The sequence below is a fragment of the Scyliorhinus canicula genome, chromosome 1 (assembly GCF_902713615.1).
Source record: "Scyliorhinus canicula chromosome 1, sScyCan1.1, whole genome shotgun sequence".
Lineage (NCBI taxonomy): Eukaryota > Metazoa > Chordata > Chondrichthyes > Carcharhiniformes > Scyliorhinidae > Scyliorhinus > Scyliorhinus canicula.
The window spans coordinates 109,865,597-109,937,685 of NC_052146.1; the positions used below are offsets into that span (position 1 = coordinate 109,865,597).

General features: G+C 46.9%; 1 protein-coding gene across 1 annotated transcript; it reads right to left on the reverse strand.

Annotated features, from left to right (window-relative positions):
* Positions 1 to 920: 920 nt before the first annotated feature.
* Positions 921 to 35,375, reverse strand: pdia6 (protein disulfide isomerase family A, member 6). Its single transcript, XM_038797468.1, has 13 exons — positions 35,121 to 35,375; positions 32,899 to 33,031; positions 22,159 to 22,216; positions 21,376 to 21,502; positions 20,162 to 20,268; positions 19,611 to 19,741; positions 14,806 to 14,920; positions 14,001 to 14,144; positions 7,663 to 7,747; positions 6,886 to 6,958; positions 5,902 to 6,060; positions 4,769 to 4,865; positions 921 to 2,964 (listed from the first exon to the last, which is right to left on the reverse strand). Exons 1-13 carry the CDS (start codon positions 35,161 to 35,163, stop codon positions 2,896 to 2,898), a joined length of 1,341 nt encoding a protein of 446 aa, XP_038653396.1. The 5' UTR covers positions 35,164 to 35,375; the 3' UTR covers positions 921 to 2,895.
* Between the last annotated feature and the right edge of the window lie 36,714 nt (positions 35,376 to 72,089).

Below are 72,089 nucleotides of genomic sequence, written 5' to 3' on the forward strand. Positions count from 1 at the left end.
TGTGCTGCCCCACATGCCAATTTCTTTAACATAAGAATTAAACTGTAGAGAAAACAATTTACAACTAGAGGGGAATGGAATTGAAGGGCACCAGTATTAAGTTCAGAAAGTCTCTTGCTAGACTTAGCTTGTACCTGTTGAAGGTGAAGGCAGTGTGTATAGTCAGTAAGTGGTGAAGCAAGTGTGCAGTATCATGAAAATCCATTGATGCTTGCAAAACAAAATGCAACCAAGCAAAAAGGAGGATAAACTGGCAAAAAAGCAAAAAACAAAATGCAAACACAAGAGAGCAATATGGCAGTGATCGTAAAAGACAAATCATTGAATGGAGTTGAGCAAAAATGGATAAATAGCATTTCAAAGTTCCTAATCACTTAGCACAATAAAAAATTGGATCAGTGCCCAGGCAGATCACCCATCTCGGAATGTTTATCTTTTTCAAAGGCTGCACAAATGGGTAAAACTACTGCACTCATTTTGAAGCAGAATGAAAGGCTCTGTGCTATTCCTGAAAGTGCTGTATGCTAGCACTGGGTATCTGAAAAGGGAGCAGTTCAATTCCTTTGTTACAAATCTTACCATGACAAGCAGAATAAACTCTCAGAAATAAATATTTACATAACCGTATAGACGATTAAAAATCAAATAGGCCTGGTTTTGTGTCTTAGATTAGTAAATAATGCATCAAAACTCATTTCGGTACACACCTGAGGCATAACTTAAATTCTTATCCACATTAAAACTTCATACAACTTCACTATTAATTCTGGAGGTTGAGCACCTATCTCTTCTGTCAAGAAATAGCCTATTTATTAAGAATACATTACACAATAAACTCATAATAGAGTGACATATCATTCATGTTACTTTGAGCAACGGTCACATGAAATGTATTTGGAGAAAAACAGACCAACTCGTTCTTTTATAGAACAAAAAAGCCATTTTATTTTTTAAGTCCTGCCTCAAGAAAATAAACCATTGTATCAGGAAAAGGAATGGTTCAAACTCTGCACTTCTTTCACAGGTCATTTTAGAGAAAACATAATTATTTAATTCAGTAAAATTCAATGTTTTAGCAAAGCTCAACAATGAGTTAGTGGCCAAATAGGAAAAGTTCTGACATTTTTATATTTAAATGAAGTGTCAGGAGCTAAAGGATCATGTTCTTATTGCAGGAAGCTTCTTTCCTCTCCAAGCCACCTCCCTCACCCTCAAGCACATAGTGTTGGACACTATTTATTTATTTAAAATAAATTTAGAGTACCCAATTCATTTATTCCAATTAAGGGGCAATTTAGCGTGGCCAATCCACCTAGCCTGCACATGTTTGGGTTGTGGGGGCGAAACCCACGCAAACACGGGGAGAATGTGCAAGCTCCCCACGGACAATGACAGAGCCGGGATCGAACCTGGGACCTCGGCGCCGTGAGGCAGCAGGGCTAACCCACTGCGCCACCGTGCTACCCTCTGTTGGGCACTATTGTCTGCCCATCATTGTTACTCTTCTTTGCTTGAATCAGAATTCAAATTTTAGATTGGGGAATAAGTTAGGAATTATGTTCCTGTTCTGTGTACATACATATAGGAGAGTTTGATATACTAAACAGAAGGCCATGCTTGGTTCACGTGAACTCAAATCTGCAGGTGTCAGATTGAAACTCTAAATGTTACCCTAACTTTCCTGAAAATTAGGACTTCTGACAAACATAGATTCAAAAAATAGACAACAGTAAACAAATTAAAATGCAATTCTGATTTGGAGGGTAGTGTAGATTAGAGATAAAAATGGTTTCTCCACATTTCACATACTCTGCATTTTGAGAGAATGGTGAAGTCTAATGGTAGTTTCAAGTATAAGTGTACCCTACACAATTCTCAGAAGTAATAATGGCTATTGATGGAGGTTGTAGAAGACAACAGTTGATGCATGCTAAACTTTTCCTTTAATACTATCCCTTGCAAAAGAAAACAACCTCAGAACTTTATATAGATGAAGTGAGCTCACACCTCTCCGATGCACACAAATACAAAGACACAATGGATTATTCATGAAATCTTCATCCTCAAAAAAATCAGAAGTCTAAACATATTTTTTAAAAATTTCAGAGCTGTAAACATTTCACAGTACTAGATAATGATGGTACACGGTCATTAATTGCAAGGCTGCCTATCACAAAGCAGATTCTGTGGCACATACCCATCATTTATACATGTTTACAATTATTTGCATTTCAGCAAAACTGTATTGAGTATTTTTGTCAAACAACGAATCAATCATGTGACATTGTGCTGTGTGTTTAAAAGTCAAGAGGAGCCTCTGGGATAGTTTTGGGTGAAAGCCACATCACCAATCTCTCTCCTGCTGCTCCCAAGAAAACTCATTTTAGCTTTTTGAACCTCCAGATTTAGTTCATTAAATCGACCTTCCCAAGAAAAAAAGTTTGTCAACTATCTAAAGTTCTAAATGATCAATCCCATTTAATAGTGTAATCATCATGATTTTACTTGTTCTATACAGAACAGGTTACATTCTTTGGAATAAGGATTGCTCAAATACATGTAGAGATATTTTGAAATGCATTAAGCAGGTTTGCATCCCACCCCCTCAAAAGAAATGTAAGAATCCATTCAAATAATCATTTCAGCAGAACAGGCATGACAAATGGCTGCCTGTCTGGTAAATCAGTTTACTTAAAATAGCTGGAAATTTTCAAACATAACTGCAACATTCAATTTTGTTTTTCTTTAAATAGAAAAAAACCCAGGGAAACATATTTACAGGTCACAGTAGAAATACAGTGAGCTAGAACAATGACACAAGGCCTCAATGCAGACAGATGATCAGTTCAATACTTCAAAGGTTACTGTCTGCCAAAACATGGGAAGACTATCAGCTCACAGCTCATCTTTGTCATAATCTTCAAGATCCACATCACTTAGATCAATGTCATCTTCTGTTGGCAACTGAGGAATATTAAAAAGGATTTATTGTTAGGACTTACGATTTGTGCAGAACAATATATATTTTTAAACCTGTGTTCTCACAAAGAATCGAGGGCGAAATTCTCCGCCCCCCACGACGGGTGGGAGAATAGCGGGAGGGCCTTCCCGACATTTTTCCCGCCCTCCCGCTATTCTCCCACCCCCCCGCCGAAGTCCCGACACAAATCGCTGCCGCCGTTTTTTTACGGCCGGCAGCGATTCACAGCTGTTAGATGGGCCGAAGTCCCAGCCCTTTCCGCCGTTTTCACGAACGGCAAACACACCTGGTCTTGCCGTTCGTAAAAACGTCGTGACAAACTCGCAAAAATAACCATGGCACCGATTGGCACGGCAGTACCACGGCCGTGCCAAGGGTGCCATGGGCCCGCGATCGGTGGGCACCGATCGCGGGCAGCGGGCCCGATGCCCGCGCACTATTTGTCCTTCCGCCGCCCCGCAGTATCAATACGCGGGGCGGCTGAGGGGCAACCCGGCCCGCGCATGCGCGGGTTTCGCGCAAAAACGCGATGACGTCACCCGCGCATGCGCGGGTGGAGTCTTCCCACCTGCGCATGCGCGGCTGACGTCATATGACGCGTCAGCCGGCGCTAACTCCGGCAAGCGGGCTTAACGATTTTCGTTAAGCCCGACTTGTCGGAGCCTCCGACGTCGGGCTGCTAGCCCCGACGGGGGACCAGAATCGGTCCCCCGTCGGGAAGGGGCGCGCTGCCGTAAAACCCGGGCAGTTTTACGATTTCTCCCGTTTTGGGAGAATTTCGCCCCGAGTGACTCCCTCAGCTTTGAGAAGTCATATCACTAGCCCACAGGAAAAAAAAAACAGTACCTTGTTGTTTAGGGAGGGAGTAATGGGGTTGGAAGAAATAAAGTAAAGACTTTCTTAAGGAGCCTTGCCAAATGCATATTTGTATCCACTTAATCAAAGTTGTACTGTATTTTTAAAAAAAAAGGATAATAAAAGAGTACCCAATTATTGTTTTCTAATTAAGGGGCAATTTAGCGTGGCCAATCCATCTAGCCTGCACATCTTTGGGTTATGGGGGCGAAACCCACGCAGACACGGAGAGAATGTGCAAACTCCACACGGACAGTGTGGAATCCCAGGGCCGGGATTCGAACCCGGATCCTCAGCGCCGTAGGCTGCAGTGCTAACCACTCCGCCACATGCCGCCCTCGCACGGTATTATCTTGACATTTTTATTTGAAGTTCAGATTTAATCATACACAACTGAACTTCGGAATGATTTTTACTTCACATGATCAGCATCATACTTTACTGTTTTGTAGCATATCTTTAGATAGCACTTATGAATCTCCTTTTCTTTTAGTTCGTAGACAGAAAAGTGGCATTTAATTCCACCCACTACGGCAATGTATTTTTACTATATACAGTTCGAACACAAAAAAATAGGAAGAATAGACCATATGGCCAGTTGGCTAATCTTGTGCTTCAAGACGATTATTACCGACCCATTCTCAATTCTCTGCGAGACAAAGAAATTTTGTCCATCCCAGCCTTAAATGCATTAAATGATGGAGCATCCACAACCCATTGGGATAGAGAATTCCAAAGATTCTTAATCCCCAGTGATATAATTTTTCCTCATCTCAGTCCGAAATAATTGGCCCCTTAACCGGAGACTTTATGCCCGTGTTACGATCAACCAGTGAAAACAAATCGAAGGAGCTTGTGCAGAGCTAGTGCTGCAGATTTACCTAAAATTAAAAGAACACACACCTGAAACAATTTGCTCAGTTATCAACTCACCTGACCATCCTTGCCATCCCATGGAGCTACCACGTTAATTTTAGGGAATGCCGCTCCTTTGACAGGAGATGTTGAGCCTCTTCCAACCGATAGCTCCCTGCAATAAAATTGGAAGTTTATGCAGCTCAGTTTTTATTTAAACTAAAATATTGTAAAAATAAGAATTTCAGGAAAAAATATATCCAAGGACCAGAATTGCAATACAGACATTTGCCTAAATTTGTAGGATGGTGGGGCCAAGGGGGAAAAACATCTCCATTGATCGCTGCCATTTTGTGCCTCAATGAGCATTAGACAGGACTTCCACACTTCTCTTAAAGGTAGTCCTGCCTTGGGGAGAGGCCAGCCAATCAGAATGGCTGGCAGCTCTCTAGTCCCTTTAGCAACAGTGACTAGAAGAGGAACTGCACAGAGCTGCCAGAGACCAAGTCCCATGAACCAGAAACCCAGGGAAGTACAAGGGGCCCCAGGGTGAGGAGGGCAGGGAAGATGGGGAGGGGGAGAGAGGAGGGGAATGGTATTGGGATACCCGGAGGTACTCACTCACCAGGTCTTAAGGGGAAGCATACCAGACAGTGGGGGGCTTCTGATGGAGATACTCTCCCCCCACATGAACACATTTTCTTTACTTCCAGATTTCCCCATAGAGCTTCAACCCACAGGAAACAGCCCTCAAATGTGTTAATCTGTTTTTTATAAATTTAGAATACACAATTCATTTTTTTCCATTTGAGGGGCAATTTAGCGTGGCCAATCCACCTACCCGGCACATCTTTTTGGGTTGTGGGGGCGAAACCCACAAACACGGGAAGAATGTGCAAACTCCACACGGACAGTGACCCAGGGCTGGGATCGAACCTGGGACCTCAGCGGCGCAAGGCCACAGTGCTAACCACTGTGCTGCTCCTAAAATTTGTTAATCCTATAGGCTTCATTCCAAACCATTTACAGGAGTTCTGAAAATGCTTGCAGTAGGGAGCATGCAGTGTAAAATATTGACTGCAATTTGGCATGTGGGTGACTGTCGCTTCACCCTTACTGAAGCCTGCCTGGCAAATTGCAAATTGATTGTGTAAAGCACATGGAAAGGCACATCCTGACTTACAATTTGATTTGATGTCACACGCAATTACCTAAGAAACTCGTTGATGCCCTGTTCACTAAATGAGCCTTTCAGCAGAGCATATTTCATCTTCCTGGCGTTAATTGTAACCATAGCTGGGTAACCAAAGCCACCAATGCCCAAAGAATCTTCAAGTCCTGCTTGAGCACCTGCCTCAGTCCACAGCCAACTAAAAATAAATACAAAAAACAATTTTACTCAAGGGCATTTAAATACAAATACATATTAGCAAATATACACCATACTTAGTATGATAGACATCCACCAGTATTCAGTTCAACTGTTCACATATATTTGAATCTAATTTTTTTTTATATCATTGATGTGGGTGACACTGGCTAGGCCAGCATTTATTGCCCATCCCCAATCGTCCTTGTGAAGATGGGTGAGCAATCGTCTTGAACTGCTGCAGTCCATGTGGTGCAGACAAACCCAAAGTGCTGTTCAGAAATTCCAGAATTTTGACCCAGTGACAGTGAAGGTACAGCAATGTAGTTCCAAGTCAGGATAGTGTGTGGAGGGGAACTTGCAGGTGATGGGGTTCCCTTGCATCTGCTACCCTTTCATTTCCTGGTGGTAGAAGTCATGAGTTTGGAAGGTGTTGTCAGGGTCTGAGCATTTCAAGAAGGCAGCTCACCACCACCTACTCAAGGGCAATTAAGGATGGGTAATAAATGCTGGCCGAGCCAGCAATGCCCACATCCCGTAAAATTAATTTAAAAAAGTTCTTGCAGTGCATCTTGCAGACGGTACACACTACTGCCATGGTGCAGTGGTGGAGGGAGTGAATGTTTAAAGTGGTGGATGGGGTACCTATCAAGTGGGGCTACTTTGTCCTGGATGATGTTGCGTTTCCTGAGCACTGTTGATCTGCACTCATCCAGGCAAGTTGAGAGTATTCCATCACACTCCTGACTTGTGCTTTGTAGATGATGGACAGGTTACATATGCCACATGTTTCATACTGGACAAATATTTGAATAAATTTACTTACCCCCAGAACTTCTTTTTGTATTTGTTTGCCATAGTCGTCAATACTGCCAAATACTCATTGCGTCCAGAAGCCCCTGTAAACAAATGTAGCCAAGTTAGCTAAATGGTCATGTTTTACATTTTAAAAAAAAGAGTACCCAATTATTTATTTATTTCCAATTAAGGGGCAATTTAGCGTGGCTGGTTTAGCACACGGCTAAATCGCTGGTTTTGAAAGCAGACCAAGGCAGGCCAGCAGCATGGTTCAATTCCCGTACCAGCCTCTCCGAACAGGCACCGGAATGTGGCGACTAGGGGCTTTTCACAGTAACTTCATTTGAAGCCTACTTGTGACAATAAGCAGTTTTCATTTCATTTTCATTTCAATCCACCTAACCTGCACATCTTTGGGTTGTGGGGGTGAAACCCACGCAGACATGGGGAGAATGTGCAAACTCCACACAGGCAGTGACCCAGGGCCGGGATTCGAACCCGGATCCTCAGCGCCGCAGTCCCAGTGCTATCCACTGTGCAACATGCTGCCCTCTAAATGGTCAAGTTGAATATTTTTGGAGGTCGATATAGTTGTATACATTAAAGCCCTTCTTTTTTACAAATGGGCATGGATTTATCGCAAAGAGCTGATGTAATCAGAGATGTATAGAGGGTACAGTTTTTGTGTTTCTTCCTTTAGATTGGTTGATTTGGACAGAAAGGAGTCATCATGTGGCCAAGTTGCAATACCGCAGTATGGCAGGCTTCACTGACCAACTATCTCTTTCTATTCTTTAAAGCTTACCTGTGTCCAGGATATGTGGCAGTACAGCAACGATACACAGTTGATGGTCATCACATGTCTTCTTCAGGATCCCTTCATCAGTAATCTATTTTTAGGAAGAAAAATAAACAATATTATTGGGTATGAAATTATGTTGGTCCTTACTCAATTCACAAGCTAAGAAGCCATTTGAAAATGTAAGCATATTTGACTGCTCATTTTGCAAGGGTCCAGAGTGGTTATTAATGAATATAAAATATCCTGACTTCCGGAGACGGTCATAAGAACATAAGAACTAGGAGCAGGAGTAGGCCATCTGGCCCCTCGAGCCTGCTCCGCCATTCAATTAGATCATGGCTGATCTTTTGTGGACTCAGCTCCACTTTCCGGCCCCAACACCATAACCCTTAATCCCTTTATTCTTCAAAAAACTATCTATCTTTACCTTAAAAACATGTAATGAAGGAGCCTCAACTGCTTCACTGGGCAAGGAATTCCATAGATTCACAACCCTTTGGGTGAAGAAGTTCCTCCTAAACTCAGTCCTAAATCTACTTCCCCTTATTTTGAGGCTATGCCCCCTAGTTCTGCTGTCACCCGCCAGTGGAAACAACCTGCCCGCATCTATCCTATCTATTCCCTTCATAATTTTAAATGTTTCTATAAGATCCCCCCTCATCCTTCTAAATTCTAACGAGTACAGTCCCAGTCTACTCAACCTCTCCTCATAATCCAACCCCTTCAGCTCTGGGATTAACCTAGTGAATCTCCTCTGCACACCCTCCAGCGCCAGTACGTCCTTTCTCAAGTAAGGAGACCAAAACTGAACACAATACTCCAGGTGTGGCCGCACTAACACCTTATACAATTGCAACATAACCTCCCTAGTCTTAAACTCCATCCCTCTAGCAATGAAGGACAAAATTCCATTTGCCTTCTTAATCACCTGTTGCACTTGTAAACCAACTTCTGTGACTCATGCACTAGCACACCCAAGTCTCTCTGAACAGCGGCATGCTTTAATATTTTATCGTTTAAATAATAATCCCGTTTGCTGTTATTCCTACCAAAATGGATAACCTCACATTTGTCAACATTGTATTCCATCTGCCAGACCCGAGCCCATTCACTTAACCTATCCAAATCCCTCTGCAGACTTCCAGTATCCTCTGCACTTTTCGCTTTACCACTCATCTTAGTGTCATCTGCAAACTTGGACACATTGCCCTTGGTCCCCAACTCCAAATCATCAATGTAAATTGTGAACAATTGTGGGCCCAACACGGATCCCTGAGGGACACCACTAGCTACTGATTGCCAACCAGAGAAACACCCATTTATCCCAACTCTTTGCTTTCTATTAATTAACCAATCCTCTATCCATGCTACTACTTTACCCTTAATGCCATGCATCTTTATCTTATGCAGCAACCTTTTGTGTGGCACCTTGTCAAAGGCTTTCTGGAAATCCAGATATACCACATCCATCGGCTCCCCGTTATCTACTGCACTGGTAATGTCCTCAAAAAATTCCACTAAATTAGTTAGGCATGACCTGCCTTTTACGAACCCATGCTGCGTCTGCCCAATGGGACAATTTCTATCCAGATGCCTCGCAATTTCTTCCTTGATGATAGATTCCAGCATCTTCCCTATTACCGAAGTTAAACTCACTGGCCTATAATTTCCTGCTTTCTGCCTACCTCCTTTTTTAAACAGTGGCGTCACGTTTGCTAATTTCCAATCCACCGGGACCACCCGAGTCTAGTGAATTTCGGTAAATTATCACTAGTGCATCTGCAATTTCCCTAGCCATCTCTTTTAGCACTCTGGGATGCATTCCATCAGGGCCAGGAGACTTGTCTACCTTTAGCCCCATTAGCTTGCCCATCACTCCCTCCTTAGTGATAACAATCCTCTCAAGGTCCTCACCTGTCATAGCCTCATTTCTATCAGTCGCTGGCATGTTATTTGTGTCTTCCAGTGTGAAGACCGACCCAAAAAACCTGTTCAGTTCCTCAGCCATTTCCTCATTTCCCATTATTAAAACTCCCTTCTCATCCTCTAAAGGACCAATATTTACCTTAGCCACTCTTTTTTGTCTTATATATTTGTAAAAACTTTTACTGTCTGTTTTTATATTCTGAGCAAGTTTACTCTCATACTCTATCTTACTCTTCTTTATAGCTTTTTTAGTAGCTTTCTGTTGCCCCCTAAAGATTTCCCAGCAATCTTTGCCACTTTATATGCTTTTTCCTTCAATTTGATACTCTCCCTTATTTCCTTCGATATCCACGGTCGATTTTCCCTCTTTCTTCCGTCCTTCCTTTTTGTTGGTATAAACCTTTGCTGAGCACTGTGAAAAATCGCTTGGAAGGTTCTCCACTGTTCCTCAACTGTTCCACCATAAAGTCTTAGCTCCCAGTCTACCGTAGCTAGTTCTTCTCTCATCCCCTTGTAATCTCCTTTGTTTAAACACAAAACACTAGTATTTGATTTTACTTTCTCACCCTCCATCTGTATTTTAAATTCCACCATATTGTGATCGCTCCTTCCGAGAGGATCCCTAACTATGAGATCATGAATCAATCCTGTCTCATTACACAGGACAAGATCTAGGACCGCTTGTTCCCTCGTAGGTTCCATTACATACTGTTCTAGGAAACTATCGCGGATACATTCTATAAACTCCTCCTCACGGTTGCCTTGACCGACCTGGTTAAACCAATCGACATGTAGATTAAAATCCCCCATGATAACTGCTGTACCATTTCTACATGTCATGCTGCAAGTAGTTTCACATTTAGCAGCTGGTGCTCAAAGTGGCTTTGTTGGTCCTTTTCCCCGATTAACAGGCAAATGATTTGAAGGAAAAAGGTGCAGGAGTGGTGGAGGAAGACTATACCCTACCGGTGAATGGATTTGTGGACCAGATGTGGTTTTAGAAGAAAGGAGCTGTTACAGCAAGAAACTCTTCCTGCGACACAGGGAAAGATGGTGGAGAGCAAGGGGTCGGCCCTACCAGCCCAGTGGTCAATGGAGCATCTGGTGGACTTTTTGAATCAAAGTTCAGCCAGCAGAGGAGGGAAGCTGTGGAGGACCGGCTAAGATGGTAGACCGCTGAAAGCAGGGATTGACCGGTTAGAGCTGACGTTGGAGACACAGAGTCGAGCGATCCAGTAGGTGGAGGAGACGATGGGGGAGCACAAGGAGCAGCTTACTTCATTGGCGGCCAAAATTGGGATGTTGAGGGATACCCAGAAGCAGGTCAAGGAGAAAGTGGAGAATCTGGAGAACCGCTCCTGGAGTCAGAATTTGAGGGTTGTGGGGATGCCAGAGGGCACTGAGGGAGCAGATGTTGGTTCTTATGTCGCCAAAATGCTGGAGAAGCTGTTGGAGGTGTGGGCCTTCAACTGGTACCTGGAGGTTGATCGGGCACATAGGGTGCTGATTAGGAAGCCGCAGGCAAATGAGCAGCCGAGGGCGATGGTGGTGAGGTTACACTGATTCCTTGATAAGGAACCGATCTTGAGGTGGGCTAGGCAGACGAGCAGATGTACCTGGGAGGGTAATGAGCTCTGGACATACCAGGACCTGGGTGCAGAACTGGCCAAGAAGAGAGCGAGTTTCAACCGAGTTAAGTTGGTCCTCTTTAAGAAGGGGGTGAAGTTTAGGATGTTGTACTCTGCCTGCCTCAATGGTCGCGGGTTTTGTCTTTTGCAGAGCTCCCTGGTGAGATGCTGGAGGGTCGTGCTGGGTGAGTGGACCCTTTGTTTTCTGTATGTTATTTTCCTTTTTCTCCTTCTTTCTTAGTTATTGATGTTTTCACTATGGGAGAGTGAGAGCGGGGGGGGGGGGGGGGGGGGGGGGGGGGGATCATCGGGAGGTAGGATATTTGGCGCCATTGGCAAGGACTGCCAGGCTAGTTCATGGGAGGGCACAGTGGGGGGTGAGCAGGTGATTAAGGGCTGCCAGGCTAGCTGGGCGTGCTAGTTCATGAGAGAGCAGTGGGGGGCGAGCAGGTGATTAGTGTATTTGGGGGGGGGGGGGGGTGATTGGGATTGTTGTTTTGTTTGGGGGAGGGGGGACTGCTGACAGGGGTAGGGCTGTTGATATGGGTGGGGGGGTGGGGGGGGGGGGGGGGGTTGTGAGACGCAGGCCGGGGAAGATCCCGGACCTGGACTCGTACTGGCTGATTTGGGGGGGGGCTTAATATCGATCTGGATGCATAAGGACAAGATGGAGCAGGCTGAGATGGCGAGGCTGGTGGATAAGATCCTGCAAGTTGATAGGAGGTATTCAGAGGCCCTGGAGGCTGGGCTGCTGAAAGAGCGGCAGAAACTCCAGATGGAGTTTGGACTGGTGTCTACAGGCAAGGCAGTGGGGTAGTTGTGGAAGGCCAAAGGGGGCAGTCTATGAATATGGGAAAAGGCGAGTAGGATGTTGGCACACCAATTGAGGGAGTAGGAGGCAGCGAGGAACGTCGGAAAGGTGATGGATAGGAGGGGGAATATGGTCTGAGACCCGGTGGGGGTGAATGGGGTATTTGAGGACTTTTACAAGAGGCTATATGATTCGGACCACCCAGCCAGGGTGGAGAGAATGAGGTGCTTTTTTTTTTAGACAGTTTGTAGTTCCCAAAGGTGGAGGAGGACCTGGTAGAGGGGCTGCGAGTGCCCACTGGATTGGTGGGAGTGATGGAGGGTATGGGGGCGATGCAGGCGAGGAAGGCCCCAGGCCCGGACCCCCCCCCCCCCGGCCCACCGGCCTCGATTTCCTTAATTTTAAAGAAGGATAAGGACCCAGAGCAGTATGGGTCCTACCGTCCAATTTTTTTGCTGAATGTAGATGCCAAGTTGCTGGCTAAGATCTTGCCCTCACGGATTGAAGACGGTGTGCCGGGGGTGATGGGGAAGACCAGACGGGATTTGTAAAGGGAAGGCATCTGTCGGCCAATATTAGACGTTTGTTAAATGTTATAATGATGCCCCCGGACGGATGAAATGTGGAGGTAGCGATCGCTATGGATGTGGAGAAGACCGTTGACTGGGTAGAATGGGACTACTTGTGGGAGGTGCTAGGACGGGGGGCTGGGTGAGCTGTTGTTCAAGGTAGTGGGGTAGAGGATGCCTTGGTTTGGGCACTGATTTGCGGGAATCATCTGTTCGCTCCAGGTGGGCCTGGACGTGGGATTCCAGGGGTGCCGGCGGGCGGGGATTGAGCAGTTTGGGGACCTATTCATTGGGGGCTGCTTTTCGAGCTTGGAGAGGCTGGCAGAGGAACATGAGCTGCCCAGAGGGAATCGGTTCTGGTACTTACAGGTGAGGGACTATGTGAGGAAGCAGGTCCTTTCCTGACCAGCCACCCCCAGGTTGCAGGACAAGGTGGTGTCGAAAACAGGGGTGTGTGAGGGCAGAGTGTCAGAGATTTACAAAGAATTAATGGACTGGGAGGGCGTCCCGACAGGAGAAGTCAGGCGCAAGCGAGAGGAAGAGCTATGGAGGGAGCTGGAGGATGGGCTTTTCAGGGAGGGAGTGTGGGGGCTTTGAGGAGAGTGCATCCTATTTGTGTGCGGTGCTGTTTATTCAATTCAAGGTACTCCACAGGGCACATATGACGGTCGCCAGATGAGTAGGTTTTCTTGAGGGGGTGGTGGATAGGTGTGGTGGCATTGGGGGGGGGGGGGGGGGGGGGGGGGGGGGGGAGAGACACACGAACCATGTCCACATGTTTTGGGCCTGTCCGAAGTTGGAGGGATTCTGCCAGGGGTTTGCTGATGTTATGTCTGAGGTGTTGAGGGTGAAGGTGGTCCCGAGTCCAGAAGTGTCAATCTTTGGAGTGTCGGAAGACTCGGGAGTCCAGGGGACGAGAGACCGATGTGCTGACCTTTGCCTCCCTGGTAGCCCAGAGGCGGATCCTGTTGGAATGGAGGGACGCGGGGCCGCCGAAACCCAGGGTGCAGGTGGGGGACCTCGTGGAATTCCTCAGGTTGGAAAAGATCAAGTTCATCTTGAGAGGGGCTGTGGAGGGTTTGCCTGGAGATAGAAACCGTTTATCAACGGCAGGTATTTCCCGACTTGCTGGACCACTCTCCTGCTCCCCAGTAAAAATCTCCAGAAATTCGTGACTTTGCTCTGCCATCTCCAGAAGCACAGTGCAAGCGGCCATGGGGGAGGGCGTGTAACAACACAGGCTGTTTTGAAGGTCCGTCTCCCTTCTCAGGGACTTCACAACAGGTAGAGGTCCTCTACCTCACACCACTCGAGAGTTGAAAAAAAAACTTCCAAGGTAAGTGAAGGGTGTGAAACAAGAGTATGAATCTAGAAACAGCTGCATCGACTTTCCAGTCTACTCCTCACCTCATGCAATTCTGGCGATGGCGCATTTTCAGCAAACAACTCAAGAGCACGAGCAACAATGTCGCCTTTTGATCTCGCACCTTCATAGTCAAATGGGGTATCTTCATCTTTGTGGAATATCTTAATGGTGGGATATCCACGGATCTGGGGGCAGAATCATTGCAACTTTTACATGGCAATAGTTCTTTAACACATTAGTTGAAAATCAAAAAGATGCGGTACAAATTAGGTTACTATAAACTTTTTTTTAAAAGAACAATTTGAAACAAACTGTGGGATGGCCCATCTAATTTTTTTTCAATAAAGTTAGAGTAACCAATTATTTTTTTCCAATTAAGGGACAATTTAGCGTGACCAATCCACCTACCCTGCACATCTTTGGGTTGTGCGGGTGAACCCACGCGGACACAGGGAGAATGTGCAAACTTCACACAGGGCACTTCTAATTTAGAATATTCTTCAGAAATTCATTTTGACTTATGGTCCATACATTTAAGAGATGAAAAGAGCATAACAAAAATCAAGCATTTTACAATATGTGCAACTGGCAAACGTAACAATTAAAAAATATATATGCAACAGCTAAACAGGATCCTATTTTCAGCACCATTTTTATTTGAAGGAAGAATTTGCCATCACTTACACAAGTAAAACTCAATCATGCAGTAAAGCTGTACACTAATACTGAAATCAGAAGAACTGAAGCACTTAAAAAATTTTTTTTTTAAATTTGTTCCAAACATTAAAACTAATTACGGCCCGAGTTATACTTGCTACCATAAGGTCAACTCTTCTGTTCACTTACCCCATAACGGCCAGCTAACAGTTGATTAGTTGTGGCATCCACTGCTGCCAATTTCACCCTTCCGCTAGTCTGAACTTTGACCTCAGAGGCTGCCTCTGCCCACTCAGGTTCCAACCTTCACAACACAAATCAAGTTTTAAAAAAATTAAGTTACACATTTCATGTACTCAGAACTCATGTCCAAGGTAGTCATTCAAACAGACAGCACGGAACATTAGATGCATTGGCGTTACTTTTTTGTTTAAAAAATATTTTGTTAAATTATTTTTAATTTTATAATAACAGAAAGAAAGCAAATCCAAGTATAAACGTAGTACATACATCATTTCCATCCCTAACAAGTCCCTCCTACCCGTAACACAAAATAGCCTAACTTTCCCCATCCCCCACCTCTCTTTAGATTATTGCCTCTGCTGACAGTTAATTTTCCCCGAGAAAGTCGATAAACGAACCTTAGCATTGACCCTCTTAGGGCGAACTTGATTTTCTCAAGACTGATAAACCCAGCCATGTCACTAACCCTGGTCTCTGATTTTGGGGCTTCGTGTCCCTCCACGCCAATAATGTCCGCCCCCAAAGAACAATAAAGAAAAGTACACCACAGGAACAGGCTCTTCAGCCCTCCAAGCCTGCGCCGATTATGCTGCCCATCTAAACTAAAATCTTCTACACTTCCGGGGTCCGTATCCCTCTATTACCAGCCTATTCATGTATTTGTCAAGATGCCCCTTAAATGTCACTATCGTCCCTGCTTGCACCACCTCCTCTGGCAGCGAGTTCCAGGCACCCACTATCCTCTGTGGAAAAATCTTGCCTCGTACATCTCCTCTAAACCTTGCCCCTCAAACCTATGCCCTCTAGTAATTGACCCCTCTACCCTGGGAAAAAGTCTCTGACTATCCACCCTGTCTATGCCCCTCATAATTTTGTAGACCTCCATCAGGTCGCCCCTCAACCTCCGTCGTTCCAGTGAGAACAAACCAAGTTTATTCAACCTCTCCTCATAGCTAATGCCCTCCATACCAGGCAACATCCTGGTAAATCTCTTCAGCACCCTCTCTAAAGCCTCCACATCCTTCTGGTAGTGTGGTGACCAGAATTGAACATGATACTCCAAGTGTGGCCTAACAAGGGTTCTATACAGCTGCAACATGACTTGGCAATTTATATACTCAATGCCCCAGCCAATAAAGGCAAACATGCCATATGCCTTCTTGACTGCCTTCTCCACCTGTGTTGCCCCTTTCAGTGACCTGTGGACCTGTACACCTAGATCACTCTGACTGTCAATACTCTTGAGGGTTCTACCATTCACTGTATATTCCCTACCTGTATTCGACCTTCCAAAATTACCCATCTCCGGGCTACCAAGGAGGAAAAGGCCAAGACATCAGCCTCCCTCACCCCCTGGACTCCCAGATCTTCCGACACTCAAAAGATCGCCACCTCTGGACTTGGCACCACCCGTGTTTTTAGTACCGTGGACATGACATCCGCAAAACCCTGCCAGAATCCCCTAAGCTTCGGGCATGCCCAAAACATATGGACGTGGTTTGCTGGCCCTCCCGTACACCTCGCACCCCTTCCTCTACCCCCAACAACTTGCTCATCTGGGCCACCGTCATGTGTGCCCGGTGAACTACCTTAAATTGTATCAGGCTAAGCCTGGCACATGATGAGGATGTATTGACTCTGCTCAAAGCATCTGCCCACAGACCCGCCTCTATCTCTCCCCCTAGCTCATCTTCCCACTTGACCTTTAGCTTCCCTATCTGAGTTTCCTCCAACTCCATAAGCTCTTTGTAAATGTCCGATACCTTCCCCTCTCCCACCCCTGTTCTGGAAACTACCCTGTCCTGTATCCCCCATGGCGGGAGGAGCGGAAAGGTCGAAACCGGCCTTCGCAAAAAATCCCGTACCTGCAGATACCTGAATCCATTTCCTGCTGGCAGTTCAAACTTCTCCTATAAATCCTTCAAACAAGGGAACCTCCCATCTATGAATAGATCCCCATCCTCTCAGTCCCTGCTCTGTGCATTGGCGTTACTAATCATTCACTATATTTGCTTGCTCATATAACCCAAGTAATCAACATAAAAGGGTATATAGACGACTGACCGACTTAAGGAACACCAACCATATCTTCTTGAAACAAACTCATCAACTAATACAGTGCTATCCAATTAAAAGCTGCTGACTAACCGTGGGCGAGGCTACACTACCAGCATTTTAGCACATGCCTTAACTTAATAGAGAATGCAATAGGTTAACTATACTTTGTACATGTTAAACAATCAACACAAAGAGAAAGTAAAGCACTAAATGATAAAAAACACTTTTTGCATTACCATTTCATCAAACAGTATCATGAATAGACCATGCAATGTCTATTGAGATCACACACCCAACGACAATGTCTAATACTCCAGTTTTAAAATCTAATAGCCACACCTAGATTATTTTTTCCAATTAAGAGACAATTTAGCGTGGCCAATCCAGCTACCCTGCACATCTTTGGGTTGTGGTGGTGGGACCCATGCAGACACAGGGAGAATGTGCAAAGTCCACATGGAAAGTGATCCGGGGCTGGGATTGAACCCGGGTCCTCGGCACCGTGAGGCAGCAGTGTTAACCACTGTGCCACCCCCACACCTAGATTCCTAATTAACCAGATGAGGATATTTGATAATACTGCATGAATACAGGATAATGTAAAACAACAATTTCAACGCGCTCTTCAGTTGACCCACATTTACATTCACTGGCACAGGGAATTACATGCAAGTGTACAGAACTATTAATTTTTATGTTTAACTTACAAAATCTCTTTGGTAAAGCAAACCCAAATAGAATCTACCGTCAGCCCCCACACTGCCTCAGCCCAACTTTGAATAGCAATGACTCCTTGCTAAAGACCAGTTTCATTGGCAGAGGTTATTATCATAGAATTTACAGTGCAGGAGGAGGCCATTTGGTCCATCGAGTCTGCACCGGCCCTTACAAAGAGCACCCTACTCAAGCCCACGTACCTACCCTATCCCCGTAACCCCCACTTAACCTTTTTGGACACTAAGGGCAATTTAGCATGGCCAATCCACCTAACCCCCACATCTTTGGACTGTGGGAGGAAACTGGAGCACCCGGAGGAAACCCACGCACACACGGGGAGGATGTGCAGACTCCGCACAGACAGTAACCCAAGCCGAGAATCGAACCTGGGACCCTGGAGCTGTGAAGCAACTGTGCTAACCACTATGCTACCGTGCTGCCCCGGTTGTTCTCCAGTGTACAGCAGAAGTCATTGTGTGTCAAAATCAAATGTTGGCAGGCTATTCAACTGTAGAACTAATCAAAACTAAACTTTTTTGCTTGTATATTTTTTTTAATTAATTCACAGGATGTGAGCATCACGGTAAGGCCAGTATTTACTGCCCATCTCTAAAATACCCTTCCCCACTTTATCCAAAATGCTTTCCAACAGGATAACAGTAGTCTATGAATCCAAGGAAATTTTAACTATTCCTACTGCAGGAATTTAGAGAGGTTATTTTTAATTTGTTCATTGAATTTGGGCAACTAGAAAGGCCAGCATTTATTACCCATTCCAATTACCCAGAGACGTTGACGTTAAGCCACTTCAGAGGGAATGTCACCATTACTGATCGTAGTTTTTCTTTTACTTCCAGATTTTATTTAATGGAATTTAAATTTCCCAGCTATGACAGTGGGATTTAAATTCACATGTATTGGTTATTAATGCAAGCCTCTGCATTACTGGTTGAGTAATGTATCCACTATACTACCATATGGAATCATAGAATCCCTACAGTGCAGAAGGAGGCCATTCGGCCATTGAGTCTGCACCAACCCTCCAAAAGAGCACTCTACCTAGACCCCCCCTCCAATTCTTCGCAACCTAACCTTTGCATCTTTGGACACTAGGGACAAATTTAGCATGGCTAATCCACCTAACCTGCACATCTTTGGACTGTGGGAGGAAACCGGGGAGGAAATCTAGAGGAAATCCACGCAGACATGGGAGAACGTGCAAACTATACACAGACAGTTACCCAAAGTCAGAATTGAACCCAGGTCCCTGGCGCAGTGCCACCATGACGGCCCTTTGTAACACCCCTACCAATAGCAACTAATCCGGTTCAGACTGGTAATCAAACTGGAGGCCTTTTATCAACTAATAATAATAATAACAATCTTTATTAATGTCACAAGTAGGCTTACATTAACACTGCAATGAAGTTACTGTGAAAATCCCCGAGTCGCCACACTCCAAGGCCTGTTTGGGTACACAGAGGGAGAATTCAGAATGTCCAATTCACCTAACAAGCAGTCTTTCAGGACGTGGGAGGAAACCGGAGCACCCAGAGGAAACCCATGCAAACACGAGGAGAATGTGCAGACTCCGCACAGACAGTGACCCAAGCCGGCGCTGTGAAGTAACAGTGAATGGAGCCAATAAAAAAAAAACCCACCAAAGATCCAGTCAGTATGTCAGAGCACGAGTGGAACTACTCCCATTTTAAAAATAAAACAGATACTCATTACTAGTAGAAGGCCTCCAATAACCTAAATGATCAGATTCAAAAATGTATAATTTGCTATTTAAATAAGCTAGAACACATCTTCACCTTGAAATGATCGGAATAAGACAAAAAAAGTTTACTCCATGAATGCAAACTCCTTCAGATCTTGCAGCAATGCCCATTCTGAATACATCAATATTAATACTCATCAGCATATCAATAGCACATTTCTCCCCAATATAGTTTGTAAAAATAATTAGGTACCTTTTACAGTGCCCACACCATGGTGCATAGAACTCCACCATCCAAATATCACTGCTGCCAATCACGTTTTCGTCAAAGGTATCATCTGTCAACTCAATCACATCTTTTTTACCCGATCCACTGTCACTGCTCTGTAATCGGAGGGACAGCAGTTAAAACTAAAGGATGCAAGAACTTGACAATAAAGCCTTTCTCTTTTCTTCACCCACCAACCTAAAGTGAATGTATTTGTAACAAGGCAAGAGTTTGAGTTATTTAACTGTGTAAAAGCAGCAACCCAAATAGGCAACTTCTTAATTTCACCAATACAAGAAACAAAAAAAAGAGCAACACAGCATTTTCAGCTAGCAACTACTGACCAATTTTTTTTGTAGCTTGAGGTTTACTTCTGAGCAGCTGATATTAACAAGCAAAGTTGCAAAGTTTTAGTATTCCACATATCAAAATGAGAGTAATCTAGAAGTATTAAAATAGATTGCAATCATGGCATTAGATGCCTAGCAGGTTTAAACTGCTTTCGTTAATATCAAGTATCCATCAAAAGACTTTACCTTTTTGCCAGAAGAACTTGAGCCGCCCTTGCCACCAAGTCTATCCCGGACAATTGACCTTAAAGAGTTAAGAGCCGCATCTGTGATTCCCTGGGCTGATCTGGCACCTGCATGTAATGACAACCAGCATCCCTGAAAATGTTTCTCTTGGATTTAAAATTTCAGTTTGCAACAGCACAAAATTATTTGTAGCCAATCTTCCCCAATCAAAATTCCTACAGAAAATTTCATAGATCTCAATTTGGCTTATTAAATTAATAGTAGTGCATAAACACAAGCTGATGGGTGGTGTGCTGGCACACAGGTTAACACTGCTGCCTCACAGCACCAGGAATCTGGGTTCAATTCCGGCCTTGGATGGCTGTGTGTGTAGAGTTTGTACGTTCTCACGGTGTCTGTCAGGGTTTCCTTCGGGTGCTCCGATTTTCTCTCACAGTCCAAAGATGTGTAGGTTAGGTAGATTGGCCATTCTAAATTGCCTCTTAGTGCCCAAAAGAATAGGTGAGGTTACGGGGACAGGCTAGGAGCATGGGCCCAAGGAGGGTGCATTTCAGAGTCGGTGCAGATTAGATGGGCTAAATAGCCTCCTTCTGCATTGTCGGGATTCTGTGATTCTATAATACAATGTTCCTCATCAAAAATTGAGCCCTTGATTTTTTTCCCCCTTCAATTTAGTCATGCAGTTACAGCTATGAAACTGATTGTTCAATAGAACGTACATTTAGCTTTCCTAATATTTGTGGAATTTTATCAGCAGCAGTAAACTTTTTACCTGGGTCAGTACCATTGATTACTTCTGAATGTACAATTGAGATAAAAATATATTAACATTAAAAAAATGAGTTTCCTAATATCAACTCCAGGCAAATCTGAATCAATCATTTGACTGAGCACAGTCCAAGTTCTTCATTTAGCCCCGTGAACTGTTCAGTGAAATTATGACAGATCTGTGAATTAACTCAATATACCTGCCTTTTCCGGTTTCCTCATTCCACTCCTAAAAAAGATCTGACTCTAATCTTTAGACCATGCCCCATATAGCCTTAGAATCCCAACCAGCAGAAATAATTTCTCTCTATTCAGCCTCCTTGTTCTCCTTAACATCTTCAAGACTTTGATCAAATATCTCCAAAACCTTTAAATTGCAGAGAATAAACATAATGTCTCCTTGTAATTTAACCCTGGAATCCAAGTAGCTTTGTGCCATTTCTTACCATTATAATCATCCGGTTTGTTCTTATTTAATCCAAATAGCTTGATAGTTGGGAATCCCTGAACTCCATACTGTCCACCAAGAGACTGATGTTTGTCTGCATCCACTGCCCCAACTTTTACTATTCCCTGCAATATTACAACAGAGTTATAAAGCTGAATCCTAATTTCATCCTTGCCCCGTACGAATTTGATGAAGACCCAAATGATAGCAGAGAAAGCACTGAGAAATACATCTTTAGCACAACAAAGTTAATTAATCAGCAATAAACACAATCAAATAACTTTAAACCATGAATTAAAAAGTGTAATCAATATCAACAAAAGCCAAGATTCACTGACTATTACAGAATGGCATAAAACAACACAGCTCTCAGAACAGAGTTCATGTGTTGGCCCACTGAGCAACGGGATTGAAGAAAGCAGAATAGAGGAAAATAAATTGCAGAGTATTTATACAAATCCTAATCAGTATTTAGTGCAGCATACACTTGCCTTCCTTTAGCCGAGGCATGGTGCATGATACTACAAGGTAATAGAAGGGACTGGCAATTAAGTTTTGAAAATGTTTAAAAATAATTGTCAAGCCCTTTTATAATGTTACCGAAAGTTAGCCAAATGGTCAATAAATGCACTTGCAAAGATTTGCATATCAAGAGGTATTCAAATAAAACCAAGCGGGTTACTAACTCCAAAAAACTGAAGTTTTTAAACAGGATAACTAAAACACTTTGTTTGTACTGTAACCTGAAAGTTAGTTCATCACATTTAATTAAAAATACAACCTTCAAGGCGAATGCAGCTTTCTTCCACTCTGGGGCCAAATTCTGACAATGCCCACACCTGAAACAGGAATTTTTTTTTTCATTTTAAAAATGTTACTCAGCATGTAGAAAGTCCATAATTCAAGAATAGGTTCATAAACGGACTACTAGATTCAATATCTGATTGTTTTATAATGCATGATTAAAGATAACCAATGATTATGGTTATACATACAACTGATTGACTGTCAATTTCTGTGTACACTTGGCAATGATACATCCATATATATTGCCAAAAACTAGGTGCTTTATTTCAGTTTCTGTTTCACTGAACATGTATAAGCTACAGGAAAATTGCACTTCAGCCAAGATGTCTAATTATTGTGTAATACTCTTAATTTGTTCTGCCTTCACTCATCACCCTGCAAATACTAGTATCGTAATAAAAGTAGACTTCTGGTGGTGGCCATGAGCTGAGCAGTCGCATAAAAGGTGGCTCTCTTCTAAGAACTTCGACTATGGCCTTTTAACCCCAACAAATGAGCACCAAAAGTACTCTTAATCCTCCAGACTAACCCCCAACCCATCAACTGCACTGCTATGCAGGATGGGAAAGAATCAGTCGCCCAGCCGAAAAACCAGTAAAGGTGAGGGGAGGAATACCTCAGCCTTGGAGTGGTGATCCGGACGCAGAGGCACAGAACCGGTGAGGGTTGACCCCGCAGAGGCTTCGAATCCCGGCTGGGTCACTGTCTGTGCGGAGTCTGCACATTCTCCCTGTGTCTGCGTGGGTTTCCTCCGGGTGCTCCGGTTTCCTCCCACAGTCCAAAGATGTGCAGGTTAGGTGGATTGGCCATGATAAATTGCACTTAGTGTCCAAAAAAAATGTCAACTGGGGGTTACTGGATTACAGGGATAGGGTAGATACGTGGGCTTCAGGGGTACTCTTTGTAAAGGCTGGTGCAGACTCGATGGGCCGAATGGCCTCCTTCTGCACTGTAAATTCTATGATTCAGGACAGGAACCTGGGTTTGGTCAGGTATGGCATGAAAATTGAATGCCTTTATGGAGCGGGGGTGGGGGCAGGTAGACCCATGGAGGCTCAATCACCCGAGAGAAAAGTAATTCTCCTCCTTCTCCCACGTGCACAAAGCCTACTCACAAAGACTTTTTTGTCATAGGGAAAAGGGTGCTTCCAGGAGGTAACAAATGCGGAATAGTTTGCCATTGTAATCTCTGACCACGCATCACATTACGTGGACAGGAGATTGGAGAAAGGCCGGGCCCATGCCTACTATGGAGGCTGGATGCAGTTCTCCTCACCGATAATGAATTACGTACAAAGATATTCCAAGTCATCGTCAGTTATGCGACCTACAATCAGAACGGGGAGGTCTCACCCTACACGTTCTGGGAAGCACTACAGGCAGTGATCAGCAGCAAAATTATAGTTTATAGGGCCCTTAGGGGCTGGAAGGAAAGGGAAGCCAAGCAGCAGCTGATCGACTCCATACTGGAGGTGGCTCGGTGGGACGCCACAGTCCCAACTGCGGAACTGCTGGTGGAGAGGAAAAAGCTGCCGATGGAATTTGATGGAAGGAAGGCAGTTCACCAGCTCCGCCAGGCAAGGGGGTGCGTTTTACGAATGTGAACAGAAGGCCGACTGCATGTTAGGGACAGAAATGGAAGGATAGTAGCAGATCCAAATGAGGTTAACGAGGCCATTGCAAACTTTTACCGAGAGCTATACACCCCCGAACCCTCCTCGAAGACTCGGTGATGGAACAGTCCGTCGACAGACTGGATATACCGGAGGTGGGGGAAGACAGGAAACAAAGGCTGGAAGCACCGCTAGAGCTGGGCAAAATCATGGAAAGCGTAAATTTCATGCAGTCAGGGAAATTGCCAGGAACGGATGGGTTCCGGTAGACCTTTACAAAAGATTTCCAGCAGCGCTGGCTCCGCACTTGCTGGAGATGTTCAACGACTCATTGTCAAAGGGGGCCCTGCCGGCCATGCTGGCCCAGGCCTCGATCTAATTGATCCTGAAAAAGGACAAAGACCTGACAGAGTATGGAGCATACAGACCCATTGCTCTCTTAAACTGATGCAAACGTCCTAGCGAAAGCACTGGTGAGGCGCCTGGAGAGCTGCCTGCCAGATGTGATTGCAGAAGATCAGACCAGGCTCGTCAAGTGCAGACAACTAACAGCGAACATCAGACGCCTGCTGAATGCAATAACACCATCCGGAGAGAGGACACCAGAGGTTCCTAAGGCGAGCATATACTCCAAATACTTTTGGCTGCACAGTGGAACGAGGCATGGGTGCCCGTTATCCCCACTCCTGTTCGCACTGGCTATCGAACAACTGACCATGGCCCTTAGATTGGCAGAGTGGTGGATGGGCATTCGGAGACAGGGCAGAGAGCATAGAGTCTCACTTTATGTGGATGACCTGCTCCTCTAGGTGTCTAACCCCCTAGCCAGCATGGGAAGGATAACAGAGCTCCTTAGAGAGTTTGGCACCTTCTCAGGTTATAAACTCAACCTGGGAAAGAGCAAAATCTTTCCACTGAATTCCTGAGAGGGAGGAACGGAGCTGGAAGGTCTATCGTTTAAAGTGACCGAAAGCAGTTTCAGGTACCTGGTGATCAAAGTGGCCCACACCTGGAAGGACGAGGCTCCAGAAATTGAACCTCTCCAGCCTAGTGGAGAAATGAAGAGGGAGCTGCAAAGATAGGTCTCGCTCCGGGACGGGTACAAGCGGTTAAAGGGAATGCTGCCTTGATTCCTCTTCGTATTCAGATCACTCTCGATCTTCATCCCCAAATCCTTCTTCACCAGGGTCAAGTTAATCATGGCCTTCGTCGGAGCAGTGACACGTGAGGCCTGGCCCTACCGAACTTCCTATTCTACCACTGGGCAGAGTTTGCACATTCTCCGTGTGTCTGCATGGGTTTCACCCCCACAATCCAAAAGATGTGCAAGTTAGGTGGATTGGCCACGCTAAATTGTCCCTTAATTGGAGAAAAATATAATTGGGTACTCTAAATTTATATAAAACACAAAAAAAAATACGCTGCATTTATTTGGTGCTCTCTCCAATATTCTTACTTTTCACTCCAAAAGGAGCAGATATACTGGAGGCATAGTTCTAGAGGCATCAGTTTCAGGTCCACTGAATAATACACCATGCACATGAAGTTTAGGCAGACTTCATATCTATAAGATCTCATTTATGTGTTACTCTTCCCAACAAACATTCAAGGAATGCTAATCGAAAATTTAGCTCCTGGTGTGCATTCATAGTGTTTTTTGTGTATCCTCACGAGCAGCTGAACAGGGACACCTTGAGATGATGATTGCATGTCATTGACCATTTGCGCAGTCTAACATTGCAGTCTACCGTGTGAATATCTTCTAAATAAAGCTCTACAATTTGCTTGAACCTCCCAAGGTTTGCAGACTTGATCTTGAATCCACCACATAAAAACTGGTGATGTGGTAGGTGAACAGCATTTGTAGGCACCCGAACGCAGTTGCCGAGAGTAGCAAGTGCCCTGCAACAACAAATTTAGAGCTGGGGGTGTTGTAAAACACAAAGGAAAACAAGCTGAGCTCGGGTTGTGGCTTGTTTTGGGGAGAACGGAAGCAAGGTAGTGCAAAAGATTCGTGGCACATATTTCAAAGTTGAGTACAGGGTCGAGGGTGATGCCGATAAGAGGGAATCATGGGTTTGAGCCAGTGAGGATGGATGGGAGGTTTCAGGGGAAGGGAAGGGAAAGATGTTAAAAAAATGAAGTATCGGTTTCTGGAAGGGGGAATTTGGAGGAGTTGGCTGCAGCGTGAGGAGGGCTTTAGGTATATGCAGATGCAGAATTTTGCAAGAAAGGCTTCCCCACGTTTCTCGGCGACGTTGTCCTCCTCGTTGCTGGAGGAGGTGCTGCCGGTGGGGGGGCTGTAGAGTGGGGTCATCTCAGCGATTTATGGTAAGATTATGGAGGAGGACAAGGAGTCTGTAGAAGGGAGTAAGGCCAAGTGGGAGAAAGATCTGTGGATGGGGCTGTAAGAAGGATTATGGTGTGAAATGCTGCTAAGGATCAATGCGTTGACCCCAGCAAGGCTGGGGTTGATTCAACTAAAAGTGGGGTACAGGATGTACTTAATGAAGGCGAGGTTGAGGGGGTGAAGGATAGTTGTGAGCGGTGTGTGAGGGGCCCAGCCAACGATGTCCACAGTTCTGTATATGGAATTGGAGCCAGGTCCCCATGAGGCCATATTCAGGGCGTCAGATCTGACGGAGTTGCAGACGAAAGCGGGAGCAGACATTTTAGCCTTCGTCTCATTGATTGCTCGCAGGTGGGTCTGGTTGGGGTGGAGGTCAGCTTCTCCCCCTAATGCCTCGGCGTGGCTAGGGGATCTGTTGGTGTTTTTATCGTTGGAAAAAGTGAAATTTGCCCTGAGAGGGGCAGATGAGGGGTTCCACCAGAGATTGGGGGGGGTTGTTCATTTTACAGACCACATTTTGGAGACCTAGTTGCCGCCAAGGGATTGGGGGGGGGCGGTTCAGGTACTGTTGGTGTAAAAATGCGGAATTAAAATATTTTGTAAAAAAAAGATTTGTGGCAAGTCCTTCCATAGAGAAGAATACGGGGGGGGGGGGGGGGGGGGGGGGGGGGGGGGGGGGGGGGGGGGGGGGGGGGGGGGGGTTGGTGCTGTGGGACCGTTTGATGAGGATACAGAGCAATGGAGCTCGTATACAGACCGATGCAACTATTTTTTTCAAGCTAACAAGAGAGAAAGAGAGGGAGAGAGACAGATACACGGAGATTTAACCTCTAAGAGTCTGATACAGTCGGAAAGTCAGGCACAAAAACATATGAACAAACAGTGGAAATTTTGCAGGGCCACTGTTCATGAAAAACTTTTCGTCATCACAGAAAGGTTTAAGTTTCATAAATGCAACCAAGGTGGATTACACAGTTTATAGTTACCTTGAAAAGATTGGCTGAACAATGCGAATTCGAAGATGTGTTAAACAATACCAGCAGAGATAGATTAGTCTGTGGTTTAAAGATGCTATTCAAAAACAGCTGTTAACTCGAAAGCAATTGGACCTTAAAGAAAGCTTTGGAAGTTGCTGTATCCATGGAATTAGTAACCAAAGAAGCTCAACAATCCAGTTCAACCACAGATTGTGACACACAACTTATTGCAACGCAAAAGATTACCATTTGGCATCACTTCAGTGTCAGCATTGTTCCAACGAACTATGGGAGTCCAGTGTTATCTTGGTTACTGGGAAGAATGATCGAGAAACATTTCTGCAACCTGGATAACACACTTCTAATCTTTGAAGATTATGGATCAGGAGTCCAAAAAGACAAATCTGAATTTTTCCAATCTTCAGGTGAATATCATGGTCATGTCATCGACGTCAAGCGACTACACAAATTGCCTTTGAAAGTCAAAGCCGTTACAAAGGCATCCGCACCTCAAAATGTCAACCAACTTTGATCTTTCTTAGACTTACTAAATTTACTATGGAAGGTTTGTCCCGAATCTGATGACAATTCTAAAATCCTTGCACAATCTACAGTGTCAAAATAAGCAGTGGAGATGGATGGGATCAATGGGAGAGCACTCGTGCAAGCCAAAGAGGCGCTACTCAAGTCAGAAGTCCGGACACATTTGATCCAAACTTACCTCTTCAACTGGCATGTGATGCATCACCTTATGGGGTTGGAGCGGTGGCTTCCTGCCACCATCTTAGCATAGACAGGACTGGTTTCCTACATCGTCCAAACCCGAGATGATGTAATATAAAGAAGGTGAGCTGATCAACCTTTGGCAACAAGAACCAATCCGCCAGAGGCAGAACCAACAGAGCCCAAATCCAGCTGTGCCAAGAGATGACTGGGACATTACAGACCCTGACACCAATCGAGGAAAACCGCACCTCAATAGCGAGTCAAATGCCAAGTCAACCTCACATAGCTATGTTGACTCCGGTTAAGATAACCATTAATGATGCAGCACGGTAGCACAAGTGGATAGCACTGTGGTTTCACAATGCCAGGGTCCCAGGTTTGATTCCCAGTTGGTCACTGTCTGGGCAGAATCTGCACGTTCTCCCAGTGTCTGCGTGGGTTTCCTCCGGGTGCTGCAGTTTCCTCCCACAGTCCAAAGACTTGTTTAGGTGGATTGGCCATGATAAATTGCCCTTAATGTCCCAAAAAGGTTAGGAGGGGTTATTGGGTTACGGGGATAGGGTGGAAGTGAGGGCTTAATGTGGGTCAGTGCAGACTCGATGGGCTGAATGGACTCCTTCTGCACTGTATGCTCTATGTTCTATGCCAAAAACACCAGAGGTTGCAGCAAGTACTCAAAACAAACACACAAGGTTCGCAGACAACCACAAGAGAATGAGGACCTCCGGAACGTCTGATGTATTGACTGTGTTGTTGATTGTTAATTTAAAAAAATATATAAATTTAGACTACCAATTCATTTTTTTTTCCAATTAAGGGCCAGTTTAGCGTGGCCCATCCACCCACCCTGCACATCTTTGGGTTGTGGGGGTGAGACCCACGCAAACACGGAGAGAATGTGCAAACTCCACACCAGCAGTGACCCACAGCCAGGATTGAACCTGGGACCCAAGTGCTGTGAGGCAGCAGTGTTAACCACTGTGCCACCGTGCTGCCCCTTTGTTGATCGTTCATTTTGCTAATTTATTGTTATGGTTATACTGTTTATCGTGTCAGGGTCCACGGATTTAAAGGGGGAGCAAATGTTGTATATTCATGGTATTTTTAATGTTCCTTCCCATGCAGGCTTGTAGCTGAACAGGGGCTCTATAAGAGAATGATTGTGTGGCATCGTCGGTTGTTTGCGTGGGCAAATAGTCTAAAATCAGAGCCTGTAGTGCTCCAAGTTAAAGCACATGGGATATGGGGTCATGTTCTGAAATAGATAGAAAATTGGCTCGCTGACAGGAAACAAAGAGCAGAAATATCAGGTCTTTTTCTGAATGGCAGGCACCACGGTGCTCAGTGCTGGAACCTGAGCTATTCACAATATATGTTAATGTTTTAGATGAGGGAACTAAATGTAATATCTCCAAATTTGAAGATGATACAAAGCTGGGTGGGAGGGTGAGCTTATGAGGAGGATGCAGAGATGCTGAAGTGTGATCTGGACAAGTTGAGTGGGAAAATGCAGTATTTATTTTAATCGCAAGTGCCCAATTCTCTCCCCCCGGGTCCTCGGCGCCGTGAGGCAGCAGTGCTAACCACTGTGGCCCTATACCGCCCCTGGACAAATGCAGTATAATGTGGATAAATGCAGTATAATGTGAGGTTATCCACATTGAAACCAAAACAGGAAGATGGATTATCTGAATGGCTATAAATTGAGAGGGGGAAATGTGTAACGAGACCTGGGTGTCCTTGTAGATCAATCGCTAATGGTAAGCATGCACGTGGTAAAGAAGGCAAATAGTAGGGCAGCATGGTAGCACAGTGGCTTCACAGCACCAGGGACCTTGGTTCAATTCCCAGCTTGGGTCATTGTCTGTGCGGAGTCCGCACTTTCTCCTCGTGTTTGTGTGGGTTTCCTCCAGGTGTTCCAGTTCCTCCCACAAGTTCCGAAAGTCGTGCTTGTTAGGTGAATTGGACATTCTAAATTCTCCCTCAGTGTACCCGATCAGGTGCTGTAGTGTGGCGACTAGGGGATTTTCACAATAACTTCATTGCTGTGTTAATGTAAGCCTACTTGTGACACTAATAATGATTATTATTATGGTATGTTGGCCTTCAGAGAAAGAGGATTTGAGTACAGAAGCAGAGATGTCTTGCTGCAATTATACAGGGCCTTGGTGAGACCACACCTGGAATATTGTGTGCAGTTTGGTCTCCTTATCCGAGGAAGGATGTTCTTGCGCTATGTTTTTTAAAAAAATATAAATTTAGATTAACCAATTATTTTTTCCAATTAAGGGGCAATTTAGCATGGCCAATCCATCTATACTGCACATCTTTTGGGTTGTGGGGGTGAAACCCACGCAGACACAGTAAGAACGTGCAAACTCCACATGGACAGTGACCCAGGTCCTCAGCGCCGTAGGCAGCAATGCTAACCACTGTGCCACCGTACTGCCCTTCTTGCTATATGGGTGGGGGGGGGGGAAGAGAGAGAGAGAGAGAGAGAGAGGGAGAGAGAGAGAGGGAGAGAGGGAGGAGGAGGAGGGAAGAATCACACAGAAACCTAGAAAATTCCACTAGGATTTGACAGGGCAGATGCAGGCAGGATATTCCCGATGGCATGGGAGTCCAGAACCAAGGCTCACAGTCTGAGGATACAGGAAAGGCCATTTTGGACTGAGATGAAGAGAATTTCTTCACCATAGAGTGGTGAGCATGTGGAATTTGCTACCACAAAATATAATATGTTTTAAATGAGTTAGGTATAGGTCTCGGGGTTGAAGGGATCAAAGGATATGGAGTGGAGGGGCGGGGGGACAACAGACTATTGAGTTGGATGAGTTATTTTGGTGTTTCACGTGTGGACTTTGTCAGAATTTGGCCCCTGAATGAAAGAAAATTGCTTTTATTAAAATATGATTATTGACAACCATTTTAAGTGAGCCGGTCAAATGGCACTCTAAGAACATAGAACATAGAACAGTACAGCACAGAACAGGCCCTTCGGCCCTCGATGTTGTGCCGAGCAATGATCACCCTACTTAACCCACGTAACCGGTATACCTGTAACCCAACAATCCCCCCATTAACCTTACACTACGGGCAATTTAGCATGGCCAATCCACCTAACCCGCACATCTTTGGACTGTGGGAGGAAACCGGAGCACCCGGAGGAAACCCACGCGCACACGGGGAGGACGTGCAGACTCCGCACAGACAGTGACCCAGCCGGGAATCGAACCTGGGACCCTGGAGCTGTGAAGCATTGATGCTAACCACCATGCTACCGTGAGGCCCCTAACACTCTAAATTTAAAAGAAAAATGATTATACACGTGGGGTGCTGCAAATTGTTTTGTACAGACCCAAGCAGGAAGCATTTAATTAGCCGGGTCCAATGTAATCCCCAAAATAATTTACATCAAATGCTAAACAGTCATAATATTAAAATTTTTGATTAAGAAATATATGTAAGAACATGGAGGAAACCCACGTCATGTAAAAGTTGTTTCTGAAGGTTTCAGCAAGTGCGATCTTGAAGTCAATTTATATGGAACCCAACCAAGTGTGTCAACCAGTTCAGTTTTTTTAAATTTAGTTCTTCTGAACAAGGTACAGATTTCTTTATTTCTTCTCTCCCATCTTGCAGTCAGTAGCTCACTGGTTAAATGCAAGAATGAGTCTTCATCATAACGAATGGTGGAGTAGGCTTGAAGGGCCAATTGACCTACTCCTGCTCCTATTTTGTATGGTAACATCTAAATAAAGTTCTATGCTTTGGTTGAACCTGCAAGGCCTGCAGACTAAATCTTGAATCCACCACAGCTCCTTTCTTGTCCTGCAAGACTCATTCTTGCATTTAACCAGTGCGCTAATGACTGCAAGATGGGAGAGAAGAAATAAAGAAATCTGTACCTTGTTCAGAAGAACTAAATTTTAAAAAAACTGAACTGTTTGACACACTTGGTTGGATTCCATATAAATTGACTTCAAGATCGCACTTACTGAAACCTTCAGAAACAGCTTTTACATGACGTGGGTTTCCTCCATGTTCTTACATATATTTTTTAATCAAAAATTTAAATATGATGGCTGCTTAGCATTTGATGCAAATTATTTTGGGGAGTACATTGGACCCGGCTAATTAAATGCTTTCTGCTTGGGTCTGTACAAAACAATTTGCAGCACCCCACGTGTATAATCATTTTTTTAAAAATTGAGGGTGCCATTTGAACGGCTCACTTAAAATGGTTGGCAATAATCATATTTTAATAAAAGCAATTTTCTTTTATTCGGGGCCAAATTCTGACAAAGCCCACACATGAAACACCAAAATAACTTTTTGGGTGTGATATACCCAGCACGTAACAAGTTTAATTCAATAACTGGCTTAAAAAACACTGCTGAATCCAAGATCGGCCCATATTTTAATGCATGGCTAAACATAACTTATGATTACAGCTTTACATACGGGCTAATCTACCATGAACATCAGTAGTTTTGATCGTTTGGCCATTGTGTATTCATATAATTCTTGCTGAAAACTTGCGACCATTTCTAAAGCCAACATGTATATTGTGGATTCTGTACTGGTTGCTTTGGGTCACTTCCATGTTTAGTGAAACAGAAAATGCTGTACACTACAGGAAAACTGCACTGAAGCCAAGATGCACTTATATACATGTTTTTCACAGACATAGAACATAGAACAGTACAGCACAGAACATAATTCAGTTTAACTAATTCCCATGAAACATACATGTCTTAAACAAAACTCTGCAATCAAGTTGTTTCAGTTACGATTATGTTTACAACATAAACTCAGACACAATTATTTAACACATAAATTGATTAGACGTTTGACAATGTCGAATAGATTATAGATCAAATTTAAATCTAAACATGCAGGTGGAATATTGTCCAACTGTAAAGTGATAGGCCTTGGTCGTATTATGTACATCTCACCATGACCTAGCCCATTAATTTTCCTGCCATGTCTATAATAAACAATCTGTAGCATACCCCAATTGTTAAACTAATGTACTCCTGACTTACCATGGAGCATAGAACTCCACCAACCACAGTTCATCACTTTCAATAACTTCTGTGTTGAAGTTATTTTGGGTCAGTTCCACTACATCACTTGCTGAATAGAAAGCATTGACAGTGACCAAAGACCCAAAGATACCTGCAAAGAATAACAAGGCTTCAGTATTAGATTCTGAATGGCGATACTGCAAATGTAAGTGGACCAAAATCACACATACAAAACTTACCTAGCTCTTCTAAAACAATTTATGCACAAAGGCTCATCCTTGCATAATTCAGTTTAACTAATTCCCATGAAACATACATGTCTTAAACAAAACTCTGCAATCAAGTTGTTTCAGTTACGATTATGTTTACAACATAAACTCAGACACAATTATTTAACACATAAATTGATTAGACATTATAAGCGCATGACAATATCATACAAATAGTTTAACTAACCCCATATGTCATCAGTCTGCAGTGACCATTTTTTTCATCCAGAACAAAACATCCCCATTTCAATAACATCGTCAGTGTCAGTTCAGTTAGGCCCCAATTCATAAGGGGATATGCAAAAGTGACTATTTTTAGAAAGCTGAACCCATTCTGAGCAAACCAAAAACTTTGGTCACAATTGTGATTAAAGAATGATTGCCCCATGGAAGGTAACCCAGATTAAATAAGTAACATACTATAAATATATTTTGATTACTTGTTTTATCAGGATGTTAAAGTATTGCTGGTGATATTAGCGAACAATATCAAAATCTTGCAAACATCCCCAAAAGTGTGACTGCGTCACATAACAAGTTGGCACAATCTTTGCTTTCTTTTAGAGGTACACATATGTCTGTAACATTTTTAATTTGTTTTGAAAGATTCACAAAATGCAGTCTACCTAATACTAAGAAACTGCTTTGTAGTGATATCAATTTGCAGTAACAGAACCATGACTTTATGCTGATAAGATCAGAGTACAAGAGGGAGGAATTCAAGAAAGGTCATCTTACACCATTTGGGTTTCATGTCATAGAGAACAACCAAACACTTTTATCCTTGAATGTAAAGTATTTTATTTAAATGCAATTTATTTAAATGACGGCAGCATGGTAGCATGGTGGTTAGCATAAATGCTTCACAGCTCCAGGGTCCCAGGTTCGGTTCCCGGCTGGGTCACTGTCTGTGCGGAGTCTGCACGTCCTCCCCGTGTGTGCGTGGGTTTCCTCCGGGTGCTCCGGTTTCCTCCCACAGTCCAAAGATGTGCGGGTTAGGTGGATTGGCCATGCTAAATTGCCCGTAGTGTAAGGTTAATGGGGGGATTGTTGGGTTACGGGTATAGGGTGGATATGTGGGTTTGAGTAGGTGTGATCATTGCTCGGCACAACACCGAGGGCCGAAGGGCCTGTTCTGTGCTGTACTGTTCTATGTTCTAAGCCGCAATCTGATTTTTAAAATTGTATTTCTTTCTTTGTTACAAAGCCCTTAACCTATCTCCTTGCTTCCTCCAAAAACAATTCAATTTCAAATTGAATCCAATTCACGGTCCCCACAAGAGAGACTTGCAAGATCCAAGCTGACAAGAACAGGAATTACATCTGATCTCGGGCTTGATATTACTTCCTGGCCATTGTTTCTCCCCTGCCGGGTGTATCGGAATATATTTTAAACTACCATTCTGGAGCAGATCGCTGCACGTGTTGATGACTTACCTCAGAGCACTCTCTTCAGTATATTTGGATTCCCAGTCACATTGTGCCGACTAACACCAAGTTGGTAGCGACAATAAATCACAGGCAAAGAACACGAAGAGTGCCCACAGAGCAGTCTGTTGCAGATTTTCATCTCGTTCAAGTACCCATATTTTATAAACCGCGCCAATATGGAAACAGAAACACTGGTGTTGGAAGAGTAACCACAGTAACATTTCAGGGAAGTTTTAATGAAGTATATATCCTTCATACATCACCATTTAACATATGCTGTATTCAGCTTGGTAAGTGATCTCACTCGGCATATTGTAATGACCTGTCAAAGATCAGACTTTGGTGGGTAACTCAGATCAGCAGAATCAGGCAAGGCTGCCTCCCCATGATTAAATATTGATGGAGAAGCAATGTGGTTGCAAAGCCGTAGAGCAGAGAGGAATCAGTGTGGCTCTTTCTGATGTATAGAATGTGATGCTTTAGTCTAAAGGGCCGCTGGCTGTGGCGGTTCAGGCGGCAGAGAGAGTGGGAGACACTCACCGAGCAGACGAAGCAGCTCCATCTCCCCGCTCCTGGGCTTCATACCAATCGCTCAGGCGTTCGGGTTCCACTGGCGAGAGAAGCGAGGCCGCCGGTCTGCAGCTGGGTCCCGGTTTAATAGCCAAGCGCCGACGGTCAGTCCACCGGTCACTCACTCACTCGCTCGCTGACGGTCAGCCAGGGGGTCCGGCACTCAGGCAGGCGGGCAGTCAGGCTCGGGTCCAGCGCTCTCCGTCTCGCTCCTGCCGTGGCCGCTGCTCATTGGCTGTTGCCCCATTGTGACCTCAACTCGGCGTCAACAGATCTGACCAATCCGGAGACGGACACGTGTCAGCAGCAGCAGCACCGTTTGCAGAGCGAAGCAGTGCAGGAGAGAGAGAGGGATGGACAGATTGGGAGAGACAGATAGAGAGAGAGAGAGGCAGAATGGAGAAATAGAAACAAATAGAAGAGAGATGGATGGAGAGGCAAAAGAGATAAGACACAGATAGAAAAGGGATGAACAGAGTGGGAGAGACATGTAGAGAGAGATGGAGAAATAGAAACAGGTAGAGAGATGGAAGAGGCAGAATGGAGAGATAAGAGACAGATAGGAGAGAAATGGATGGAGAGGCAAAGTGGAGAGATAAGAGACAGATAGGAGGGATGAACAGAGTAGGAGAGACAGATACAGAGAGAGGCGGACTGGAGAAATAGAAACAGGAGAGAAATGGATGGAGAGGCAAAGTGGAGAGATAAGAGATAGGAGGGATGAACAGAGTGGGAGAGACACAGAGAGAGGCAGAATGGAGAAATAGAAACAGATAGGTGGATGGAGAGTGTAATTGATAATATGGAAAGATGTGTCTGTCTTGTTATGCTGTTGGCGTAGCATAAGCGGCTTCCTTGATCTGCACTCTGACAAAGGAAGGTTCAGACGTGGAGATAACTTCAACACGTTTATTGAACTATTTACAATTCTCCTACTCGGGTTCACCACTCCTGTTAATCCTTCTATAGCTACTTAGACTGACAAACCAGTCTGCTACACTCCGCGTGGTGGGTGTAATGTTGAATCAACCCTGTGACTGTACTCACTGAGTGTTTCCACTGGAAAGAGGAAGATCATGTGTGCTGTGTCCTTTATATATGGGTTGGTGTAATGCCCCCCTGTGGTAGTGTCACCTCTGTGTGTCATGTCTCTGGTGTTCCCTCTAGTGTCTAGCTAGTCTACGTGTACTTACATTAACCCCTTGGTTATCTACAGTGATGCATATCACCACATCCCCCCTTTTTGCATGTTAGATATTTTCTGTACACTTAAAGAAAATTGAACAAAAAACTTGTAGATAAGCAATGCTCTGTACAAGTTATGATAACAGTGATCATTAAACAATAAGTCCAACTCATATGTATGAGTCCAAAACCCATCAATTATTATGGTCGAATGTCTTGTTGGGTTGGTGAGTTGGTGATTTTGATGGTGGCATGGCCGGACAGCACGGTAGCATGGTGGTTAGCATAAATGCTTCACAGCTCCAGGGTCCCAGGTTCGGTTCCCGGCTGGGTCACTGTCTGTGCGGAGTCTGCACGTCCTCCCCGTGTGTGCGTGGGTTTCCTCCGGGTGCTCCTGTTTCTTCCCACAGTCCAAAGATGTGCGGGTTAGGTGGATTAGCCATGCTAAATTGCCCGTAGTGTCCTAAAAAGTAAGGTTAAGGTTGGGGGGGGGGGGGGGGTTGTTGGGTTACGGGTATAGGGTGGATACGTGGGTTTGAGTAGGGTGATCATTGCTCGGCACAACATCGAGGGCCGAAGGGCCTGTTCTGTGCTGTACTGTTCTATGTTCTATGTTCTATGTCCTTGTGAACGCCATCAGTGTCCCTGTGCATGAGGAACCAAGAAGTGGTCAAATCACTTCGTTGTCTGATTCGGAGTCTTTTTTTCTTTCGATGCTTGTGATAGCGATGTTGGATGGCGTCTGTCCTGAAAGCCGGGTTGCCTGTTGGTAGTGAAGCACATGTGAATTGGGAAGATGCATTGTCCTGCCATGGTATGTCCTTGTAGTGAGCTGAGCAGTAACAGTGTCCCTCATGGGCAGAGTTGTACCATGTCATACCAGTCGTAGGTCCATTGGTGTAGTCTTTGTCGTGCTTGCTGTCGACGATGTTGTCATTGGTATGCATCGTGTCATTGCCTTTGATATGGTTTTCAGAGGTTGTGTTGTGTCGGTTGGTTTTGTTGCCGTGTTTGCTGCGCTCAAGAACCACCCTCTGTGGATAATACAAGTCTTTCACACAGTTACTCGTGTCAGCGTGCTTTGTGGCATCTGCTGTTTCCTTGAGCGTGCCGTCACTGAGTTTGCGGCACTCCCCGTCTGGAGTCATGTCCGGCTTACTTGAATCAGTTTTGGTGTTTGGTTGCTCCCCATCTGGAGTCTGATCTGTTTCACCTGAGTCGGTGTTGGTTTGTCGATGCTCCCCGTCTGGGGTCTGGTCTGTGTCACCTGAGTCAGTTGAGATTTCTTGATGCTCCCCGTCCTGAGTCATTTCAGGTTCACTTGAGTCAGCTGAGGTTTCTTGATGCTCCACGTCAGGAGTCAAAACATTCAGGAATGCATTTGCTTGTGGAGAGGCTCGAGCGAATGAGGTTTGAAGTAACGTGGTGTCACCGGAGTCACCAGTGGTCTCACTGTGATTGTCAGTGCCTCTGTACACACTAGAACATAGAACATAGAACGATACAGCGCAGTACAGGCCCTTCGGCCCTCGATGTTGCACCAACATGGAAAAATTCTAAAGGCCATCTAACCTACACTATGCCCTTATCATCCATATGCTTATCCAATAAATTTTTAAATGCCCTCAATGTTGGCGTGTTCACTACTGTTGCAGGTAGGGCATTCCACGGCCTCACCACTCTTTGCGTAAAAAACCCACCTCTGACCTCTGTCCTATATCTATTACCCCTCAATTTAAGGCTATGTCCCCTCGTGCTAGCCACCTCCATCCGCGGGAGAAGGCTCTCGCTGTCCACCCTATCTAACCCTCTGATCATTTTGTATGCCTCTATTAAGTCACCTCTTAACCTTCTTCTCTCTAACGAAAACAACCTCAAGTCCATCAGCCTTTCCTCATAAGATTTTCCCTCCATACCAGGCAACATCCTGGTAAATCTCCTCTGCACCCGTTCCAAAGCTTCCACGTCCTTCCTATAATGAGGCGACCAGAACTGTACGCAATACTCCAAATGCGGCCGTACTAGAGTTTTGTACAACTGCAACATGACCTCATGGCTCAGGAACTCAATCCCTCTACCAATAAAGGCCAACACACCATAGGCCTTCTTCACAACCCTATCAACCTGGGTGGCAACTTTCAGGGATCTATGTACATGGACACCGAGATCCCTCTGCTCATCCACACTACCAAGAATTTTACCATTAGCCAAATATTCCGCATTCCTGTTATTCTTTCCAAAGTGAATCACCTCACACTTCTCCACATTAAACTCCATTTGCCACCTCTCAGCCCAGCTCTGCAGCTTATCTATGTCCCTCTGTAACCTGCAACATCCTTCCGCACTGTCTACAACTCCACCGACTTTAGTGTTGTCTGCAAATTTACTCACCCATCCTTCTGCGCCCTCCTCTAGGTCATTTATAAAAATGACAAACAGCAACGGCCCCAGAACAGATCCTTGTGGTACGCCACTCGTAACTGAACTCCATTCTGAACATTTCCCATCAACTACCACTCTCTGTCTTCTTTCAACTAGCCAATTTCTGATCCACATCTCTAAATCACCCTCAATCCCCAGCCTCCGTATTTTCTGCAATAGACGACCGTGGGGAACTTTATCAAACGCTTTACTGAAATCCATATACACCACATCAACTGCTCTACCCTCGTCTACCTGTTCAGTCACCTTCTCAAAGAACTCGATAAGGTTTGTGAGGCATGACCTACCCTTCACAAAACCATGCTGACTGTCCCTAATCATATTATTCCTATCTAGATGATTATAAATCGTATCTTTTATAATCCTCTCCAAGACTTTACCCACCACAGACGTTAGGCTCACCGGCCTATAGTTACCGGGGTTATCTCTACTCCCCTTCTTGAACAAAGGGACCACATTTGCTATACTCCAGTCCTCTGGCACTATTCCTGTAGCCAATGATGACCTAAAAATCAAAGCCAAAGGCTCAGCAATCTCTTCTCTGGCTTCCCAGAGAATCCTAGGATAAATCCCATCCGGCCCCGGGGACTTATCTATTTTCACCTTGTCCAGAATTGCCAACACTTCTTCCCTACGCACCTCAATGCCATCTATTCTAATAGCCTGGGTCTCAGCATTCTCCTCCACAATATTATCTTTTTCTTGAGTGAATACTGACGAAAAGTATTCATTTAGTATCTCGCTTATCTCCTCAGCCTCCACACACAACTTCCCACCACTGTCCTTGACTGGCCCTACTCTTACCCTAGTCATTCTTTTATTCCTGACATACCTATAGAAAGCTTTTGGGTTTTCCTTGATCCTACCTGCCAAAGACTTCTCATGTCCCCTCCTTGCTCGTCTCAGCTCTCTCTTTAGATCCTTCCTCGCTTCCTTGTAAATATCAAGCGCCCCAAATGAAACTTCACGCCTCATCTTCACATAGGCCTCCTTCTTCCTCTTAACAAGAGATTCCACTTCTTTGGTAAACCACGGTTCCCTCGCTCGACCCCTTCCTCCCTGCCTGACTGGTACGTACTTATCAAGAACATGCAATAGCTGCTCCTTGAACAAGCTCCACATATCCAGTGTGCCCAACCCTTGCAGCCTACTTCTCCAACCAACACATCCTAAGTCATGTCTAATGGCATCATAATTGCCCTTCCCCCAGCTATAACTCTAGCTGAGGTCTGTCACATTGCACATCTTGTATGGGAAGTGGGATGCTATCGTCACTTGTCTCACATACAGTGGATAGAGCCTCAGTAGCTTCTTGTTGTTCACTTGGGCTGGGTAGACTGTCAGAGTCTTCTTCTGGTGGCTCAAACAATGTGGGTGGACTGTCATAGTCGCTTTGTTGTTCACCGGAGTGTGGTAGAGTGTCATAGTCGTCTTGCTGTTCACTGGAGCGTGGTAGACTGTCATAGTCTTCTTGCTGTGTACGTGAGCATGGCAGACTGTCATAGTCTTTCTGTTGTTCACTTGAGCATGGCAGACTTGCATCGTCTGCTGCTGGTTGCTCAGAGGAGGTTGCTAGACCCTCATGGTCTTGTTCAAGCAAGGACTGCGCTTTGGAGTCTTGTGTTGCTTCTATCCTGGAGTCTGTCCACGAGCTCGCTGTGGAGGCTACTGTCACTAGAGTCACTTGTGTGGAGACGTGCAGTTGTCTCGCTGTTGAGTCTTTCATCGCTTCCTGTGTAGAGCCTGGGACCCTTTGTGATGCGTGGACCACTCTCTGTGTGGAGTCGGGAACCCATAGCGGTGCGTGGACCACTCTCTGTTTGGCAGCAGGTCGCTCTCTGTGGGATTGTACCACTCTCTGTCTCTTGGTGTCAGGCCGCAGCATAATCCTCCACTCACGAGTCGGGATGTCATATATGCTGGGTTGAAGATCCTCAAATCCGAAGAACACATCCGCGTCTGTGTCGGATTCAGTACTGGGGTCGCCACCTCTAATGAAAAAACCTTCATCTGAGTTGTAGTCTTCTAGGACCATGTCATCACTGTTTGTGTCAGAGCTGGCATTGGGCTTGTGACGTCCAGAGAAGAAATAAAGGTCGGTGTTGTTGTATTTAAGGACTGTATCATCTCTTTAGGCTGTGCTAACTGCTTGTTGCAGGGTTCGGTGGAGGTTACTTTCAGCTACTGGTTGAATTTCAGGCATTGTGCTGTCGTTCCAGGTGAATGAATCTTGTTTTACATCTTTAAATGTTTTTTTTCCCGTTTTTTGGGACATTTCCCCTTCAAATGGGCGTGGTCTGGGGACTCTGACGTCATGACGCGTGTGACGTAGGTCGTAGGAAGCGATTGGGCATGCTCAGATCGCTGTTCCTTTACTTGGTGCCTTTTTCTCAACTGGGCATGTACAGCACCTTTACCAAGATGACTGCAATTCCAAACTGCAAATTCCTGCTGCAAGCCTACCTCGTGGTGAAATTTGGTGCCTCTTTTACCATTTTTTCGTGTATTCTCCTCGCAGAATTCTTGGAATTTGTCCAGGACTGCCTGCAAATCGCTCTTGTTTTGCCCCTTTGAGTATTTGAAGGTCTGGAAGATTTCAGCTGCTTCTGGACCTGCAATGGTGAGTAGAAGCTTTATTTTCTCTGCATCCGCCACGCTATCTAGGTCGGACGCTCCAGGTAGATCTCAAATCTCTGCCTGAACCAACACCAGTTTTCACTGGGATTGCCTTGGTACCTGAGCTGCTGTGGAGCCGGAATCCTGAACATCGTCTTGCCTGGCTGTTGTTGCTGGTTGTCACTGTTTGCTGAGTTGTAACAATATGGATTGAAACAGTCACTCAACTGGTACCATGTCTTGTTATGCTCTTGGCGTAGCATAAGCGGCTTCCTGGATCTGCACTCTGACAAAGGAAGGTTCAGACGTGGAGATAACTTCAACACGTTTTTTGAACTATTTACAATTCTCCTACTCGGGTTCTCCACTACTGTTAATCCTTCTATAGCTACTCAGACTGACAAACCAGTCTGCTACAATCCACGTGGTGGGTGTAATGTTGAATCAACCCTGTGACTGTTCTCACTGAGTGTCTCCACTGGAAAGAGGAAGATCATGTGTGCTATGTCCTTTATATATGGGTTGGTGTAATGCCCCCCTGTGGTAGTGTCACCTCTGTGTGTCATGTCTCTGGTGCTCCCTCTAGTGTCTAGCTAGTCTACGTGTACTTACATTAACCCCTTGTGTATCTACAGTGATGCATATCACCACAGTGTCATTTGAAACATGGATGTCTGGCAATACCTGATTTAAGAAACATGAGAGAATGTAGCGAAAGATCCCACTAAGGGTTAACAGCAGCTGCAAAGAGCAGGATTATAAAATGCAGATTTCTTCTCCCAAACAGGCTTAGCAAACACAGGATTTTTGTATGAAGCTAAAAACAATGGTTCACACCTTCATTGAAAGTAACAATCTTAGGAAGCATCTGGAAAAGCATGGAAGAGGGTTTCAGTTGAGCTAGGTGAGAAACGTAAACCTTTCAAGTTATAACCAAGTGGATTTTTAGCATTACGCTAAAAGCAATGGTTCACACCTTCATTGAAATTAACTATCTTAGTAAGCAGCTGGAAAGGAAAGGATGAGGTTCAGTTGAATTTGGTGACAATTCTAGGTGTGAAGTTCTGCCGATATCAGGTAAATTAAAGAAAATTGGAGACAACCTGTCTACGAGAAACATAATTTAAAGCCAAAATCAAAGTCAAAATTATGAGCTGGGGACACAATTGGAAAATAAAACTATAGAAATGGCAGGAATTAAAGGTAGCACCTCTTGAAACCAAAGCATTTTTGAATATCACAAAGGAAACAATGTAATCAGAGACCTGAGAGGTGAGGTCATGTCAAAATGAATACTTAGTTGTATTAGAATGTTTAGATCAAAGATACTTTTTACAATCAAAGTGAAATAAAAGTTACTTTACGATAAAGTCATAAAAACTTAATAACTGTTAGAAAGAGAATATAAACCCAGAGCAGGAACTACCAGAACTCCGAGAGAGGAGAGAAGGAGAAAAGGATCAAGAGAAGCAAGCAGTCAGCTTACAGTCAGCTCGGTCATGGGAAAGATAAGACATAATAGCCGAGCTAAAACAGCTAATACATCTAAGGAAGACTAGAATTTAAAGAGGAGGCAGAATCAGCTCAGGGATAGTCAGCTCTCACAGCTCAGTACATGGGAAAGATAGGACATAGCAACCGAGCTCACCAGCAAATACATCTACAGAAGACCAGATTTTAAAAAGCAGATTGATTGTCAAGGTGGGCCTGAAGGTCTCTTCAACCAACCAGAAGGATCCAGAAGCAAAATCAGTTTACCTTTCTGTAAAGAAAGTGATTGCAGCTTTTAAAAGAAAAAAATATAATAATAAAATAACTTAAAATTTTTAACCTGAAACAGTGGTTATTCCAAAGTCTACTTTACTTACTTAGCAATGCGGGACCCAGGATCGATGCTACTAAGTGGTAAGTAGATGAAATCTTCTACGAAGATATGGGTTGTAACAGGGGATAACCTGAAAATATAGTTTGACCTGAATAGCACCCACCGAAGTCTGCATCGGAGTCGGGGAGTGAGAATCCCTGTTCACCATTTAGAATGTCGGCCATTTTTGGTATAGGGAGACTTCTAAGAATAGTGGTGAATTTTCAACAAGAGGCAGAATGGAGAGATAAGAGACAGATAGGAGAGGGATGAATAGAGTGGGAGAGACAGATATAGAGAGAGGCAGAATGGAGAAATATAAACAGATAGGAGAGAGATGGATGAAAAGTGGGAGAGACAGATATAGTGAGAGGCAGAATGGAGAGATGGATAAACAGAGTGGGAGAGATAGATGTAGATAGAGGAAGAGGCTGACAGAATGGAGAGATTGAGACAGATATATAGAGGAAGGGAGAATGATACACAGAGTGGGAAGGACAGATGGACAGAGTGGGATAGAGACAGAATGGAGAGCGACATGGCGAGATAGAGGCAGATAGGGAGAGACACACAATACAGATAGACGGAGAAAAAGAGAGATTGCAACAAATAGAGATAAATAAATCAAGATAAGAACAGGATATTTCAAAATATCCAGAATAGACACATTCCAATGAGAAAGAAAAAATCAAAGTAGAGGGCCCATCATCTTTGGTTAGACAGTATTGAACTGAAAGAAAAAGCATATATTGTGCAAAGACGAGTGGCAGGACAAAAGGTTGAAAACAATATAAAGAACATCAAAGAATGACAAAAAGATTAATGAGGATAAAGCTAGAGTATGAGAGAAAAGTAGCCAGTAATATAAAGATGACAGTCAGAGTTTCTATAGATATTTAAATAATAAAAGAGTTAATAAAGAGCATTGATCCTGTAGAAAATGTGTCTGGGGAATTGGTAATGGGAATTAGGGCAATGGCAGTTGAATTAAACAGGTATTGTGACTCTGTCTCCACTACAGCGGACACAAGTAACATCCCAGAAATTGCTACATATCAGGAAATGGAAGGGAGGGAGAAATTCAGGAAAATTACAATCATCAGGGAAGTGATATTGAGCAAATTGTTGGGTTGGCAGACTGATAAATTCCCTTGCCTGATGGATTTCATGCTAAGATCTTGAAAAAAGTGTCTAATGTAATGGTTGAAGCATTGGTTTTAATTTTCCAAAATCCCCTAGATTCAAGAAAGGTTGCATTACATTGGAAGTTAGCAAATGTAACTCCTTTGTTCAAAAAAGGTAGGGAAACAAAGCAGGGAATACAGGTCAATTAGCCTAACATCTGTCATGGAGAAAATGTTTGAAGCCATTATTAAAGATGTTATAGCGGGGGTCGTGTGATCTGAGTGCGGGAGCGGCTGCGTTTTCTTGAGCTTTGGCTTTGCTCATCTTTTAATCCTTTATTTTACCCTCGTGCACACTTTTTTGGGGGGATGTATGTCTTGACAAGGAGATGAGTTAAATCATAGAGAATTCTTGTTTGACCGTGGCGGTCAGAGTGGACTGGGGTGGGGCCCAGTTTGCAGAGGCGTTGTTGCTGGTGTGCTGGCATGGTGTGTCTTCTATCTTCAATGGTTCAGGAGGTAGGTGCTTGACATGGAGTGTCTGTGAGCCTAGTCTCTGGCGAGAAGTGGGAGGCGAGTTCCCAATTGAGTTTAAAAATTGTCTCCCGTGCTTTAATAATCTTGATCTGGAGGTTGGGCGTATCAGATTTGGCAGAGCACAGTGTATCCAGGCTTCAAGGTCTGCAGCCGGTTGAGTCCCCCAACCACTGGCCCTATATTATGCTGTTCTCGATGCTCATTGTGACGAGTTGGAGGTTGCTGATTGAGTCATTCCCCCGCCCCCCCCATCCCCCCGCCCCAGCCAGACCTAGGCTGTGGATCACTTGGACCCGTGGTGGCGGCATGGTGGAAGTGAAGCTTCATTCATTGCTATCCTCGAGAGATTCTGAAGTGTTCGATGATCCTGTCACGCTTCGATCTTTTAAAAAATAAATGTAGAGTACCCAATTATTTTTTTCCAATTAAGGGGTAATTTAGCATGGCCAATCCACCTACTCTGCACATCTTTGGGTCGTGGGGGCGAAACCCACACAAACACGGGGAGAATGTGCAAACTCCACACAGACAGTGACCCAGAGCCGGGATCGAACCTGGGACCTTGGTGCCGTGAGACAGCAGTGCTAACCACTGCGCCACCTGATCGAGCCATCAATTGCACGAGAGACGAGTTGCTTTACAAAAGTTAGGCTTTAATAAACTAGAACTTAGCCCTGCGGTTGTCTACAATAAAATGAACGACCGCCGGGCGTTTGACTATTTATACCTCGGCAAGGAAGGCGTGGTTAATTCAGCCTCTCCACCAATCGGAGAGCTGTCACATGACTGGTCCCAACCAATCGGTCGAGAGGCACATGACCGACCAGGGCCAATAGTAAGCCGGTGTTATGCCCCAATGGCAGACAGCTATGCAAATCATATCACCACATTCACCCCTTGCGGAGAAAGAAGCCGGGGGGGGGGGGTATCAACGAGAGCCGGGGTGGGGGGGGGGGGGGGGGGGGAGAGAGAACTGGTGATATGAGTAGCAGCCGGGAGGACAAAAATTTTCTCTCCTTTTATTAAATTTGGGGGCTTCCCACTGGCCCAGACAATAAGCAATATTACACAAAGTCCCAACAAAGTCCATGGAGCTGTTGAAATTTAGATCGATTCGATCACGATGGCGGACTCCGGGGGTGATTCTGTCCGAGCTTTGTACCCGTCTGGTTCAACTGGGGAGTGGGGCCGCTGGGAGCTTGCGGGCTCGGGCGCGCGGACTGGTAGGACATGTGTAGCGAACTGGTAGGCGCGGGGGCGTGGGGCGCTGCGAGTTGGGTGAGATGTAGTGTGAGGGGTACCTCAGTGGTGGTAGTGGTGGGGTTTGATCCTGCAGGCGCTAGGTCCCGGAAGGATACGGTGTCCTGACGGCCGTCAGGGAACTCTATGAAGGCGTATTGGGGGTTCGAGTGTAGTAGGAGCACTTTTTCCACAAGCGGGTCAGTTTTGTGTGCCCTGACGTGCTTCCTGAGGAGCAGTGGGCTGGTGTCTTCAACCATGCCGGGAGCGAAACCCCCATGGTAGTACCCCTGGAAAAGGTAAAGAGCCGCTCGTGAGGGGTCTGATTGGTGGCGGTACACAAGAGGGACGGACCTAATAGCGTGGAGCGCGTCTGGGAGGACTTCTTGCCAATGGGAGATCGGGAGATTCCTGGACCGGAGGGTCAGTAGGACGGTCTTCCAGATCGTCGCATTCTCCCTCTCCACCTGCGCTTTCCCCCTGGGGTTATACCTGGTAGTCCTGCTCGAGACGATGCCCTTGTCGAGCAGGTACTGACACAGCTCGTCGCTCATGAAGGACGAACCCCGGTCGCTGTGTACATAGCGGGGGAAACCAAATGGGGTGAAGATACTATGCAGGGCCCTGATGACTGTGTGGGAGGTCATGTCGGGGCATGAGATAGCAAAAGGGAATCGGGAGAACCCGTCGATGACATTTAGGAAGTACACATTCTTAGTCGAGGGGAGTGGCCCTTTGAAATCGCTAGCGAGGCATTAAAAGGGCATAGAAGCTTTGATCAGATGGGCCCTGTCTGGTCTATAGAAGTGCGGTTTGCACTCCGCGCAGATCGGGCAATCCCTGGTGACGGCTTTTACCTCCTCGGTGGAGAAAGGAAGATTTCGGGCTTTAATGTAGTGGGCGAGCCGGGTGACGCCCGGGTGGCAGAGGTCATTGTGGATGGCTTTTAAGCGGTCGCTCTGTGTACTGGCGCACGTGCCGCGGGACAGGGCATCTGGGGGCTCGTTGAGCTTCCCCGGTCAATACATAATATCGTATTTGTAGGTGGAGAGTTCGATCCTCCACCTCAGAATTTTATCATTTAAAATTTTGCCCCTTTGCGAGTTGTCAAACATGAAGGCAACCGATCTTTGGTCGGTGATGAGGGTGAACCTTCTACCTGCGAGGTAGTGCCTCCAGTGACGAATAGCCTCCACAATGGCTTGTGCTTCCTTTTCGACCGAGGGGTGTCGAAGTTCCGAAGCGGAGAGGGTTCGGGAGAAGAATGCGACTGGTCTCCCTGCCTGATTTAATGTGGCTGCAAGAGCGACCTCTGAGGCATCGCTCTCAACCTGGAATGGGGTGGATTCATCCACTACCCTCATGGCAGCCTTGGTGATGTCCTCCTTGATGCAATTGAAGGCCTGACGGGCCTCAGCTGACAGGGGGAAAAAGTGTGGCCTGAAAGAGTGGGCGGGCTTTGTCCGCATATTGAGGGACCCACTGGGCATAATATGAAAAAAACCCCAGGCACCGTTTGAGGGCCCTGGGACAATGAGGGAGAGGGAGTTCTAAGAGGGGGCGCATACGGTCCGGGTCGGGGCCCAGGACTCCGTTTTCCACGACATAGCCGAGGATGGCTAGTCTGGTTGTGCAGAAAATGGATTTCTCCTTGTTGTACGTGAGATTAAACTTCTGGGCTGTCTGGAGAAATCGATTGACGTTGGCATCGTGGTCCTGCTGGTCATAGTCGCAGATGGTGACGTTATCCAAGTACGGGAATGTGGCCCGCAGCCCGTACTGGTCCACCATTCGGTCCATTGCTCGTTGGAACACCGAGACCCCATTTGTGACGCCAAAGGGAACCCGGAGGAAGTGCAAGACGCGGCCATCGGCCTCGAACGCCGTGAAGTGGCGGTCCTCTGGGCAGATTGGGAGCTGGTGGTATGCAGACTTCAGATCCACCATGGAGAAAATCCGATACTGGGCTATCTGATTCACCATGTCTGCAATCCTGGGGAGGAGGTACGCATCGAGGAGCGTAAACCAATTAATAGTCTGACTACAGGGATGGTGCAGGCGGGAGGGATTCAGATTTCTGGATAACTGGGGCTCTTTCTGGGGAAGGTGGGACCTCTATAGACAGGATGGTCTACATCTGAACCTGAGGGGCACCAATATCCTGGGGGGGGAGATTTGTTAGTGCTCTTTGGGGGGGTTTAAACTAATTCAGCAGGGGCATGGGAACCTGGATTGTAGTTTTGGGGTATGGGAGATTGAGAGTATAGAGGTCAGGAGCACAGATTTGACTTCGCAGGAGGGTGCCAGTGTTCAGGTAGGTGGTTTGAAGTGTGTCTACTTCAATGCCAGGAGTATACGAAATAAGGTAGGGGAACTGGCAGCATGGGTTGGTACCTGGGACTTCGATGTTGTGGCCATTTCAGAGACATGGATAGAGCAGGGACAGGAATGGTTGTTGCAGGTTCCGGGGTTTAGGTGTTTTAGTAAGCTCAGAGAAGGGGGCAAAAGAGGGGGAGGTGTGGCGCTGCTAGTCAAGGACAGTATTACGGTGGCGGAAAGGATGCTAGATAGGGACTCTTCTTCTGAGGTAGTATGGGCTGAGGTTAGAAACAGGAAAGGAGAGGTCACCCTGTTGGGAGTTTTCTATAGGCCACCGAATAGTTCTAGGGATGTAGAGGAAAGGATGGCGAAGATGATTCTGGAAAAGAGCGAAAGTAACAGGGTAGTTGTTATGGGAGACTTTAACTTTCCAAATATTGACTGGAAAAGATATAGTTTGAGTACATTAGATGGGTCATTCTTTGTACAATGTGTGCAGGAGGGTTTCCTGACACAATATGTTGACAGGCCAACAAGAGGCGAGGCCACATTGGATTTGGTTTTGGGTAATGAACCAGGCCAGGTGTTAGATCTGGAGGTAGGTGAGCACTTTGGAAACAGTGACCACAATTCGGTGACCTTTACGTTAGTGATGGAAAGGGATAAGTATACCCCGCAGGGCAAGAGTTATAGCTGGGGGGAGGGCAATTATGATGCCATTAGACATGACTTAGGATGTGTTGGTTGGAGAAGTAGGCTGCAAGGGTTGGGCACACTGGATATGTGGAGCTTGTTCAAGGAACAGCTATTGCATGTTCTTGATAAGTACGTACCAGTCAGGCAGGGAGGAAGGGGTCGAGCGAGGGAACCGTGGTTTACCAAAGAAGTGGAATCTCTTGTTAAGAGGAAGAAGGAGGCCTATGTGAAGATGAGGTGTGAAGTTTCAGTTGGGGCGCTTGATAGTTACAAGGAAGCGAGGAAGGATCTAAAGAGAGAGCTGAGACGAGCAAGGAGGGGACATGAGAAGTCTTTGGCAGGTAGGATCAAGGAAAACCCAAAAGCTTTCTATAGGTATGTCAGGAATAAAAGAATGACTAGGGTAAGAGTAGGGCCAGTCAAGGACAGTGGTGGGAAGTTGTGTGTGGAGGCTGAGGAGATAAGCGAGATACTAAATGAATACTTTTCGTCAGTATTCACTCAAGAAAAAGATAATATTGTGGAGGAGAATGCTGAGACCCAGGCTATTAGAATAGATGGCATTGAGGTGCGTAGGGAAGAAGTGTTGGCAATTCTGGACAAGGTGAAAATAGATAAGTCCCCGGGGCCGGATGGGATTTATCCTAGGATTCTCTGGGAAGCCAGAGAAGAGATTGCTGAGCCTTTGGCTTTGATTTTTAGGTCATCATTGGCTACAGGAATAGTGCCAGAGGACTGGAGTATAGCAAATGTGGTCCCTTTGTTCAAGAAGGGGAGTAGAGATAACCCCGGTAACTATAGGCCGGTGAGCCTAACGTCTGTGGTGGGTAAAGTCTTGGAGAGGATTATAAAAGATACGATTTATAATCATCTAGATAGGAATAATATGATTAGGGACAGTCAGCATGGTTTTGTGAAGGGTAGGTCATGCCTCACAAACCTTATCGAGTTCTTTGAGAAGGTGACTGAACAGGTAGACGAGGGTAGAGCAGTTGATGTGGTGTATATGGATTTCAGTAAAGCGTTTGATAAGGTTCCCCACGGTCGTCTATTGCAGAAAATACGGAGGCTGGGGATTGAGGGTGATTTAGAGATGTGGATCAGAAATTGGCTAGTTGAAAGAAGACAGAGAGTGGTAGTTGATGGGAAATGTTCAGAATGGAGTTCAGTTACGAGTGGCGTACCACAAGGATCTGTTCTGGGGCCGTTGCTGTTTGTCATTTTTATAAATGACCTAGAGGAGGGCGCAGAAGGATGGGTGAGTAAATTTGCAGACAACACTAAAGTCGGTGGAGTTGTAGACAGTGCGGAAGGATGTTGCAGGTTACAGAGGGACATAGATAAGCTGCAGAGCTGGGCTGAGAGGTGGCAAATGGAGTTTAATGTGGAGAAGTGTGAGGTGATTCACTTTGGAAAGAATAACAGGAATGCGGAATATTTGGCTAATGGTAAAATTCTTGGTAGTGTGGATGAGCAGAGGGATCTCGGTGTCCATGTACATAGATCCCTGAAAGTTGCCACCCAGGTTGATAGGGTTGTGAAGAAGGCCTATGGTGTGTTGGCCTTTATTGGTAGAGGGATTGAGTTCCTGAGCCATGAGGTCATGTTGCAGTTGTACAAAACTCTAGTACGGCCGCATTTGGAGTATTGCGTACAGTTCTGGTCGCCTCATTATAGGAAGGACGTGGAAGCTTTGGAACGGGTGCAGAGGAGATTTACCAGGATGTTGCCTGGTATGGAGGGAAAATCTTATGAGGAAAGGCTGATGGACTTGAGGTTGTTTTCGTTAGAGAGAAGAAGGTTAAGAGGTGACTTAATAGAGGCATACAAAATGATCAGAGGGTTAGATAGGGTGGACAGCGAGAGCCTTCTCCCGCGGATGGAGGTGGCTAGCACGAGGGGACATAGCCTTAAATTGAGGGGTAATAGATATAGGACAGAGGTCAGAGGTGGGTTTTTTACGCAAAGAGTGGTGAGGCCGTGGAATGCCCTACCTGCAACAGTAGTGAACACGCCAACATTGAGGGCATTTAAAAATTTATTGGATAAGCATATGGATGATAAGGGCATAGTGTAGGTTAGATGGCCTTTAGAATTTTTCCATGTCGGTGCAACATCGAGGGCCGAAGGGCCTGTACTGCGCTGTATCGTTCTATGTTCTATGTTCTAGTGTGTACAGAGGCACTGACAATCACAGTGAGACCACTGGTGACTCCGGTGACACCACGTTACTTCAAACCTCATTCGCTCGAGCCTCTCCACAAGCAAATGCATTCCTGAATGTTTTGACTCCTGACGTGGAGCATCAAGAAACCTCAGCTGACTCAAGTGAACCTGAAATGACTCAGGACGGGGAGCATCAAGAAATCTCAACTGACTCAGGTGACACAGACCAGACCCCAGACGGGGAGCATCGACAAACCAACACCGACTCAGGTGAAACAGATCAGACTCCAGATGGGGAGCAACCAAACACCAAAACTGATTCAAGTAAGCCGGACATGACTCCAGACGGGGAGTGCCGCAAACTCAGTGACGGCACGCTCAAGGAAACAGCAGATGCCACAAAGCACGCTGACACGAGTAACTGTGTGAAAGACTTGTATTATCCACAGAGGGTGGTTCTTGAGCGCAGCAAACACGGCAACAAAACCAACCGACACAACACAACCTCTGAAAACCATATCAAAGGCAATGACACGATGCATACCAATGACAACATCGTCGACAGCAAGCACGACAAAGACTACACCAATGGACCTACGACTGGTATGACATGGTACAACTCTGCCCATGAGGGACACTGTTACTGCTCAGCTCACTACAAGGACATACCATGGCAGGACAATGCATCTTCCCAATTCACATGTGCTTCACTACCAACAGGCAACCCGGCTTTCAGGACAGACGCCATCCAACATCGCTATCACAAGCATCGAAAGAAAAAAAGACTCCGAATCAGACAACGAAGTGATTTGACCACTTCTTGGTTCCTCATGCACAGGGACACTGATGGCGTTCACAAGGACATAGAACATAGAACATAGAACAGTACAGCACAGAACAGGCCCTTCGGCCCTCGATGTTGTGCCGAGCAATGATCACCCTACTCAAACCCACGTATCCACCCTATACCCGTAACCCAACAACCCCCCCCCCCCCCCCAACCTTAACCTTACTTTTAGGACACTACGGGCAATTTAGCATGGCTAATCCACCTAACCCGCACATCTTTGGACTGTGGGAAGAAACAGGAGCACCCGGAGGAAACCCACGCACACACGGGGAGGACGTGCAGACTCCGCACAGACAGTGACCCAGCCGGGAACCGAACCTGGGACCCTGGAGCTGTGAAGCATTTATGCTAACCACCATGCTACCGTGCTGCCCGGCCATGCCACCATCAAAATCACCAACTCACCAACCCAACAAGACATTCGACCATAATAATTGATGGGTTTTGGACTCATACATATGAGTTGGACTTATTGTTTAATGATCACTTTGATTTTTAGGTCATCATTGGCTACAGGAATAGTGCCAGAGGACTGGAGGATAGCAAATGTGGTCATGCCTCACAAACCTTATCGAGTTCTTTGAGAAGGTGACTGAACAGGTAGACGAGGGTAGAGCAGTTGATGTGGTGTATATGGATTTCAGTAAAGCGTTTGATAAGGTTCCCCACGGTCGGCTATTGCAGAAAATACGGAGGCTGGGGATTGAGGGTGATTTAGAGATGTGGATCAGAAATTGGCCAGTTGAAAGAAGACAGAGAGTGGTAGTTGATGGGAAATGTTCAGAATGGAGTTCAGTTACGAGTGGCGTACCACAAGGATCTGTTCTGGGGCCGTTGCTGTTTGTCATTTTTATAAATGACCTAGAGGAGGGCGCAGAAGGATGGGTGAGTAAATTTGCAGACAACACTAAAGTCGGTGGAGTTGTAGACAGTGCGGAAGGATGTTGCAGGTTACAGAGGGACATAGATAAGCTGCAGAGCTGGGCTGAGAGGTGGCAAATGGAGTTTAATGTGGAGAAGTGTGAGGTGATTCACTTTGGAAAGAATAACAGAAATGCGGAATATTTGGCTAATGGTAAAATTCTTGGTAGTGTGGATGAGCGGAGGGATCTCGGTGTCCATGTACATAGATCCCTGAAAGTTTTTTTTATAAATGTTTTTTTATTGAGTTTTCATATTTTATATATGACAAATTACAAGTTATTAGAGAGAGAGAAAAAAAAAGGAAAACACAAAAATTTAACATGAATATTTACAGGTAATAGAACATAGAACATAGAACGATACAGCGCAGTACAGGCCCTTCGGCCCTCGATGTTGCACCGACATGGAAAAAATCTAAAGGCCATCTAACCTACACTATGCCCTTATCATCCATATGCTTATCCAATAAATTTTTAAATGCCCTCAATGTTGGCGTGTTCACTACTGTTGCAGGTAGGGCATTCCACGGCCTCACCACTCTTTGCGTAAAAAACCCACCTCTGACCTCTGTCCTATATCTATTACCCCTCAATTTAAGGCTATGTCCCCTCGTGCTAGCCACCTCCATCCGCGGGAGAAGGCTCTCGCTGTCCACCCTATCTAACCCTCTGATCATTTTGTATGCCTCTATTAAGTCACCTCTTAACCTTCTTCTCTCTAACGAAAACAACCTCAAGTCCATCAGCCTTTCCTCATAAGATTTTCCCTCCATACCAGGCAACATCCTGGTAAATCTCCTCTGCACCCGTTCCAAAGCTTCCACGTCCTTCCTATAATGAGGCGACCAGAACTGTACGCAATACTCCAAATGCGGCCGTACTAGAGTTTTGTACAACTGCAACATGACCTCATGGCTCCGGAACTCAATCCCTCTACCAATAAAGGCCAACACACCATAGGCCTTCTTCACAACCCTATCAACCTGGGTGGCAACTTTCAGGGATCTATGTACATGGACACCGAGATCCCTCTGCTCATCCACACTACCAAGAATTTTACCATTAGCCAAATATTCCGCATTCCTGTTATTCTTTCCAAAGTGAATCACCTCACACTTCTCCACATTAAACTCCATTTGCCAACTCTCAGCCCAGCTCTGCAGCTTATCTATGTCCCTCTGTAACCTGCAACATCCTTCCGCACTGTCTACAACTCCACCGACTTTAGTGTCGTCTGCAAATTTGCTCACCCATCCTTCTGCGCCCTCCTCTAGGTCATTTATAAAAATGACAAACAGCAACGGCCCCAGAACAGATCCTTGTGGTACGCCACTCGTAACTGAACTCCATTCTGAACATTTCCCATCAACTACCACTCTCTGTCTTCTTTCAACTAGCCAATTTCTGATCCACATCTCTAAATCACCCTCAATCCCCAGCCTCCGTATTTTCTGCAATAGCCGACCGTGGGGAACCTTATCAAACGCTTTACTGAAATCCATATACACCACATCAACTGCTCTACCCTCGTCTACCTGTTCAGTCACCTTCTCAAAGAACTCGATAAGGTTTGTGAGGCATGACCTACCCTTCACAAAACCATGCTGACTGTCCCTAATCATATTATTCCTATCTAGATGATTATAAATCGTATCTTTTATAATCCTCTCCAAGACTTTACCCACCACAGACGTTAGGCTCACCGGCCTATAGTTGCCGGGGTTATCTCTACTCCCCTTCTTGAACAAAGGGACCACATTTGCTATCCTCCAGTCCTCTGGCACTATTCCTGTAGCCAATGATGACCTAAAAATCAAAGCCAAAGGCTCAGCAATCTCTTCCCTGGCTTCCCAGAGAATCCTAGGATAAATCCCATCCGGCCCCGGGGACTTATCTATTTTCACCTTGTCCAGAATTGCCAACACTTCTTCCCTACGCACCTCAATGCCATCTATTCTAATAGCCTGGGTCTCAGCATCTTCATAACAATAATTGTGGCCGCCCCCTTTAGCCAGCATACATATTTTACATTCCCCAATATGGCCGAGGCACATGTTTATAGGCATTTATTTATAGTTTGGTTTTGGGCCTTGGCTTGCCATCAAACCCCCATACCGAGCCCGTATCCCCCCCCCCCCCCCCCCCCTTCCTCCCGGCTACCTTCCCCCGATTCCCGTCCATTTTCCCCTGGCTCTTGGCCACCCGACTATTCTTCCTCATGTACGTTGGCCACAAACAGGTCCCGGAACAGTTGCATGAATGGCTCCCACGTTCTGTGGAAGCCGTCGTCCGACCCTTGGATGGCGAATTTGATTTTCTCCATTTGGAGAGATTCCGAGAGGTCGGACAGCCAGTCTGCAGCTCTGGGTGGCGCTGCTGACCGCCAGCCAAACAGGATTCTACGGCGGGCAATCAGGGAGGAAAAGGCAAGGGCGTCCGCCCTCCTCCCCAGGAATAGATCTGGCTGGTCTGAAACCCCGAAGACCGCCACTATCGGGCATGGCTCCACCCTCACCCCCACCACTTTGGACATAGCCTCGAAGAAGGCTGTCCAGTACTCCACAAGTCTGGGGCAAGACCAGAACATGTGGGCATGGTTGGCCGGGCCTCTCTGGCACCGCTCACATTTGTCCTCCACCTCCGGGAAGAACCTACTCATACGGTTTCTCGTTAAGTGGGCTCTATGTACCACTTTTAGTTGCGTCAGGCTGAGCCTTGCGCACGTGGAGGTGGAGTTGACCCTATGCAGTGCTTCGCTCCAGAGTCCCCACCCTATCTCCATCCCCAGGTCGTCCTCCCATTTCCTTCTTGTTGCGAGATCCCTGAAAGTTGCCACCCAGGTTGATAGGGTTGTGAAGAAGGCCTATGGTGTGTTGGCCTTTATTGGTAGAGGGATTGAGTTCCGGAGCCATGAGGCCATGTTGCAGTTGTACAAAACTCTAGTACGGCCGCATTTGGAGTATTGCGTACAGTTCTGGTCGCCTCATTATAGGAAGGACGTGGAAGCTTTGGAACGGGTGCAGAGGAGATTTACCAGGATGTTGCCTGGTATGGAGGAAAAATCTTATGAGGAAAGGCTGATGGACTTGAGGTTGTTTTCGTTAGAGAGAAGAAGGTTAAGAGGTGACTTAATAGAGGCATACAAAATGATCAGAGGGTTAGATAGGGTGGACTGCGAGAGCCTTCTCCCGCGGATGGAGGTGGCTAGCACGAGGGGACATAGCCTTAAATTGAGGGGTAATAGATATAGGACAGAGGTCAGAGGTGGGTTTTTTACGCAAAGAGTGGTGAGGCCGTGGAATGCCCTACCTGCAACAGTAGTGAACACGCCAACATTGAGGGCATTAAAAAATTTATTGGATAAGCATATGGATGATAAGGGCATAGTGTAGGTTAGATGGCCTTTAGATTTTTTCCATGTCGGTGCAACATCGAGGGCCGAAGGGCCTGTACTGCGCTGTATCATTCTATGTTCTATGTTCTATAGTCTACGACCATGCAGAATTTTTCCCCGGTCTTGACGACCACCACCTGAGCTCTCCAGGGACTGTTACTGGCTTCTATGATCCCCTCACGTCGGAGCCTCCGGACCTCGGTTCGAATGAACACCATGTCCTGTAGGCTGTACCGCCTGCTGCGAGTGGCTACGGGTTTACAGTCCGGAGTGAGATTGGCAAATAGAGGAGGGGGGGGGGGGGATTTGCAGCGTGGCCAGGCTGCAGATAGTGAGTGGGGATAGAGGTCCGCCAAAGCTGAGGGTGAGACTCTTGAAATTGCACTGAAAATCGAATCCCAGTAAGAGTGGGGCGCAGAGTTCGGGCAGGACGTATAGTTGAAAATTAGAGTAACTAGCGCCTTGGATCGTTAGAGTCGCGACGGTGCGTCCTTGGATGTGGACAGAGTGGGAACCCGAAGCGAGGGAGATAGTTTGCGTGCAGGAAAAACAGGGAGCGAACAGCGTCTTACCAGATCTGGGTGTATGAAGCTCTCGGTGCTCCCGGAGTCGAAAAGGCACGGTGTACTGTAACCGTTGATTTGGACCGTCGTCATAGAGTTGTGGAGATGTTTTGGGCGCGATTGGTCCAGTGTGACTGAGTTGAGTTGCGGGTAGTCGGCGGCTCGGTCGGCTGCGCTGGGGTGGCCCTGTGATGAGTGCCCGCTGAGGTCGCAGTCTTCAATCAAATTTTCTGAGTTTGGAGAGGATGAAGCCCAAGATGGCTGCCCCCATGGGTCGCACGTGGCGGGCGGCGAGGAAGATGACGTCCAAGATGGCGGCCCCATGAGTCGTACGTTGTCGGCCGCGTGGTTGGGGTCTGCCAAGATGGCGGCCCCCATGGATCGCACGTGGCAGGCGGTGGTTGAGTCGGGGTATAGGCTGCAGCGTTCCGGGGCCTGCGGGCCTGCGAGTGCCGCGGGAGGGTTAGGGGCTGGGGCCTTCCTTGCCAGACACACTGGCGTTGCGGGCCGGGCAGTGCTGCCGCGGGTGCTGGGACTGGCCACAAAAGTGGCAGGCTGGGGCAGCATGGTGGCTGGGCGGCCGTGCGGCGCAGGCCTGGGGCAGTTGCTGGTTGGGAGCCCATGACGGGGTCGCGGAGTCCGCAGGAAACGAGGTGAGACTACGCAACGAGACCTCCATAGTTGTAGCGAGTTCAACAGTATCTTCTACATTTCGAGCCCCTTTCTCCAGCAGTCGCTGGTGCACGTAATTCGATCTAAGGCCTGCAATAAAGACATCGCGGACAGCAAGTTCTCTATGTTCAGCAGCATTTACTGCCTGGTAATTACAGTCCCGGGATAAGGCTTTTAAGTCTCTTAGAAATTCTTCTAGCGATTCTGTGGGGCGCTGGCGGCGAGTAGTAAAAACGTGGCGCGTGTAGACCTCATTGACGGGCCTCATCTACATTTTGTCGAGTAGGGCCAGGGCCTCTGTATATGAGCCTGTACAATTTAACTGAGTAGATATACGATGGCTCACCCTTGCGTACAGCAGGCTGAGTTTCTGCTCCTCCGTCGTTTCTGGGGTACTTGCTTCAGCCAGGTAGGCCTTAAAACATCGGAGCCAATGTGAAAAGATTTCTTTCGCCTCTGCATCCTGTGGGTCGAGTTCCAGTCGATCAGGCTTGAGGGCTGATTCCATAGTCGTTCCTTACTGTTTCTTAAGACGATTAAATTGATGAGACCATCAATTCACGCGACACGTGGTTAGAAGTGAACAGTGGTTTTAATCGTCTTACAACAGAGACTGCCTGTGACGAGATGAACTCTAGATGAACTGGCAGGCAGGCTCCAATTGCCAAGTTTTATACAACCAGTGGGGGGGAGGAGTCATGCGTGGAGCCAAGGGTGGAGCCCAGTACAAACTTCCATACATTCCCAGTACACCTCCTCCTAGGGGCAGAGCCGCGCAACTGCTCGTGTGCCGAGGCATGGTACAACATGTGTGATAACCGTGTGAATTATGCTATTATGATTCACCACAGGAGCCTCAGGCAGAGCCAGCCTGGACAAGCCTAGGCATGCACAATACAATACAATACATACAATGCAATAACGTGGTTTACCACACACATCTTCTCCTCCTTCAAAGAATCGGCTCATCCTCGCCCTTGTGAGGTGTGCTCTGTGTACCACCTTCAGCTGTATCAGCCCCAACCTTGCTCCCCAACGGAGGCATTCACTCCCCAGAGCACCTCACACCAGAACCCCTCCTCCATATCCTCTCCCAGCTCTTCCTCCCACTTTCCTTTGATCCCTTCCAGTGGTGCCTTCTCCTCTTCCAAAATAGCTCCGTAAACCGCTGACACTGCCCCAGCAGTATGTCGGGAAGCTCTGAAACTCCTTTCTGGCAAAATCTCAAACCTGCATGTATCTAAACATTTCTCCCTGCTCCAGTCCATACTTCGCTTCCATCTCCTTCAGTCCTGCAAACCGACCCCTAAGAAACAAATCTTTTAGTGTCTTAATCCCCTTCTCCTCCTATTTCTGAAAATTTCCATCCCACCTCCCTGGCTGAAATCTGTGGTTCCCCTGAATCGGCATTTCCCTTGACCCTGCCCCCAACCCGAAGTGTTGGCGAAACTGCCTCCAAATTCTCTATGAAGTCATTATTACCGGACTCCCTGAGTATTTCCCCGGAGCTATCGGGAGCAGCGCTGTTGCGAGTGCTTTCAATCCCGACCCCCTGCACAAACTCTCCTCAATTCTGACCCACTGGGAATCAACCCAGCTCCGCACCTTCTCCACATTCGCCACCCAGTAGTACTGTAGTACATCAGGTTCGGAAGATCCAAACCCCCTGCCTGCCTTCCCCTCTGTAGCAGCACCTGTCTAACTCTGGCCACCTTCCCTCCCTTCTACTTTTATCAAAATGCATCCTTTTAATGTACAATCTCTTTGGTGTGCATCCTGAGGATCATATAAAGGCAGATGCCTCAGCTTTTGATGATAAATTGTCTCAGGTATTAGTAATTCTGCTGGGCCCATAACTACTTCCATTTTAATTTCATGACCGTCAAGTTTTGGATATGCCCAAAAATGTTGTTGATCCCCCTGCATTGGCGAGCACTTAGCTTTATCTCTTGCAGTTGCTCTGTTTCGCTGTCTTTTGAGTGATCTTGAGCTTGATCCACTAATTTGTGGACACAGCTAGATTGTTTGACTGTGCTCTTTTTGCACTTGGTGTAGAAGTTTTCTGAGCTCAACACGCCTTGGTAATGTGGCTCTTCTTGCTCAGGTCTTGCATGTATTGGATTTACTCCAGCATTTCCCCGCTAGGTGTCCAACCTGTGTACAACTGTGACATTGTTACACCTTTGCTGCTTTGTTCCTTGCAATATCCATTTCGTGGATCTTCGCTCCAACCCCCATCTGTGAAGCTTATCTTGTTGCTAGTTCCATAGATGTGGCAACTTCCACAGCAGCTTTTAGAGTCAAATCATTTACAGTAAGCAACTTTCTCTGAATAGTTTAATTGCGTAATCCACAAACCAGCCATTCTCAAAGAGTATTGTCAAGTGTACAAATTCACACTATCTAGCTAATCTTCTGAAAGACCCTATAAACTGTAAAATGGTTTTGCCTACTTCCTAACTGTGGCGGTGGAACGGAAACCTTTCTGCTATCAGTAGCAGTTTGAGAGACAAATATCCCTCTCGGATTTTCATTGAAGAACTGATTTTGCTGGCTGAACATGATTTTGTAGCAGCATAAACGTATTACGACCAACAGAGCTGAGAAATGTTGTGACCTTTAGGTTCTCCGGTGTCTGATTAACGAGTAAAAACAATTGGAATCTTGATATGAATTCCATGTTTTGTAATCCTCATCAAATTCGCCTGCAAGTCCCGCCATTTTTGAATCTTGGCTCATAGAGTCTACATTTCGGGTATGGCACAAACAATCCTTTGAATAGCAACTAGGAAACCTTTCCCCTTTTTGCAGAGTGGGCAGGCTTCAAAATCCCTATTCCCCGCGATCCTTGTAGTTTCACCACGTGCGTGGTCCCTGCAGCCTACACTCCAATCACTTCAATGCAAGTAAGTCTTTTGGTTAGTCAAAACATATTTTGAACCTTCTGTATTAGCGGTAGTGCTTTGTCCAATGACTGTGTGTGTCTGTGAGAGAGTCTGATCCCGAGAATCTTCCGTTGTTCTCGATGTTGTTCCAGTTAGTCCGCAAAAATCTTCTTTCCAGCAATTTTTCCACCTCAATCCTTGTCGCTAGTTTTCCCTCCTATTACATTGCTTTGTTGCCGCAAATAGAAAAGGTATGGACGTACCCACACTCTGGATTCTTGCAGAACACGTCGATGAGAGGTTTATTAAGGGTGTTGCTCACACAATCAAGATGGTGATCTACCCAAAGCCTGTACACTGCTGATGTCACTACACATCACATGATGCATCACCAGCCAAAACACATTCCCAGCTACATAATACTGTTCTGTTATCATAAAATAAACAATTGGATAGATTTTTCTTGAGTTAAAACAAAAACAAAGTTAGTTTTTATTTAATTCCACTGATCTGGCAAAATCATTAAATATACTCAGCCTTCCATACACTTGGTGGACCTGCACACACACGAATAGCGAATTGATCAAATTAGAGTTCATAAGTAAAAGGAATATATGGTCAGTGCCACGGTGATTCTGTTGGTCAGATGTTCCTTTGCTGGTCCTGATCTTTCAATTTAATGTTACAGCCAGTTACTTTGCTTGTTGCTCTGGAGACAGTGATGTTGAGAACAATTTCAGTTCTACTATTTTTCAGCTCATAGTAGTTCTGCCTCTGGTTGGTCTCGATCAGCAAACAAGGTTCATATCTTGCTAGGAAGGATGGCTGGAGAGCAAGGGTCAGCAGTTTCAGATACTTGTCCTCAGTTCATGAGCATCAACTCTCTGCAAAAATGTCTCTTTTAATGAACAAAATCATGCAACTTGCTCTCTCCATTCTTGGGCTGGGGGTGGGGGAGGGGTATCCAAATAAGACCGTGATGCGACCATCAATTCATTCAGAGACACGAGTTGAAGTAAACTGTGGCTTTAATCAGCTTACAACTGAGCCTGCCTGCGACTATGCTGAACTGAGAGCAGACTCGCAGGACCGCAGCACTTATACTTCCTGCTGGGGGCGGAGCCAAGGGCAGAGCCCTGCACATGCTCCTCTTCTCCCCCTGTGGGCAGAGCCGCACAAAGGCTCACAGATAGAGCCCACAGGGACACAGTAATGTACAGTGTGAATTTATAGTGTTTACACATTCACCACATTCACCTCCTGTTAAAAAATCAAGTCCGCCGGGGGTGACGGGTCTACAAGTTCAGTTGGTCCGGCGCCCGAATCGTGCGTCGAGACCGACGAAGCACTGGTGTTGCAGCCGTTTCGGATGGCTGTGGAAGGATGTTCAGTGCGAGTCCAAGGCTGGACTCTGGGGATGGTTCTTCCAGAGCTTCGTTCCTGCGGACCGGTGTGCCGGGTGGAAGGGGGCGCGGGAAGCAAATAGGTGCAGGGGCGCAGGGCATGGGAGGTCGGGTTGGGTGTAGTGTGGGAGGTACATCGGCGGTAGTGGTAGTCGAGCCTGCGGGTGCCAGGTCCCGGAGGGAAACGGTGTCCTGTCGGCCATCGGGTCGAACATGTAGTGGGGGTTCAAGTGAAGGAGGTGGACCCTCTTTACCAGGGGGTCGGTCTTATGTTTTCCAAGGAGGACAGGGCCCGGTGTCGTCAACCAGGGCGGAAGCGAGACCCCCGTAGTAGTTCCCCTAGAGAAGGCAAATAGGCAATCACGAGGAGTCTGATTCGTGGCCGTACAAAGGAGGGACCTAATAGCATGGAGCGCATCGGGGAGGACCTCCTGCCAGTGGGAGGTCGGGACATTCCTGGACCGTAGGGTCAGTAGGACGGTCTTCCAGACCGTCGTGTTCTCCCTCTCCACCTGCCCGTTCCTCCTGGGGTTATAGCTGGTCGTCCTGCTTGAGGCGATGCCCTTGCTAAGCAGGAACTGACGCAACTCGTCGCTCATGAAGGAGGAACCCCGATCACTATGGATGTAGGTGGGGAAACCAAACAAGGTAAAGAGACTGTGCAGGGCCTTGATGACGGTGGCAGAGGTCATGTCAGGGCAGGGGATGGCAAAGGGGAATCGTGAGTACTCGTCGACTCCCTCGTCGTGGGGGTCGAGACTGGTCGAGTGTGTTGGAGGCGAGCTTCGGAAGGTGATGGGTGGGCCGGTCAGAGGTAGCAGTGGCCAGCGTACGACCGGGTGAGCAGGGGTCCCGGGAGGCGGCGGTGGTCCCAAGATGGTGGCTCCCACGGGTCACAAATGGTGGGTGGCAGTAAAGATGGAGGCGAAGATGGCGGCCCCCATAGTTCGCACATGGCGGGTGGCAGCGAAGATGGCGGAGCCCACGTGTCGCATATGGCGGGTGGCGTGGCAGCTGGGGGCGGCCCCGACAGGCCACACTGCTGGGCCTAGGAACTTTAGGGACAGGTCGGGCCCAAAAGACTTTGGCGAAGTGGCCCTTCCCCCCACATCCGTTGCAAATCGCGTTCTGTGAAGGGCAGCATTGTCTGGGATGCTTACCCTGGCTGTAAAAGTAGCATTTCAGGCTTCCGGCGTTGGTGGGCTGCTGTGCGGCACAGGCTTGCTCCGCCCTCGAGTCGGATGATTGCGGCGCCCACGGGGTCCATGAGGGTGCCGCGTGGTCGGAGGTGTATAGAATATAGAACATTACAGCGCAGTACAGGCCCTTCGGCCCTCGATGTTGCTCCGTCCTGTGAAACCACTCTAAAGCCCATCTACACTATTCCCTTATTGTCCATATGCCTATCCAATGACCATTTGAGTACGTTTAGTGTTGGCGAGTCCACTACTGTTGCAGGCAGGGCATTCCACGCACTTACTACTCTCTGAGTAAAGAACCTACCTCTGACATCTGTCCTATATCTATCTTCCCTCAATTTAAAGCTATGTCCCCTCGTGCTGGACATCACCATCCGAGGGAAAAGGCTCTCAATGTCCACCCTATCTAATCCTCTGATCATCTTGTATGCATCAATTAAGTCACCTCTTAACCTTCTTCTCTCTAATGAAAACTGCCTCAAGTCCTTCAGCCTTTCCTCATATGATCTTCCCTCCATACCAGGCAACATCCTTGTAAATCTCCTCTGTACCCTTTCCAATGCTTCCACATCCTTCCTATAATGTGGCGACCAGAACTGCACGCAATACTCCAAATGCGGCCGCACCAGATCTGCAACATGACTTCATGGCTCCAAAACTCAATCCCTCTACCAATAAAAGCTAACACACCATACGCCTTCTTAACAACCCTCTCAACCTGGGTGGCAACTTTCAGGGATCTATGGACATGGACACCGAGATCTCTCTGCTGCTCCACACTACCAAGAATCTTACCATTAGCCCAGTACTCTGTCTTCCTGTTATTGCTTCCAAAATGAATCACCTCACACTTTTCTGCATTAAACTCCATTTGCCACCTGTCAGCCCAGCTCTGCAGCTTATCTATGTTCCTCTGTAATTTGTAACATCCTTCTGCATTGTCCACAACTCCACCGACTTTAGTGTCATCTGCAAATCTACTCACCCATCCTTCTACGCCCTCCTCGAGGTCATTTATAATGACAAACAGCAGCGGCCCCAAAACAGATCCTTGTGGTACACCACTTGTAACTGGACACCAGTCAGAACATTTCTCATCAACCACCACCCTTTGCCTTCTATCAGCTAGCCAATTTCTGATCCAAACTGCTAAATCACTCTGAATCCCATGCCTCTGTATTTTCTGCAATAGCCTACCATGGGGAACCTTATCAAATGCTTTACTGAAATCCATATACACCACATCAACTGCTTTACCCTCATCCACCTGTTTGGTCACCTTCTCGAAGAACTCAATGAGGTTTGTGAGGCATGACCTACCCTTCACAAAACCATGTTGACTATCTCTAATCAAATTATTCCTTTCTAGATGATTATACATCCTATCTCTTATAAACCTTTCTAAGACTTTTCCCACAACAGAAGTAAGGCTCACTGGTCTATAGTTACCGGGGTTATCTCTACTCCCCTTCTTGAACAAGGGGACAACATTTGCTATCCTCCAGTCCTCTGGCACTATTCCTGTAGACAAAGATGACTTAAAGATCAAAGGCTCAGCAATCTCCTCCCTAGTGTCGGCCTCCATAGAACATAGAACAGTACAGCACAGAACAGGCCCTTCGGCCCTCAATGTTGTGCCGAGCCATGATCACCCTACTCAAACCCACGTATCCACCCTATACCCGTAACCAACAACCCCCCCCATTAACCTTACTTTTTTTAGGACACTACGGGCAATTTAGCATGGCCAATCCACCTAACCCGCACATCTTTGGACTGTGGGAGGAAACCGGAGCACCCGGAGGAAACCCACGCACACAGGGGGAGGACGTGCAGACTCCACACAGACAGTGACCCAGCCGGGAATCGAACCTGGGACCCTGGAGCTGTGAAGCATTTATGCTAACCACCATGCTACCCTGCTGCCCCATGTTCTGGAAAGTCACTTCCAGTGAGTTTGAGAGCTGCACTGTCTCTGGGAGGCTGAGTGTACCCCCTTCTCGCAAGCGCTAGCGGATGTAATTGGATTTAATGCCCACGACATAGGCGTCCCTGATCAGCAGTTCCGTGTGCTGGATAGCCAATACCGCCTGGCAAGTACAGTTCCGGCCGAGTACCTGCAAGGCATGCAGGAATTCGGCTTGTGATTCTCCAGGACGCTGTCGCCTCGTGGCAAGGAGTTGCCTGGCGTACACCTCGTTTACTGCCTTTACGTACTGTCCCTTCAGCAGCATTATCGCCTCCGTATACGAGTGGGCTTCTCTGATAAGAAGGAAAACTTTTTTTTAAATTTAGAGTACCCAATTATTTTTTCCAATTGAGGGGCAATTTAGCGTGGCCAATCCACCTATCCTGCACATCTTTTTGGGTTGTGGGGGTGAAACCTACACAGACACGGGGAGAATGTGCAAGCTCCTCACGGACAGTGACCCAGAGCCGAGATTCGAACCCGGGTCCTCAGCGCCGTAGGCAGCAATGCTAACCACTGTGCCACCGTGCTGCCCATAAGAAGGAAAACTTGCGGGCTCACCTGTGCGTTGAGCATTTGAAGCTTTTGGAGGTCTATGACGTCGTCGGTGGAGGATCCAAGATAAGCTTCGAAGCAGCTTCGCCAGTGCTCGAATGCCGCAGTGGCATCGGCTGCTTGTGGGTCCAGCTCCAGGCGATCAGGCTTGAGTGATGAATTCATCTTAAAAGTTTAGCTTATTAAATTGATATGCCATAAATTAATCACAAGACGAGTAGTGAACGAAACTGAGGCATTAATAAGCTAAACAGAAAGCCTCCTGGCCTCTGAACCCAAACTGGGGCAGGGCCGGAGGTCAGCCACCTTTTATACCGAGCCAGAGGGGAGGCGGAGCCATCAGGCAGTGGTTTACCTGCATCATGCATTTACATGCATCATGATTTGGAGTTGGGGACCAAGGGCAATGTGTCCAGGTTCGCAGACGACACTAAGATGAGTGGTAAAGCAAAAAGTGCAGAGGATACTGGAAGTCCTCAGAGGGATTTGGATAGGTTAAGTGAATGGGCTAGGGTCTGGCAGATGGAATACAATGTTGACAAATGTGAGGTTATCCATTTTGGTAGGAATAACAGCAAAAGGGATAATTATTTAAATGATAAACTATTAAAACGTGCTGCTGTGCAGAGACCTGGGTGTGCTAGTGCATGAGTCGAAAAAGTTGGTTTACAGGTGCAACAGGTGATTAAGAAGGCGAATGGAATTTTGTCCTTTATTGCTACAGGGATGGAGTTTAAGACTAGGGAGGTTATGCTGCAATTGTATAAGGTGTTAGTGAGACCACACCTGGAGTATTGGTTCAGTTTTGGTCTCCTTACCTGAGAAAGGACGTACTGGCGCTGGAGGGTGTGCAGAGGAGATTCACTCGGTTAATCCCAGAGCTGAAGGGGTTGGATTACAAGGAGAGGTTGAGTAGACTGGGACTGTATTTGTTGGAATTTAGGAGGACGAGGGGGGATCTTATAGAAACATATAAAATTATGAAGGGAATAGTTAGGATAAATGTGGCAGGTTGTTCCCACTGGCGGGTGAAAGCAGAACTAGGGGGCATAGCCTCAAAATAAGGGGAAGTAGATTTAGGACTGAGTTTAGGAGTAACTTCTTCATCCAAAGGGTTGTGAATCTATGGAATTCCTTGCCCAGTGAAGCAGTTGAGGCTCCTTCATTAAATGGTTTTAAGATAAAGATAGTTTTTTGAAGAATAAAGGGATTAAGGGTTATGGTGTTCGGGCCGGAAAGTGGAGCTGAATCCACAAAAGATCAGCTTTGATCTCATTGAATGGTGGAGCAGGCTCGAGGGGCCAGATGGCCTACTCCTGCTCCTAGTTCTTATGTTACCACAATACATGTAGTACAGTAACAGTTTACCACAATACATATAATATGCTAACAGTGGTTTACGACACTCCCATTTGGAAGCAAGTGGATGTATTAGCGAGAGGCAGCACGGTTTTGTGTAGGGGAGGTCGTGTCTCACTAATTTGATAGTTTTTCGAGGAGGTCACAATGATGGTTGATGCAAGTAGGGCAGTGGATGTTGTGGATATAGACTTCAGTAAGGCCTTTGAGAAGGTCCCTCATGGCAGACTGGTACAAGAGGTGAAGTCACACGGGATGAGAGGTGAGCTGGCAAGCTGGATACAGAACTGGCTGATGCACAATCAATTGCACAAAGACTCAGATTGGGTACAACTGTGGCTTTATTGCAGTCAGATGTGTGACTTCCTGCTGCAGCTGGTGAAATGGCAGATCAATGGAGGACACGCATATTTATACGGCTCCTAGTTGGCGGAGCCAGCCGGCAGGGGCTACCGGCGAACTTGTAGTACAGGTCCTACCTTACATCCCCTAATACAGGTGTACACAGTGGTTCACCACATTCACCCCCTGTTAAAAATGAGTCCGGCGGGGGTGGTGTGGAACTATATACAGTGTTGAGAATTATGTACAGTGTCTTAGAAAATGTGTGGGGAAGGAAAACAAAATGTCCATTTTGACATTCTGGTGCCCGTCAGAGGTTCAGTCGATCCAGTGCTTTGACGATTCGCTGGGAGCGACGTAACGGTGGCGGCGATGTCGGTGCTGGTGTCACCGATGTCAGTGCTAGTGGTGCTGGTGCTGGCCTGCAGTCAGATGACCCCGGGAACGTGCCAAAATCTTCTTCGTCCTCTTGCGTGGGAGGGGAGGGTGGCGCATGGGTGAGAAAGTGTGTTTGGCTGGACCTGACGGTGCCAGGTCCCTGAGGGAGACAGTATGATGGCGGCCGTCGGGGAAATCCACATAGGCATACTGGGGGTTGGCGTGAAGCAAGTGTACCCTGTCCACCAAGGGGTCCGCCTTGTGGAGTCGGACGTGCCTATGGAGCAGGACCTGTCCTGGAGCTGCGAGCCAAGTCGGGAGCGACACCCCGGATGTGGACTTCCTGGGGAAGTTAAAAAGACGTTCATGGGGTGTGTTATTTGTAGCGGTGCACAGTAGTGACCGGATGGAGTGTAGTGCATCAGGGAGGATCTCCTGCCAGCGAGAGGCTGGGACGGCCCTCCAAACTGTCCCGTTCTCGATCTCTAACTGCCCGTTTCCCCGGGGGTTGTAGCTGGTCGTCCTGCTGGAGGCGATACCCCTGCTGAGCAGGAACTGATGCAGCTCATCACTCATGAATGAGGATCCCCTGTCAGTGTGGATGTAGGCGGGAAACCAAACAGGGCGAAGATTGTGTTGAGGGCCTTGATGACGGCGGCAGACGTCATATTGGGGCATGGGATGGCGAAGGGGAATCTGGAGTACTCATCGACCACACTGAGAATATACGTGTTGCGGTTGGTGGAGGGGAGGGGCCCTTTGAAATCCACGCTGAGGCGTTCAAAGGGACGGGAGGCCCTCACCAGGCACGCACGGTCCGGCCGGTAGAAGTGGGGCTTGCGCTCCGCACAGACCTGGCAGTCCCTGGTGACTGTCCGTACGTCCTCGACGGAGTAGGGCAGGTTGCGAGCCTTGACGAGATGGTACAGTCGTGTGACCCCCGGGTGACAAAGGCTGTTGTGCAGGGCCCGGAGTCGGCCTACTTGTGCGCTGGCACATGTACCTCGGGAGAGGGCGTCTGGGGGCTCGTTGAGCTTGCTGGGGCGATACAAAATCTCGCAATTATAGGTGGAGAGCTCGATTCTCCACCGCACGCGTTTTTGATCTTGCCCCGCTGTGTGTTACTGAACATGAAGGCTACCGACCGTTGGTCAGTGAGGAGAGTGAATCTCCTGCCGGCCAGGTAATGCCTCCAATGCCGCACAGGTTCAACGATGGCTTGGGCCTCTTTTTCGACGGATGAGTGCCGAATATCAGAGGCATGAAGGGTGCGCGAAAAGAATGCCACGGGTCTGCCTGCCTGGTTTAGAGTGGCGGCAAGGGCGTCGCTTTCTACTTGAAATGGCAGCGTCTCGCTTACTGCGTGCATCCCGGCCTTGGCTATGTCTGCTCTAATACTGGCGAAGGCGTGTTGTGCCTCGGCCGCGAGGGGAAATAGAGTGGACTGTATGAGTGGGTGGGCCTTGTCCGCATAGTTCGGGACCGACTTTCGTAGTACGAACAGAACCCCAGGCAGCGTATGAGGGCCTTGGGGCAGTGGGGGAGGGGAGCTCCATGAGGGGGCGCATGCGGTCGGGATCAGGCCCCAGAAGTCCGTTCTGGACTACATAGCCGAGGATGGCTAAGTGGGTCGTGCTGAACACACACTTCTCTTTATTATACGTAAGGTTGAAAAGAGTGGCGGTGCGGAGGAATTTAGCGAGGTTGGCATCATGGTCCTGCTGATCGTGGCCGCAGATGGTGACAATATCTAAGTACGGAAAGGGAACCCTAAGAAAGTGATAGAGGCGACCGTCCGCCTCGAAGGCAGTGTATGGACGGTCCGATTTACGGATGGGGAGCTGGTGGTAGGCAGATTTCAGGTCAATTGTTGAGAAGACCCGGTACTGCGCAATCTGATTGACCATATCAGATATGCGTGGGAGGGGGTAAGCGTCAAGCTGTGTGTACCGATTGATGGTCTGGTTGTAGTCTACGACCATTCTGTGTTTCTCCCCAGTTTTAACTACTAGCACTTGGGCTCTCCAGGGGCTGTTGCTGGCCTCGATGATACCCTCCCGAAGCAGCCGCTGGACCTCGGACCTGATGAAGGCCTTGTCCTGGGTGCTGTACCGTCTGCTCCTGGTGGCAACGGGTTTGCAATCCGAAGTTAGATTGGCAAAGAGGGAGGGGTGTCAACCTTGAGGGTCACAAGGCTGCAAACGGTGAGTGGAGGTAGGGGCCTGCCGAATTTGAGGGTGAGGCTCTGGAGATTGCACTGGAAATCCAGGCCCAGCAATAGTGCAGCGCAGAGGTTGGGGAGCATGTAGAGCTGGAAACCGCTTAATTATACGCCCTGGACTGTGAGAGTGACCGTACAGAACCCTCGGATCGGACAGAGTGGGATCCGGAGGCCAGGGAGATCCTTTGATTGGCGGGGTGGACCGCGAGGGAGCAGCGCCTTACCGTATCCGGGTGTATGAAGCTTTCGGTGATCCCGGAGTCCAGCAGGCATGAGATCACGTGGCCGTTGATTTTCACCGTTGTTGAAGCGGTGGCCAGGTTGTGTGGACGAGACTGGTCCAGCGTCATCGAGACGAGCTGCGGGTGGTCATCAGAGGTTTCGGATGGAGAGCGTCGGCGTTCCTGTCCTGTGGGGAAGACAAGATGGTGGCGTCCGGAGGTCCTGTGGGGAACAAAATGGCGGCACCCATTGCGGGGGCAGGACAAAATGGCGGCACCCATGGGACGCACATTGGTGGCACTGGACAAGATGGCGGCGCCATGGGCCGCACGTTGGTGGAGCTGGACAAGATGGCGGGGCCCATGGGCCTCACGTGGCCCTGGGAGGAGAAGATGGCGGCACCCATTGCACGTTTGGCAGGGGGGAGGGGGCGATAGCGGCGACTGTGCAGGCCTGGCACACTGCTGCGAAGTGGCCCTGTTTGCTCCAAGACTTGCAAGTGGCGGCGCGGGCCAGGCAACGTTGGCGGGGGTGCTTCTGTTGGCCGCAGAAGTAGCAGCGGGGACCCCCAGGGTGCGCGGATTAGCTTGCAGTGCAGGCGTATTGGTTAGGCAGGGCCCCAGCTGGGGGGGTCATTTGCGGGGTCCAGGAGGGATGGGAGGGGTGGGCCCCGCGGTGAGGGGGGTAGGCCTGAACATTACGGGATGCGACCGTCATGGAGAGCGCTAAAGTCTTTGTCTCCGCTAGGTCGAGCATGGCCCCTTCCAGCAGTCATTGTCGGATGGTGTCCGACCCAATCCCCGTTACGAACGCATCGTGCATGAGGAGATTAGAATGTTCGGTGGCCGTAATGGCCTGACAGTCACAGTCCCGGATGAGTGGGATTAGGGCCCGCCAGAAGTCTTCGATGGACTCACCAGGGAGTTGAGAGCGAGTGGCGAGTACGTGCCTGGCGAAGAGCGTGTTCGCTTTCTGCGCGTAGTTCTCCTTTAGGAGTGCCATGGAGATTCCACTTCCGGGCGGCGAGCAGAGCGGTCGCACTAAAAGGGGGGCTCCCGCGGAGTGAAGAGGCCGAGGCGTTTATCTCCGCAGCAGGGAGAGCAGGGCAGGGAAGGGTACCCACCAACCCCCCCCCCCCCCCCCCCCCCCCCCCAATGATACGGCTGGCAGAGGATCCTCGGCGGCGGCAGCATCGGCGGCAGCAGGTCCACACCCCCCCCCCCCCAGCAGCACCAGAGTACAGGCCAGGAGTGGAGCGGCAGCGATCCGGTCGGAAGCGGGGCCCAGCCTGCGGCAACAAGGGAGCAGAGGAGCAGCGACCTAACCACCACCCCCCCACCGGCAGCGACCACAACGAGGCAGGAACAAAGAGACTCTGAACCAGGAGCCTTTCTCTCTCTCTCTCTACCCTGGGTGAGTGAGGGGAATGGAAGAAAATGAGAAGAACTTTTACAAAAAGAAAACTGTTAGAGGGGAGGGGGAAATATATACATATATATATATTTTTATTACTTTTTTATTTTATTGTATTTATTATTTATATATATTTTTTCTCTACTTGCACTCTCTTGTCCCATCCAAAACAAGCCCACTTGAGAAGAGTTGTATAAAAGGGGGGAAAATAAAGTAGCAAAGGAAAGGAGGGAGGAGGGAAGAAAAAGGAAAGAGACAAAGAATAAAGATAGGGTGCGGAAAAGGGGGGGAAAGAAAAACAAGGGAAGAAGAAAGGGAAGTGGGAGGGAAAAAATGCCAGAAGAGAGCCAGATCAGAGGGGGAAGGGTCACCAGATACAGACCGGGCAAGGGGCGAGCCAGCT

Coding starts and splice junctions, on each gene's coding strand:
- pdia6 (XM_038797468.1), bottom strand. CDS start 35,163: ATGAAGCCCAGGAGCGGGGAGATGGAGCTGCTTCGTCTGCTCG. Junction 21,503..22,158: donor AAGCTGCATTCGCCTTGAAG/GTTGTATTTTTA, acceptor GTAATATTGCAG/GGAATAGTAAAAGTTGGGGC. Junction 19,742..20,161: donor CAAGTTCTTCTGGCAAAAAG/GTAAAGTCTTTT, acceptor CTCCGATTACAG/AGCAGTGACAGTGGATCGGG.